Source organism: Antechinus flavipes, chromosome 1, assembly GCF_016432865.1.
Source record: "Antechinus flavipes isolate AdamAnt ecotype Samford, QLD, Australia chromosome 1, AdamAnt_v2, whole genome shotgun sequence".
NCBI classification, from domain to species: domain Eukaryota; kingdom Metazoa; phylum Chordata; class Mammalia; order Dasyuromorphia; family Dasyuridae; genus Antechinus; species Antechinus flavipes.
In genome coordinates this window covers 240,983,590-241,055,678 of record NC_067398.1, presented here as the reverse complement: position 1 = coordinate 241,055,678, position 72,089 = coordinate 240,983,590, and the positions used below count along the sequence as shown (strand labels likewise).

The following is a 72,089-nucleotide window of genomic DNA, read 5'->3' as shown; positions in this document are numbered from 1 at the left end:
GTAGATAAAAGTCAATAGAATAAAAAAAATAATTTTATCTTACTAATCTATTAATTCAATGCCATCCCAATTAAATTACTTTTTAAAAGTAATTTTACTGAATTAGAAAAAAAATAACAAATTCATTTGGAAGCACAAAAGGTCAAGAAATTCAAAGAAACTAAGAAGAAAAAAGTGTAAAGGAAGGAGACTCAGCAATACCAGACTTTAAATTTTATTTTAAGGCAAGAACACTGATAAAGTGAAAATGGATAATTTCAATTATTTCAAATTTAAAATTTCTTGTATAACCAAAAGCAATGTAGCCAAGAATAGAAGTGTGTGGGAAAAAGGTGAAGAACTTACACAGTAAGCATATATTGATCAGGGACTGTTATCTAAAGCCTTAAAGCCCTCAGTTTAGGAAGCATGTGATTTTCAATAAGACTTGGATTACATTCCCCTGTCCAAAAGAGGATCCATGGTGAGGAAGCATGTCATTTTAAATAAGGTCTGGACTATATTCTATTGTTCAAAGAAGGATACTGATGAGAGAGCTATACATCTACTGCATTCCATTGACCAAATAGGGGAATAGACTTATGTGACCAATTACACGATATAGAGGGTGGAATTTTGGAGGTTCTTTGTCTGAAATGTATAAATATTGTGAAAAATAGTTCATTTTCAAGACCAGGATGGGGTCCGCCTCTAGAGATGCTAATAAATAATTCTGCTTTCTATGAGTGATCTCTGAGTAGTCAATTTGGGTAGGTCTTTTTGTCCCAAACAGTTGGGGGCCTGTCCAGGATGGGGTCTTTGGGGAAGATGACTGTGCACCCCAGACAGGGAGGGACACCCACAAAGTAGTTTTCTCCATGGTTTCTCATTCTGGGTGAGCAGCCTCCCTCCCCTCTTAGACAACAACCCGAGGTGGAGATATTCAGTGGAAAGCAGAATTGAAGATTAAAGGAAGTAAAGTCCTGACTGGCCAGTGCAGTTTTAGAATCCACACGTGTTGGCTCGGTAAGCTTTCAGAACAGTTTGGGGGTCTTATTGGCAGGGTCTTAGAGAACCCGAGGGAATACCTCTTGCTAAACTTTGTTGAGTGCTGGACTGTGACAGGCCCAGTGTTAGAACTGCCAAAGGAAGCTTCTGGGAAACTGCCGAACTTAGTTTGGGAACTAAGTATGGGAAAAACACAGTCCAAAAATGGATATTAGGACATTAGATAGGGAATTCAAGACTGGGATGAACTTCTCACATATAAAAACGGAAAATAAGAGCTCTGCGTCTCTCTGTGTGTATATGTCTGCTTTCCATTTTTTGTTCTGTGTTAAAAGTTAGCAAATTCATAAGAGATAAGAATTCAGCCTCTGTATTGCAGACTTAGAAAAATATCAGGCTGAATTACTGGGAGTTGAAATTCATTCAAAGTAGTAATTCTTTCAGAATGGTTCAGAATGTATTGATCTTGAATCAGGGAAAAAGAATTTTGAATGGAATATCTAGGCATTCTCTGTGAAGGCAGATAGATGCACTAAACGGGCTTGGAAGTTTAGAGAAGCTCCATTTGGATTCTGGGTGGAAAAAAATGTTCAAGGTGAAACAAACTTCTCTCTGGGGGTGGGGGTTCTGGAAAAAGCCCCTAGTCTGTTTTGCTGATTTAAAAGCTCTGTTAAGTTTTAAGAACAATGATTAAGAAATTTGGGAATTGGTTATTTGACAATTTGCTTGTGATTTTAAACTTTTTAACCTGATGTACTAATTTGTAAGTAAGGAAAAACTGGGCTGAAGAGTTTTCAGAGCCTGCTAGAGTAAAGAGAAATAAAATTCAAGCTTAGCCTGGCTGGGCAACAAAAAGCTCTGGAGATAAGATGCTAATTGCTATGAGAAGAAATGTGGCAGAAAAAAAAAAAAAAACTTTTAAAAACAGCTGTATTTTAGTATGTTACATTCTGAAACATATTGGGTAATTTGTTAACATTGTAAATTATGTTTTATCTAGCTATTATCTAGCTATTCACTATATTGTGAATCTCAAAAGTTTTGAAGGGACAGGTGAGAGGGAATGCAGAGATTTATGAAGGATTGATTTTTGGAGCAATTTGGAAGCCTGAATGATATCAAGAAGGAATCAGTTGGGAAAAGAAAGGAAATAAACTGATTGTCTAAATCTTGAGAAGGATTCCTGTGTAGGAAATTGAGTGGGGGGGAAAGGTAGCAGTGGAAAGGAGCCTTTGCTTGTGCTGCAGCCGAACTGCTGAAGAAAGCAGTCTAATCTTTTAAAGGACAGACTGCTCTCATAGAGTGTTAATTGACTGAATATTTGTTTCTTTGAAACCTAATGGTTTTCTTGTTTAAGGAATATGATCACAAATGCAATCTGTAGTTTGAAAGGGTTATTTCAAAAAGTTTAAGAACTTTTTAAAGAACTTTTAAGATTTTTAAAAGAGCTTTTTAAAAGAACTTTTCAGATTCTTTTATGTGAAAATAGGAAGTTTTAATTAACTTTATTGATGCCAATTATTTAAAGGGACTCCAAGGATAATAGTTTGTTTGTTTGTTTTTTGCCTTCATCCTTTTGAAAATGTTTTCGTCATGGGCAATATGTAATTTGGGATTTTTCTGTGTATTGGGTATTTTAAAAGCGAAATGATTGGTATAATATTCAATTTATGAAACATCTACTTGGGTATGTAAGAATCGTGTGAACATTCTGGGATAAATTTCTTGCTGTTAAAAGTCTTGCAATATGTAGATGATCTTCTTGTGGCAAGGAGGAGCCAGCGTGACCTTGTCCAAGTCACTATCAGTTAAATTATTTAGGAGCACAGGGACTGAGAATTTCTCAAGACAAATTGTAATTTGTGGAACATGAGGTAAAATATTTAGGTCATTGCATAAGTGAAGGGAAAAAGAAATTAGATCCTGTAAATTATTTGAGGGAAAGAATGGAAACAATAAAGGTAAGGGATTGGCACACAGGGCATTGGTCACTGAAATTTTGACTAATCGTGTTACCTAAGAACATTGCAGTGATTTATGTGCAGAAGCACCAAAGAGGAGATTCATTTGAGACAAGGGGAAACTGCGCTGTGGATGAGGAGGTGGAACAGGCTGGAGAAGAGGAATTTGTAAGTACGGAGGAAATGATGGTGCTAATTCTGGCATTTCCCCTTCAAATGCCTCCACCTTCCTTTACCCCAGAAGAGAAGCAGAAAATACAAAGCATTGGTGCTCAGAAGGATAAAGAGGAGCACTGGCTCTTCCCTGACAGCAGAGAGGTACTGACCACAGCAGGTATGAGACATGTGCTCCAACATTTACATCAGGGCAGTCTTTGGGGTGTCCAAGACCTTGTGCCATGGTGCTGACTAAGTTTATGGCACCAGGCTTGTACATAATAGCAGGCAACTTGTCAGTGGATGTCCTATTTATCAAAGGATGAATAGGAAGGCCCAACACAAATCCAAAAAGGAAGAAGGTCCCTGGTATCAGGCATTTCCAAAGCATACAGGTGGACTTTGCCGATCTGCCATCAGTGGGGCATCTCAAATACCTTTTGGTCGTAGTGGACCATCTGACATCATGGGTGGAGGCCTTCCGCCTTACCCGAGCAACTGCCTGGGCAGTAGTAAAAGTACTCCTTGAGCATATCATTCTGAGATATGGGTTGATGGAGCAAGTAAATTTGGACCAAGGTACCCATTTCACAGCTAAAATCCTCCTATCTCTGGCCTGAACTCTAGAAATATCATGGAACTTACACATCTCATGGCATCCGCCCTTATCAGGTAAAGTGGAAAGGATGAATAAGGAAATTAAACAGCAACTGGCTAAATTGGAGTTAAAGACACAAATTGCCTTGCACCAAGTGCCTTCCCCTTGCCTTATTAAGAATAGAACAAAGCCCCGAAGGGATGTGGGATTATTCCTTTATGAATTATTGTATGGTCACCGTTATCCAAAAGGGATTCAAAATTCTTCCTTGGATCCAATATGTGAGACCAAGGATTTGTTTTTAAGGAAATATGTCATGTCTTTACCGTAACATCTGAAAACTTTACAACTAAAAGGGCTTATTGCTCAGACTCCTCCCTTAGGATTCACAGTGCATAAATTCTAGCTTGGAGACTGGGTCCTGGTTTGGACATGGAAGGAGGACAAGCTGATCCTGACCTGGGAAGGCCGGTTCCAGATCCTCTTTACATCAGACACAGCAGTGCTACACAGGAAAGAGGGTGGATTCAGCATACCAGAATTAAAGGACTGGTGGATGCTCTGAGGGTATGGACTTCCAAACTCAATCCAGAGAATAAGCTGAGACAAACACTGAAAAAGGAACTGATGAACTGTGCATGTAAAATCTCGATAGTGATATTGATCTGGGGTACTTTACTGGGGCATTGCCTAACTCCAACAGGTACAGGGTCATGGATGGGAGAGAGTAAGTGTGAATGGACTTTTACTCATCAACCAGAGAGGGTAGATATTATAAATTGTAGAGAGTATAGAAACAGATGGAGAAAGTCAAATATTGTTTGTCATGATGGATCAGTGCTTAATTGTGTCTACCAGCATTCATTAGGGGCTAATGAGGACAAACTGGTGATGCTAATGGGTAGGGAGATGCCTGGCCCCCAGCACAAATTATCAAGGAATGTTGACCAGTGATATGGGTGCAAGATGGTGGTTGGGGATATTGGACACACACACACACACACACACACACACACACACATATATGTTAAATAGATTAATTCAACTGCAAGCAATCTTAGAGGTAATAACCAAACTGCTCAGGTCCTTGATCTATTAGCCAATCAAGCCACCCAGACAAGGGAAGTGGTTTTCTAACATAGATTAGTTTTAGATTATCTGTTAGCAGAGGAAGGAGGGATCTGTGAGAAACAAAACCTGTCCACTTATTGTATGCAAATTGATGACAAAGGACAAGTAGTAAAAGAAATTACTAAATGCATTCACAGGATAGTTTGTGTACCTGTACAAGTTCGGAAATCTCCCTTCACAAATAGCTGGTGGTCTTAGTTTGATGGTGACTGGTGGAAACAGCTCTTATGGCATAGATTTATTACAATCAATGGTATTATTCTGTTCCCATTATGTTTACCCTGTATAATTACATTGGTAACAAGAATAGTTCAAAGATTATTGTCAAGAATCTTACATATAAGGCATGCCATTAAAATGATGATTTTATAGAAACAGGGATGATCCAGATGAGGAGATTAACAAGCAAAGTGTAGAGATATTAATTCAGTTTAACCACAATGTTAGTTCTTCATGAGGAAATATATATATACATACATATTTATGAATAACAGGGGGGATTGTGTGGGAAAAAGGTGAAAAACTTACAGATTAAGCACTTATTGATCAGGGACTGTTATCTAAAGCCTTAAAGATCTCAGTTTAAGAAACATATGATTTTAGATAAGGCCTGGACTACATTCCACTGTCCAAAAGAGGATCCAGGATGAGGAAGCATGTGATTTTAGATAAGATTTAGATAAGATTTTAGATAAGATTTAGATATATTCTGTTGTTCAAAGAAAGACACTAGTGAGAAAGCTATACATCTACTGCATTCCACTGACCAAATAGGGGAATAAACAATATGGAGGGTGGGATTTTGGAGGTTCTTTGACATGTATAAATATTGTGAAAAATAATTCATTTTCAAGGCTCTGGCTCTTTCTTGATGTAAATTTGGTTCACAGCTCAGGATGGGGTCTGCTTCTCAAGATTCTGATAAATAATTCTGATTTCTAGGAGTGATCTCTGAGTATTCAATTTGGGTAGGTCTTTTTGTCCCAAACAGAGGGAAAGCAGAAAATTGGGGAAAGATTTTCACAGACAGTCTCTCAGATAGGATTTGATTGTGCTGTCATATAAGAAATGATAAGTTGGTTAATTTGGAAAAACATGGAAAGACTTGGACCTATGAAAGAAGATGCTGTCTACCTCCAGAGAAAGAAATGACAGATATATACATAGTACAGCATTACGTGTGTGTGTGTGTGTGTGTGTGTGTCTTAATTTAATTGAAACCTTCTTGGGGGAGAAGGAAAAAAAAAAAACCAAGTAAAACACATAGCAAAAAATATATATATATAAGAAAACCTGGAAAGAAACAAAGAAAACTGGATAGCTTTGAAAGCAATGTGTATTATTTATTCTGTAGGTTTTCTTGAAACTGATTTTTTTTTTAATTTTGAATTCTTCTCATGTTCTGCCACAAACTCGGAAATTTTTTTTCCTTTCCTCATTTTTCTATTTAAGTTTAAAATGAACAAAGAATTTACATACAAAAAAAATGGAGGAGAGGTTTGTTAATTTGAATGTTCATAGGAGAGTTGAGAATCTTCTGAAGGAGAGATATGAACTAAATTCTTATCTTCCTAGGGGAAACCCTGAATGGGATAATTTAAAGGGCCTTTAAGAGATTCTCCTCCCCCAATCCACTCTACTCCCTGCCTAAGAAGATAGTACCTAAATCTGCAGCGTTAATTGTCAGGGCCATTTAGGTTTACCTGAACAGTAGTTTTAAGCCTTTCTGAATTCTAAAGCTTCTTTAGATACTTGTACACTTGGGATACTCTTTCCTTTTATACAAGATTCAGTGGACTTTGTGTCAAGGCACTGATTTTTCTGGCTTGGATGTTTCTCCCCAACTTTGCTTTCCCAAGATCCACTAGGTTCCTCCTCCCTTTCATCAACCCTTAATTCACTTGAAGGTTTGGTACTGCTATTTCCCAGCAGCCTCAGACCTCTACCCTATTGATGTCTGATTTTAACTTCCGCTACATCATTGTAAGCCCCTCAGAGCAGGAAGCAGGTCTCAAACTTCTTTGTATAAAGTTGCCCAGGCTTTAGATACTTAGCATGGTGCCTTAAGAATATAAACTCAATACTCAATTGATGAATGAATAGGTCTCTTTTAGAAAAGAGTTTGTTGAAGAGTCTCGGAACATGTGGTTTATGGCCACATACTACACAGATGTGTGTTGTTGTTTAGTCATTTTCCAGTCATATCCAACTCTTCATGTGGTATTTTCTTAGCAAAGATACCTGAAATGGTTTGCTATCTCCTTTTCCAGCTTATTTTACAGATGATTAAACTGAGGCAAACACGGCTAAGTGACATGCCCAGGATCACAGTTAGTTAGTGTCTGAGGATGGATTTGAGTTCAGGCCTAGTTTCAATGATCTTGTGATGAAGAGAATCATCTACATCTACACACAGAGAGAGGACTGTGGGAACTGAGTGTGGATCACAACATAACATTCTTACTCTTTTTGTTGTTCACTTGCATATTGTTTTCTTATTCATTGTCTTTCCTTTTTAATCTGATTTTTCTTGTGCAGCATGATAATTGTATAGATATGTTTACATATGTTGGATTTAATATATATTTTAAAATGTATAACATACATTGGATTGCTTGCCTTCTAGGGGAGGGAATGAGGGGAAAGAGGGAAAAATTTGGAACACAAGGCTATACAAGGATCAATGTTGAAAAATTATCCGTACATATGTTTTGAAAATAAAAAGCTTTAATTAAAAAAAAAAAATTCAGGCCTGACTCAGGGTCTATCCACTGAGTTGCCATAAAAGATACATGGTACTTTGTTATTTTCTGTTAATCTGATGGGAGGATTATGGAATTTTAGAGCAATATAGCACTTTAGAAATCATCTGGTTCAATCTTTTCATTTTATGAGTGAGTGGGACAAAAGGCTCAGTACGCCCAAATGATTTTCCCAAGGATGAACAGCTTGTATATAGCAAAATGAGGTAAGATGAAAAATCAGGTTTTTTGACTCCCAGGTTTTGATTCTTTAGTTTCTATTATGATGCTATTGTGTAAATCAAACTGTCCTTTAGGGACCTAAAAACTGTTTTTCCCACATGACAGAAAAGAATATTTGCCATTATCCTAAAAGAATGTTTCTTGTTGGCTACTATAAGAGTAAACTGAGGTTCCTCCAAAGCAAAATATTACCCTTTGTTGTTGTTGTTTGTCCTTCATTCTTTTTTTTTAATTATTATTTTTATTATATCTTTTTATTTACAGAATATATGCATGGGTAGTTTTTCAACATTATCCCTTGCAATCACTTCTGTTCCAACTTTTCCCTTCCTTCCCTCCACCCACACACCTAGAGGCAGGCAGTCTCATGCATGTTAAACATGTTTAAGTATATCTTAAATATAATATATGTGTACATATTTGTACAGTTCTCTTGTTGCAGAAGAAAAATCAGATTCAGAAAGATAAAAATAACCTGGGAAGATAAACAAAAATGCAAGCAGTCCACATTCATTTCCCAGTGTTCTTTCTCTGGATATAGCTGTTCTGTTCATTATTGATCAATTAGAACTGAATTGGATCTTCTCATTGCCGAAGATATTCACTTCCATCAGAATTGATCCTCATATAGTATTGTTGCTGAAGTGTATAATGATCTCCTGGTTCTGCTCATTTCACTTAGCATCAGTTCATATAAGTCTCTTCAAACCTCTCTGTATACCTGCTGGTCATTTCTTACAGAACAATAATATTCTATAACATTCACATACCACAATTTACCCAACCATTCTCCAATTGATGGGCATCCATTCAATTTCCGGTTTCTAGCCACTAAGAAAAGGGCTGCCACCAACATTTTAGCACATACAAGTCCCATTTCCCTTCTTTGTGATATAAGCCCAGTAATAACACTGCTGGATCAAAGGATATGCACAGTTTGATAACTTTTTGAGCATAGTTCCAAATTGCTCTCCAGAATGGTTAGATCCATCCACAGTTCTACCAACAATGCATTAGTATTCCAGTTTTCCCACATCTCCTCCAACATTCATCATTATCTTTTCCTGTCATCTTAGCCAATTCTGACAGGTATGTACTGGTATCTCAGAGTTGTCTTAATTTTCATTTCTCTTATCAATAGTGATTTGGACTACCCTTTCATATGAGTAGAAATGATTTCAATTTCATCATCTGAAAATTGTCTGTTCATATTCTTTGACATTTATCAATTGGAGAATGGCTTGATTTCTTATAAATTTAAATTTAGAGAGAGGCTTGGCGATATTTACATGAACTGATACTAAATGAAATGAGCAGGAGCAGGAGATCATTATACACTTCAGCAACAATACTATATGAGGATCAATTCTGATGGAAGTAGCTACCTTCAGCGATGAGAGGATCCAAATCAGTTCCAATTGATCAGTAATGAACAGAACCAGTTACACCCAGTGAAAGAACACTGGGAAATGAGTGTGGACCACAACATAGCATTTGCACTCTTTATGTTGTTGTTTTCTTGCATTTTTGTTTTTCTTCCCAGGTTATTTTTACCTTCTTTTTAAATCCAATTTTGTGTGTGTGTGTGTGTGTGTGTGCAACAAGGTAACTGTATAAATATGTATACATATATTGTATTTAATATATACTTTAACATATTTAATATGTATGGGATTGCCTTCCATCTAAGGGAGAGGAAAAGTTGGAACAGATGTTTTTGCAAGGCTCAATGTTGAAAAATTACCCATGCATATGTTTTGTCAATAAAAAGCTATAATAATAAAAAAATCCTTCTCCATAGATAGGAGGTAAACTATCCTATATTATTCTAATTTGCTTATAATATCACTCTTTATGGCTAAAGCATGAACCTATTTCAATCTTATCTTGGTATAAGGTGTTAAGTGTAGGTCAATGATTAGTTTCTGCCATACTAGTTTCTGATTTTCCCAGCATTTTTTGTCAAATATACTGGAATTTCTTAAGAGATGACATGGTCAGATGTGTGTTAAGAACATCATTTTGATATTTATATTGAGATGAAGGATTAACTAAAAAGGGCAGACTTGAGTCAAGGGATCAATTAAGAGCCTATGGCAAGAGTCAAGGAAGAAGTCATAAGATAGCAATTTTTCTAGGAAAGAGGTAAACAAGGATGGTTGTGAAATGAAGGAGAAAAAGAGATGAATGCTAAAGATATTGATAGAGGTAAACTCAGCAGAACATGGCAATTGTATGGATACAAGGAGTGAGGGAAAGAGAAGATTCTAAGATAATTCCAACACTGAGAAACTCGATTACTGGAAGAATATGGTGACCATCAATAGAAATAAGGAAGTTATGAAGAGGGGAAGATTTTGGAGAAAGATAGTGAGTTCTGTTTTAATTATGTCTCCTTAAAGATATGGATGTGATCTCCATTGGTAAATATCTAATAAAGAGTACTGCAGGACTTTGATCAGCATGTATTTTGCTAATTTATGACTTGCTTGGTAGTTATAATCGTTATCTCAACTTCCCTTTTTTTGAGAAATATTATGTATTTTTTTACATATGCAAAGAAGTTATCTTGTTTGAAAATATTGTATGAAGTTGCATTTTTCTTTCCCAGTTCAAATACTTCAATTTTGTAATAAAAAAAAATAAGCACAATAGGATCCTGTATTCTCTAAACCTTTCAGGACAGGAGCTATAGAAACAGTATTTCACAATATTTTCAGGATCAGTAGTGAGTGGTCAATCTTTTTTATCTTTTTATTCTCCAGATGACAGCTGAAAATTCTGTAAGTCCTCTCCCCATCAGGCGTAGCACTTAGCTCAGTCCCCATTCTCAAGTTAATGAAACTTCTCCCTTCTATTGGCTCTTTTTCTTCTCTTAAACTCTTCCCTTCCTATTTCCCTATTGGATAAGAAAGATTTCTATATCCAAATGAGCATATGTAATCTCCACATTTCTGATGAGACTAAGATTCAAGTATTGTCCCAATATTCCCTTCCACTGCATAAGCTCTTTTGAATCCCTTTTGTGAAAGAATATTTATTCCCTTCTACCTCTCATTCTCATTTTTAAATTTTATTTTCTTAGATATCATCTCATTATAGTAATTAACACCTAACTGTAGACTCTATCTATATATACTTCTTCTAATAATTCTAATAATGATAAAATTTATGTTAACTGCAAGTTCTCATTTTCCCATGTAGGAAGATAAACAGTTTGACCATAATGAAACCCTTATGATTTCTGTTTCCTATTTACTTTTTTATGCTTCTCTTGAGTCTTGTATTTGAAAGTAAGATTTTCTAGTTAACTTTGGTCTTTTAAATAATCCTTAAAAGTCCGGTATTTAATTTTTCCTCTAGAAGGATTTTACACAGTTTTGCTGGGTAGATTATTCTTGGTTGTTATTCTAACTCCTTCCCTAATCAATTTTCATCTTGGCCACCTATAATCATCTTCTACTGGTTGCTCATTTAATAGACCTACAAAGGGTCTGAATAGTGGCAAGAAGCATTATTTTTCCAGGGACCTCTTATATGTAAAAATTTCTCTGGTGAAAAACGTCATGAATAGAAAAAGTTTAATAAATCCTGATCTAGAGTTCAGTAACTAACCCAGCATGACTAGATAAATGTTCACATGATAAAAATTAGAACTTTTAGTGGATTACAAGCACAATATGAGACAACTATAAAACAGGAACAATAACAACCAAAAAAATTATCATGCTATTGGACTGAATTATGAGATAAAATACTTAAAAAATCAAATGTCTATTGTTCAATTTAGCTGTATAGTGTCTCAGTCAGAACTCCTTATTCTTTACTTGATAATGACAGATATAATTAAAAACATTTTTAGAAGTCTTCTTTTTGACTTACCAATCAATCAACAAGCATTTGTGCCTATTATATGCCAGGCACTGTTCTAGCCCCTGTGCATATAAATAGGAAGAAATAACACAATCCCTATTCTCAAGTAGTTTACATTGTAATGGGGAAGGCGATAAGAATATATTAGGCATGATAGAAAAAAATGGAGAATAAATTCAAGTAAATAGAAAATAGTTAACTATACTGAAGTTTGGGAGAGTGGACACTAGGAATTGAGAGGATTAAAAAAGTTTTCATCTAGAAGGTCAGGCTTGAGCCAGGTCTTAAAGGGAGGAGGATTTTATAACACAGTGCAAAGATATACTGGGATGATGTGTAAAGAGAGAGAAGGATGGTTTAATTGCATGGAAGTGTGCAGAATGGTAAGTTGTGGGTAGGTTGTGAAGAATTTATAAACTAAATATTAAAAATGGACTTAGAGAAATGATAATCTACTAGAGTTGATTTTTGAGGGAGAGTGACATGTTCAAATCTGACCTTAAGAAAATATTTTTTGGCAGCAGTTTGGAGAGTGGACTGAGGCAGGGTGACCAATTAAAAGACTGTTGTAATCTAGCCAGAAAATGATCAGGGTCTGAACTAAGTAATAGTTGTGTGTTGAGCTCTTTTAGACTTAGGAGCCACATAAGAAAATTAATTTCATATTCTATATTTATCTTTTTTCCCATCACTTAGCATTACTCAACTTTAGTAACCCTCTTCATTTACTAGACTTAGTTATACATAACTTTTAGCTGTTTCCAAAAATTCAAATTATACATTTGGAAATTTAAATTTTAGTTTAGTTGTTAAAAATCACTTACTTTCTATTTACAATTTAGGCAGTATATCCTATTCCTGGTAGATCGCTGAAATTGGGAACATTTAAAAGTGTTTTGCATCAAACAAGAGCTTCTGATGGAACAAAATGTCTACTCTGGGAAGTGTAGCTATATATTTAAATTTTACATAATTACTAGATGCAAAATAAAAAAATAAGATAGTAGGTGTCAAGAGTCTATGGGACTGGCTGTTGCTTGGAGGATCCAGGGCAAGGGATACAAATGTTAAGATGAAACAATCCTTGCTCTCAAGAAACTTGTAATCTAATGGGAATGATAAATACTCATGTAAATCTATATAGAACTATAAAAAGAATAGATATATGTCAGATGCCCATAACCTTACTATCTCACTCACTCAACCTCTCTACACTTATTTTTTTAATTTGTAAAAGGGGAATAATTGTATTACAGATTACCTCACAGAAATGTATGTATAAGTGTGTTATTTTGGTATGTTATTATTTTTGGTTTTCATTAGTTTTAGGCAAAATCCCTAGAAGGGTATTCAGTGCTTAGGAAGGCAAGTAAATAAGAATTAAGGTAATTAGGGTAAAAAAAAAAGTCAGTAATCAACAAACTTTTTAGACCTAAACCCAAGAAGGGGAAAAAAAAAGAAAGTTTATAAAAATAATTTTCCTCACAACAGTTCTGAGTAAGATAGTATAAGTACTCATTTAATAGATGACATAAGCTCTAAGAGCTGGTTAGAGTGAGAGTTCTAGCAGGGATTCCTAGAACTCTACTAGTATTGATCTTTTCACTGTGAGAGATAAGAGAGATTTTTTTTCAGGAGTTCCATAGAGATTCAGTAGAATATATAATCTCTTAGCCTGTCAAAACACAAGTTGTAAACTAGAAGGAGCCTTAGAAATCATCCTTTCTTTTTTTTACAAATGAGTAAACTGAGGGCAGTGACTTGTCCAAGGTCACATGTCTACTAAGGAATTGATATAAAATATGAACTAGATCTTCTGAGTCTAAATCTAGGGATCTTTCTATGACAGCAAATTATATTCTAGGATGCTTGGTGATTGTTTCCAAGGGATATAGATACTGTAAATAATTTGGCCTTGATCAAACAGGAGACAGAAACTCTAGGCCCTAGTTCCTGGGTTGGAAATATTGACTAGATAAATGGGCCTTGTGTGGTTTAAACTTGGAGGGTTTTTTTTCAATTCCAAGATCCTGTGAAATAAAATTTTAAAATAAGTCTTCCAGGAAATCTTATTGTGGAATGTGAAATTAATTTTTAAAAAACATTCTAATTTGATTGTTTTAAAATCTTAGTTTAAGCTTTAGATTTCCTGGGGATCTTTCCATGATACCACCTTATGTTCCAAAGTATTTGGTGTTTGTTCCTGAGAGACATAGGTACTTTGTCCTCACTGGAGCATCAACTATATCTGAGTTTCTTATAAGTTGTGTGTATGTGTGTGTGAAAAAATAAACAAACATCTGGCATTTAGGTAGCACTTCAAGGTTTATAAAGTGTTTTGCATGCATTATTTCATTTGATTCTCATAAAATCCCTGTGAAATAAGCACTATTATCCCTGTTTTACAGTCAAGGAAACTAAGTCTAAGGCAATTTCTTATAGGCTGTGTTATATAAAGAAAAAAATTAACTGATTGAAAATTTGCAAAATGTTTTATATGCATTATCTCTTTTGAATCTCTTTAGATCCCTGTGAAATATTATCCTTATCGCACAGATAAGGAAACTCAGGGCTACAATGGGGTCAACTGGATCAGCACTGTCCTCTAACCTGTGGGTGGCTGAAGTACAAACAGAGTAGGCTAGAGACAAGAGAGTCTAGACTCAAACAGAAGTTTAACTTTAGAGTAAAGAAAATGACATTTGCAAACTAGAAGCCCCCTCTCCTAGGAAGGAAGGTGTAACATGCTGGACCAAAGATTAAGTTTTATAAGCTACAAATGATATAATCATTTTTAGGTCTTGAGTCACTGTTCCCATGAGCCCTCTGAGAACAATATTATCTCATTTCTTTGGGGGTCATAATCACCCTGTGGGGCACAGAACCATAGTTCTGCGACTGTCAGTGACAAGGAACAGGGATTGTGAATATGTGATGTATTGCCTTGGGAAATAGGAGCTAATCCCTCTTTATACTTGGTGCTGTCCAAGCAATAGACTGCCAAGAAATGTGATCTCTTCCTGAGTGCAAAGGATCATTGTTATGCCAAACTCAGGACACAACCTGTTTGCTGAGCTTCAGTTCAGGGAAATTGGGTTTCTCCAAAATATTTCGACAGTGATTAATTGACTAGTCCAGGGTCACATAGCCAGTAAGTGCCTGAGGCAGGATTTGAATTTAAATCTTCTTAACTCCAAATTTAGCTCTCATGGGGACTCCCTTTTACCTCTAGGATCAATTTTTTTTTTTTTTTAAGTCATGTTTACCATTTAAAGCCCTTCATAATCTGGAGTCCCCTCCTACATTTCCAGTCTTCTTACATTTTATTCTCTCTCCTCTCCTCTTATTCTTGGATCCAATGGCATTAGTCTCCTGTTTCTAGCCCAAAGGCTTAGGCTCTGCAATGGCCATGGCCCAAGTCTGGAATTCTCTCCCTCTTTCTCCACCTCCTGGCCTCTCTCAAGTCTTATCTATAAAGAAGTCTCCATCTTCTTCAGGAAGTCTTTCCCAATTCCCGGCAATCTCATTGCCTTCTTCTCTAGATCATCTCCCATTTATTCCGCATATATCTTGCTGGTATATAGCTGCACGCACTATGTTCCGTGGGAGCTTCTTGAGAACTGTCTTGTCTTCTCTGATTCTATCTCTGTTTTTGTCTCTGTCTCTTTGTCTCTCTCTTATTTCTTTCCTTTGCATCCCCATGCATATTGACGCTTGAGAAGACTAGGGTTTCCACTCTGGCAAGCTCATTCGCTAAGTGACCTTGGTAATGTCATCTTTCCCTGCGCCCTTCCTCCAGGCCCCCATCGCAACCTCAGTCTGCCCATCTATAAAAGGAGGGGTTGGGCTAGCTGATGGATCCCTGAAACCCTCGGCAGTTTTACCTCCCGCACCCACCTCTAACACGCAACCCAAATAGGGGGTACATACTTTCCCAGGCCCTAAGTCTCCCCTAGGAGTCCTCTCGTCTCCCCCATCAGGCCCCTCCCACCGCACGATCCTCCCTCCCTCCCGCCTCCGGTCCCTCCCAGCCCGCGTGCAGCTGTCGCCGTGACGTCGGCGCGGCGTTGCGGACGCCGAGTTCCATAGAAGGGGAAGGGGGTGGGAGTGGGGGCGGGGGACGGGCACTGGGGCACTAAAGAAACGGGCCGCTCGCGGGTCGAGCTCGAGCCAGACAGCCGGTCCCACCGTCCCACGCGCGCCTCCGCGACGGCCTGAGGGAATCGCCTCTGTCTTGAGGGCCGGCGCGGGGGAGAGGCAGGGGACGAGGGAGGAGCGAGAGGAGGGGGCGGGAGCAGGGAGGGGATGTCAGCCGCGTGCGCCGTCTCGCAGAAAGCTCGGCAGCCGCCGCCTCCTCCTCAGTCTCCGCGAGAGGAGCGGGCCAGGTCGGCTATGCACCGTCGGCGCCGCCCTCCGCCTCCCGCCACTCAGCCGCCCGAAGGCGGAGGCGATGGCAGCAGCGGTGTAGGAGGGAGAGGGGAAAGTGAGGATGTGGAGGTGCTGTTCTCGGCGGGGCGCCGGGGGCCGGCGGCCGGGGCAGCGGCGGTGGCGCACAGTGCCGAAGAGGAGGAGGAGAGGCTGGAGCGGGAGCACTTCTGGAAGATCATCAACGCCTTCCGCTACTACGGGTAAAGGGCTCGTCCTTCCCACTCACCCCCACCCACCCTCCTCGGGTCCCCATCGCTCCCTCGGGCCGGCGGGCCTCATCCAGGCACGCAACAATGCCCACCTCTGTCTGCCCTCCCGCAGGTACCCGCTTCACTTGTTCATCCGCTCCACTCGCAGGCATCTCCCCCTCTGGAGTCACCCGACCCGTGGGGACAGTCCCTGCTGTCTGAAGTTGTCTTCAAACTTCCAGGGGGTTGTCCCAGTCCTTGTGCAGCTCCGAGCACGCTGTACCTTTGCTAGTTATGATGCTTGATAAATGTATGTTAAATTGCATTGCACTCCCTTCAGACGTAACCTAGAGCTCTAATAATGGTCTTGTCTAGACCCAAGCTTTTATTCTGCGCCTATTAATACCTCTGGAAATGGGATGATCGCTGAGAATACCTTGGAAAGCCAACACTTCCCCCCAAACAAAACATTCCCTGCCCTCGGGGAACTCACAGTCTAATGCAAAACAACTTTTTACTACAGATTTGTACTAAGTACTTTGGAAATGAGTTGTTTCCTCTTCCCTACCACCTAAAGAAAGCCTGCCTCCTCAGATTTTCTCTTAAGACTTTGAATGGCTCTTTAAAACTGATCTGTCAATTGGTCAGTCACCAGGCATTTATTAAGTCATTATCATGTGCCGGCACTGAGTTACTTTTGATAAATAAAGAACGGCGGTCTTAATCTCATTCTACTTTGCATGACACTTATAAGTACACATCAAGGGCAAAGACTTTAAAATCTATCCCGGGCACTGTATCTTGTCTTTATTAAATTCACATTAAATATTTTTAAAAGCTTGATTTAGAGATTTTTTTCAGTTTTCTTATAGGTCATAAAGGCAACACATCTGATAGGTACTTGCTCTCTTAGCAAAAACATCTGTATCTTTTTAAGCTAGGTTGTTCATACACAGTTTTTTTGTTTTGTTGTTGTTTAATATAGAAACTTAAGTTTTCTTACCTTTGGAATCAAGTCTCAAGCGTTGTTTTTGTGTCTTTTTAAACTTGTGCATAACAACATTAGCCTTTACAAACTGATGCTGATTGAATTTTGAAATTTGCATCCTTTATGAATGCAGACTGGTGAGTCTTTGAGTGATGCTATCCTTGTTGGGGTGTAGAAGATGGATGGGGGATAATTTCCATCAGTTCAGTTTTAGGTTTTCGTTGTTGGTACAAATTCACAAAAGCCTAGGCCTTTAAAAATCTGCTACTGTTACTAAGTAGGGAAAACTGAAACCAAATTAAATAAAATGTGATCTTCAATTTTTGACATCAGTACTTCTATTCTGCCATCAGCACTTGAGATTGATCTATAATGAGTAACAATTTTAAAATGAGTGTTTGTATATTGGTAATATACCCCTATATGCACAAATAAATGAATTGGATTAGAATGTAGGAAAAGATTACTTGGGTAGAAAAGTAAGTGGCTTCTTCAGCAAAAGAAAGATTCTCTAAATCTCAAAAATAGGTTCATAGGAATATAGATTTAAAACTGGAAGGGAACTAACAACTCCTTTTTTAAATACAGAAATGCTTAGGTTTAAAGATGTTGAAAGGGATAGAGTGCTGGGATTGGTGGGATCCAGGAAGATTCACCTTCCTGAGTTCAAATGTGACCTCCGACCCTGGGCAAGTTATTTGTTTGCCTCAATTTCCCCATCTGTAAAATGAGCTAAAGAAGGAAATGGCAAACCACTTTTAGTGTCTTTGCCAAGAAAATCCCAAATGGGGTCACATAAAAGTTGAACTAAACTGAATGGCCAAAAAAGGACAAATGATATAACAAGTATTAGAGCTTTCCATGCTACAATGAAATACATTGTTACTACCATAAAGGCATGATTTGATTCGCATTATAAAAAAGCTCTAGTAGTGTTTTGTTTTGTTTTTCATCTTAAAATGATCTGCTTTTTAAACTTGGGATCAACCCCCCTTTCAAATGATAAGATTGACATTTATATGACTTTATAAATCTAGATACTACAGATATTATTATCCTCTCTTTACAAATAAGGAAACTGAGGCTCCAAAAGAATAAATAATTTCTCCTTGAAAAACACATAATAAGTCAGTATTTTTTAACCTAAATCTATCATTCTCAACGCATGTGGTGCTACATCTGAAAATAAAGCAGTATTCCTTCTTTTGCAGAATACCAAGTCAGATACTGTTTTTGGAACTGAAAAATATTTTTAGTTATCACAAATGTCAACAACCAAATGAAGCCTAGATATCAGCAGATATGCCTGTGTGTGACATTATTCAGAAAGAATAAATGCAATGAGGCAATAAATGTGCCTCAGCTTCCCCACAGAGGACAACGCTTGTTCTTTTAAGTAATTTATTTAAATTCCTTAATCAGAGATGTTGGATGTTATTTAATGCAGCCTCCTTGCCATTGACTTAATTAGGTAATAGTCACTTCTCTTATTCTCCTTTCATAGATGAGCTGATGGAGAAAATTGTAGCTGCTTCTTAGAAATAAATGCCTCACATACAGTGCCTAGCACATGGTATACACTTACTAAACATTTAATTTTAAGGTTGTTGGGGACACTGTCTTATCTATTTTGTTTTCTCCTCAGGGCTGAATACATTATAGCCTTTGGAAAATTTTGTTGAATTTTAAATGTTGAATATTAAACATTGGATGAGTTGTTGATTTGATAAAAGTAAGTTAATTTGTTATAATGTGATTTTTAGGGACTTTCTATAAAAAGTCAAAAGTGTTCTGTATCCAAAAAAAAATTATAAACTCCTTCTGTATTCCTACCACCTGTGCAATGCCTTGGCATAATAGTTTTTGATTTAATTAGGAAGCTATCTTGAGATTTGCTCCTTTTCTCTGCCAAAACCAAAAAAGAGTTTGTGTGGAGCTTCACTTTTTCCAGGTTTTATAGCTTGTCATAGATATCCTTCTATGTCTCTTCTAACCTGTTGTGTAAATGAAAATGGCAGAAAATTGAACTAGACTAAAGAATTAAAGTAAGTAGCAAATACAAGGAAAGGAAGTGGGGATTGGAGAGAGGCAACCGGCATAAAATAGGCAAGAAGAATATGCTCCTAGTTTTTTTGTAGCAAGGGATGGGGAAGAATAAAAGGATCAAAGACAAAAAAGAAAGAAAGAAAACTACCTGATTTTCTTCTTTTAAAAAATGTAGAAAGGATGTTTCAAAATTTCTTAGAAGACCCATGGACTTGTATTAGTTTAGAACAGATAGTTTATTTCAGTGATTTGAGACATTCTAACAGTCAGTGTTTGTAATGAATTACAGTTATGTTTATCAGACTGACTAAACCTAATAACCCTATGACTTGGAGATAAAGTGTTGCTTTTCTTTCAGTGCAGATCTCTAACAATTTCTATGCAAGATAAATTGCTCTGTGTACCTGTTGAAAACTTCTCTATCCTTCCTCTCTTCTTGTCATGGAAGTTCAAGGATAGGAGGGGAGAAATTTCGCTTAATTTTTGTTAAGGTTTCATTTGCATTATTACCATTTTCATACTTAACCAACCTAGAAAAGAAACATCACCCTATTCTTGAAAACAAAGTAGCAAATACATCTCCCTTTCCCAGGTTTCTTTATATACTTTTTTTTTCTCTTCATTCTCTATATGTCTTTACAAGTATAGCACTTTTTCTTGGATTTCTTACTATGTGTGGTTATTTTAGATTTTAATTTCCTAAAGTAGGAGTAGCTAGGATGATGCAGTGGATAGAGCATTGACCCTGGAGTCAAGGAGACCTGAGTTCAAAGTTAGTCTCAGGCACTTAACACTAACTGTGGGACCTTGGGAAAGTAATTTAACCCTATTTGCCTCATAATTTTTTTTCCCCTAGGACAAGAAATGTACTTTGATTATCTTTTTTCTTTTCCCCCAATACTGAAATTATTATATGTTCTGCAAACAGATCATGCTAAATAATTATTTTGTTTATTGAAGCCGAAAAGTTTTGAGTATAGCTATAAAGATGTTTTTAAAATAATATTCTAACATTTATTTAATATTGAAAGTGTCACCTTTTTTTTTTAAAGTGTTTTTTTGCCTGCCAAGCAATATCACATAATCTTAGAGCTGAAAAGGAATCTCAGCAGTCAATTCTAGTCCATATCTGAATAATAATGCTTTCAAGTCTAGTCCATATCTGAATAATCATGTTTTCCTCTCCTCAGTAATTTTCCAAGACTTTTGAGTAGTAGTAACTGCTTCACTGGGAACCCAACTGGCCCAGTTGGGCAATGGAGCTCCTTCCTTCCTCTTTCCCTCCTTACCCTTCCTCTTCTCCCTCTTCTCTTTCTGTCCAAATAGTGGGTGCTTCGCCCAAAGAAATATAAATTTTGATTGCTGAAATATTGCAAGATATCTTGGAGGTTTATGGGCTAAGTTTTCTTTTTTTAAGGACCATGCCTTAAACCTAAATCACTCTGGCTCCATTGATTGGCCAGCAGTAGGTCGTCTTCCAAGCCTCACTTGGTCATTGTTTGGGCTCTGCTGGCCCAGAGTGAGTGTAAATAGCAATTCTTTCTGCTTTGACCAGACACCCTGAGGGGATTTTTTCTTTTTCTTTTCTTTCTTTTCTTTCTTTCTTTTTTTTTTTTTTTGGAATAAGTGAGGCTATTCTGTGCCTCATTTCTTACCTAGCCTTAATCATTGAATAGGTGTTTTGTTTTTGTTTTTGTTTCCTAGACAAACTGTGATCTGGGGAAGACTTGGACTTAAAAAGGCCTAGGTTCTTCCACTTGCATCCAGGATCATCTCTAGTCATCTTTATCTATTATCTTGCTACTGGATCCAAATGGCTTTGGAGGAGAGAATGAGGCTGGTGATTTAGCACAGCCTCTCTCATTCAAATCCATTTCTCTTGCAAATCATTACAGCACCTTCCACATCATAATCCTTTTCAAGAACAAAGGACAGACAACAGTATTCCACATATTATTTATTACACAACTCATTCAATGGATTCTTACATACCTACATTGACAGGAAAATCACTTTAAATTATATTGTCTAAATAAGCAGAATTCTGTGTCTTAACAGTCCTTAAAAACATTGTCCTGCTGCTAGTTATCTTGATAGGATTTGAAAACTACATATAGAATTGGAGATTCCCTGGACTGCCATTTTACATATGAGGAAACTCAGGCCCAAAGAAACTGACTTTTCTAAGATCGCTTACAAGATCGCTGGTAAAAGACCCAGGAATATTGAACCCAGGTGTCCTGATTCGCAAGTCTTTCTGGCATTCAGATTTTTCTATTCTGTAATTATAAGCCTGTCATCAGAACCTCTAATTATAGGAGTCTGTGATTCAGAGCTATAAGAGACCTCAGATATCATCCGATTCTAAACCTTATAATTTTACATATGAAGGAAATTAATCCTTAAAAAGTTGTAACTTCAAACCAGGTAGAAAGAACAAGTAGTAAGTTGCAGGGTGAGGATTCAAACCCTGATCCTCACTTCTTTGCTAAGTAGTGGGAAGAAAAGAAAACTCTCTCAGGTCTTGTTAATAAAGATTGTGTATCATCAACATTTTTCCTTGGTAAATTTTCTAATTGTTTAAAACTCTTAGGTCTAGGTTATTAATCATAGAAAAGTACATCCTGAAATCAATATAAATGATTAAAAACATTGCTTCTATATGTGGAAAAGCTTGTTATTGCTTGAGTAATTGGAGGAGTGGAGGGTCTTAAGGAATTAGCATAAAAAGTTTGACAGAATAGGAAGGGAATTCTTTGTAATTGCCTGAGCTCCACATGGTTTTTAATGTTATCAGATTTTGGCAAAAGCTTTAGCTAAAGTTCTTTATAACTGAAGTAGTAAAAAAAGCTCATTTGGAATTAGAAGGCCTATGGGTTCCAACTATCACTTATTGAGCTATGTGATCTTAGGCTAATCCACATTGCTTCTGTTATCCTAATTTGATTCATATGTAGAAAGAGAATTTCTGCCCAACCTTCATTTTTATTTTCTTTTTTTCTGGTTTTATGAGTTGATTATAAAAGTCAGTTATAGGAAATAATTATCAGAAGCTTGTTCAATCAAATTAACAAAGGCATTTTTCATAAGACTTAAGTTCAATTGCTAGAGCATTTTAATTGACATTCATTGCAGGGAAATATTTCATATGAATAAAAATTGTACTTAATACAAAATATCTTGTTATGGTGTGGAAAGACCCTTGGATTTGGGCATCTGGTGGTTTGAGGTGCAAATTTATGTGGCCTTGTGGAAATGGACAAGAAAAGTATAATAATTTTCTTATTAACAAAATGTGGATTAATAATTCCTTGTACTATTTAACTCAAAAACTTTGAGCAAATAAGGTAATGAATATGAATATTTTGTAAATTATGAACATAAATTATGAAAATACAAATACACGAGGTTATCATTTATGAAAGTTTGGGGAGGGCAGCCTTCTAGCTGGTATAGAGTTTAAAACTTTTAACTTCTTTGGCTAAATATTGTAGTAAGAGTCAGATGGTTGTATTTCATCTGTAACATTTCAATTCTCCATAGTTTTTGCTTTTGAATCCTTATTTTTAAATTCCTTAGTTTTCGAAAATAGTTTAAGACTACTTATTGTTTAACTTCTATGAATCTGTGAACAGAAATGTTCAAAATGTTTAATGAACTAAAAGTTAGAAATGAAAGTAGTCGTCTATAACATAGTCTTTAAAACATTTAAAAACTGAAATAGTTTCAATTGAAAAGTATTGTGGCATGTCTAATAGTATCTAAGAACACAATTGAATAGCTATATAAAAGAAGATGAGATTGCCCTTTGGTGTGAATCCTTCTGCCACTAATTTTTTTTTTTTTTTTTTTTTTTTGGTACTTTTTAGAACAAGCATGCATGAACGAGTGAACCGAACAGAAAGGCAATTCAGATCACTTCCAGCTAACCAACAGAGCCTGCTTCCTCAGTTTCTTCTTCACTTGGACAAGATTCGGAAATGCATTGATCATAATCAAGATATACTACAAACCATTGTGAATGACTGCATACATATGTTTGAAAATAAAGAATATGGAGAAGATGTATGTAAAGCCAGACTATATTATTTTAAATGCAAAAGTCTCTTCACTTCTTAAATTCTGAGTATTTGATGGCCTATGTATGTTTTCCTCTCTCTTTCTTGGTTTCATACTAATCTTAAGTCTTACTGCGCTAATTGATAACATAAAGTTACCTTCAGATCATGAAACCAGAGTTAGTAATGCATGTTAATCACTTCCCTGAAAAAGCAACAATATTAACACTAACTGTAATAGAAGGGAGTAGCTTTAAACTCTGATTTTTATTACTAATTTAATGATTCACATTTTATGTGACCTCTTCACTTGATTGTAGTTTCCATAATAGTGTTAGTTATTCGCACTTTAGTCAGTATAGTTAAAAAGTATAGCTTAAAAGTGGTCATAGAAGTGAGAGGCAAGAGCCTTATCCACTAAACCACTGGACCTAGCTCTCCCATTTGTTTTTAGCATGTCTAATGAAGCAAGATTGTTTTTCTTAAACTGTGTTTATTCACTGGTATTTGTATTTTAAACAGGGGACAGGGAAGATTATGCCAGCATCCACATTTGACATGGACAAGTTAAAATCTACATTGAAACAATTTGTAAGAGATTGGAGTGAAACTGGGAAAGCTGAAAGAGATGCCTGCTACCAGCCAATCATTAAAGAAATTGTAAAAAATTTTCCAAAGGAGAGATGGTAAATAATGCTTTTGTTCTCAACCAAATTTGTTGAGATTAATATTTGTCAGTGATACATAAGCAACATTTTGAATACCTTTACCAAAAATTATTCTACTTCATCTTGAAATGAATTAATTGGACTTATACTGTCAAGGTGATGATTTTTTCAAAACAGCCTGCTTTATCGTAGAAAATTAAATGAATTTTTTTTTTTAATGTTTGAAATAAGCAAGTGAAAGGAAAGGGTGATTTTTTAAAAACTGTTTTGCTGTGTGTTTGGAATTTATATTGGAATGGTAATTATTAATATAGTATTCACCTAAGATTGCTATTTAGTGAAAAGTATTTTGGATGACCTTTCGAGTTGTAGAATTTAATGTTTTTAGTTGTGAATTTGCTTTCAGAAACTTGAAATATTTAAATTCAAGATGGAACGGGAGTATCTCCAAACTTAATGAAAATAAAATTTGTGTTATACACAGTTGGTACCCGTTTCACTGATGGCTTCTGTTTCTGACGTGCTTAAGTTGGCTATTTAGGACCCCAAATACATTTTCTCATTCTAACAATGTAATAGAAATAGTGTGACCCAGTGGATAATAAGACAGCCTTGAAAGGAGGAGGATTCTCTTCCTTAGACATGAAGCTTCAGAGCAAATGCTGCAGTGTGCACTAATGGAGGAAACACTCTTGCCAGGAGTGTACCAATCTCAGGTCTGAATAGAAATTATATGTTATAAGTAAATAATAGATTCTTATATCAGTCAATGGAAGCTTATTTTATTCAGGAGTAGAAGGTATTATTATTATTATAGCATCCTTTCCAATACATTAATAATCTCTTGATTTTAGAACCTAACATATGGGGAAATATATTCAGAACTTCAGGGAAAGGAGCATGATACAGTGAAAATCATAAAATTAGAATAAGAATGTATTCAAGTCCTAGACCTCTGTTACCTACTACTTGTGAAGTTTAGCAAATCATTTGTGCGTTGTTTGCCTCATGTCTTAAATGAATGGGTTGGATTATCTGACCTCCAAGTCAGTTAAATCTTTTCCAATTAAATCTTACGCGCAAGGAATGTGAATGCCCTCTTTTTGATCTATATCTGATTCATAAGGAGAATGGGAACATGGTAGATTGAAGCACAGCTCCCTCTGAGAAACCATGATTGTATGGGCCATTAGTTTCTGTAGATGGCATATTCCTAACAAATTCATCTGAGTAGAATTTTATTTTATGGTTACTTTTATTCTGCGTATTGAAGTATATTTCACTGGATTTTCCAACCTAAGGAATAGGATCTGGACATGGTATAAAACAAGTCCAAGATAAAGAAATTCCCTCTACTAATGATGATTAGCACCTTCTTTGCAATTTATAGATTTAGTGAATTGCCTAAAGCACTAAGGGATTAAGTGACTTGTCCAGGAACTAGACTGCCCAAATATCTAGAAAGCAGGTCTTAAATACTAATTCGTGGGGTGGGGGTGGAGCCAAGATGGAGGAGAGGATGCATGCTTCTTTTTGAGCTCCCCTACTACCCTCAAACTATTTACAAAATTCAGCCTCTGAATTAGTGCTGGATTGTCAGAACCCATGAATATTGAGAGTACAACACATTACCAAAAAAGAAGATGATCTCTATGATCTCTAGAAAAGGTCTGTTTTGATCAGGCACAGGCCACGGGTAGAGGCCAGGCCAGGCGCAGGCACAGGCAGCCAGGAAGGGAGAGCACAGAAGAGGATATATGCCAAGCAGACCAGGGGTGGGATGTGGTCTCTGTTGATGGAAAATCTGTGGGTTGGATTCTACCAAAGTGTTGGCTACTCTTCTCTGGTTACAAGCCAGTAGATCAACAAAGAAGTTAAAAAACTTCCAATATAAACACAGAGGGTAAAAAGTATACCCCAAAGCGCTGGAGACTCATGGGACCACCCAGCACTTGGAGTAACTCAGCACCATCCAAGTGCAGCCCCTGATCCCAGCGCAGCCTCTGCTGATCCACTGCCACTTCCCTGCCACTTTCTGTTGCCTGTTGAGGAAGCTTGGAAAGCCCTCATTGCCCCAAAAGCAGACCTCAGCTTTTTTTTTTTTTTTTTTTCCCTTTTAAAATGAGTAAAAAGGCAAAGCGGGCTCTCATATAGATAGCTTCTATCGTGAAAGAGAGCAGATTTCAAACCCTGAGGAGACTAAAAGCAGATTTTCTCCAAATGAAGCCCCAAAGGGGGATATGACCTAGTCCCTACCACACAAGGCTCTCATAGAAGAAATTTAAAAGATTCTTAAAAGAGAGCTAGAAGAAAAATGGGAAAAGGAAAAGAAAACCTTGCAAGAGAGTTTGGATAAGGCATATAACTCATTAAAAGATAGAGTGGAAAGAGAAAACAACTCCCTGAAAAACAATTTGTGAATTGGGAAAGGTAAATAACTCCCAGGAAAACAGAATTTGTGAATTGAAAAAAAAATAATTCCTTAAAAAAAAAAAATTGGTGAAATGGAAAAAAATTCCATAGAACAAAACAACTCATTTAAAAACTCAATTGGACAAATATAAAAAGAAATAAATACTAATTCTCAGACTTTTATGACTTTGATGTCCTTCTCTGACGATTTGGATTAGAATAAAATAATTATAGTTTGTACTTTTTAAGGGATATCAAGAAAAAACTGGCTTGATAGTAGACATGTTATACATGTAGGATTTCTTTTGGGAGTGTTTCATTTCCCTATACTTTTGAGATGTAACTACTGAGCTTCTATCATGTGTGGGCTAGGACCAGTTTTTGGGAACCTACATCTCTGAGGGGTTAAAATGCTTACCACTGGCTTAAAATCAATACCACTCCTTCCAGTTCCACCCCATTTTTAAAGTGCGCAAACAAACAAAAATTACTTGAGCTTGGTGTTCCTGCAGATCATAGTATTGTATTTTATAGCTAAAATCCTAGAAAGAATCTATATTCTTTTCCTTAGTTTCTTGCAGTCTTACTTCTGAACCAACTATTTGAACTATATTGCTCTCTTTAAAGGTTACCAGCCGGTTCCTAACTGCTTAGTCTGATGATCTTTTCTCAGTTCTTGTCCTTGAACTTTGTAGCTTTTTATTTTGTTGATTACTCTCTTATGGGATATGCTCTTCTTCCTTGTATAACGTTGCTTTTTCTCTTGTCTCTCTACCTTCTGACAGAATCTCTACTACCTACTGATGACTCTGTTTTTTTTTACTGAATTATCGTTTGTTTCTTGTCCTCTTAGCATGAGTATTTCCTTGGACTCTGTCCTGGGTCTTCTCTAGATACATTGTCTTGGAGATTTTTTTTTTTCACTAATTCATGAGTTCAAGTATTTTTATGCGCACAACTCCCATATCTATTGAAAATATCAAAATTAATCTTATCTTTAGTTTCTACTGTTTGATTCTATAGTGTAATTGATTTTATTCTCTATGCATTTTTATAATTGAGCCTGCCATCTTTTTTTGGTTTTTAGTTAAATTCAGGAATTAGTTTTCCCACTTAGTTTAAAGTTATCTTTAAGCTCTACAAGTTAATTTATTACCATTTCTAAAAGGATATTATTTATCTTGCTTGTTCTTTTTATCAAATATAATAAATGATAAATAGCAACATGCATAGAAGCTATATTGCTGTTACTATACGGATTTTTGAGACAATAAACCACTTAGGATCATTGAACATCCTGCATAATTTCTCAAAGGTTTCTTAGGTATCTTCTACTAAATTCTTGGCCCAATTATTTATTATTCACTGTAATGGGCTGAGGCTTGAGTTGATGCACTGAGGTCCCAAGCACATGAGGCTAAATAGTAATTGGACCATATTCTATTAATATATAAGCTTGGAGAAAGAATGGCCCCCGCCCACTCTTTGTGCAAGTCCTGATGTGTTGTATAGGAAATGACGATTTTGGTGGGTGGAGGCAGGGGAGTGGAATTCAGGTTAAGGGAAAAATCTTCAATTTTTATTGAAGTGAAGAGATGAATAAGGATTGCGATAGCAATATGGGCAGCTGCGACAGGGAAACCAGCTAACAGAGGGAGATCTGTGCTGAAAGGTCTGTGCAGTGGCAAAAGCAAGTAGTCTCTCCTCCCCCTTCCTTTTCCACTATTGGCCATAGACCCAATTCATTAGTTAATGTTCAGACCATTATATCCAAAGTTGCCTAAATTTTCAAACTTAACACTATATGTTGTTGACATAGCAATTTGTGGAAGTTATTTAACCATCTCAAACTCAACATGTTATTTTTTTCTTGTAACACTGGTTCTCCAAACTTTCTTGATTCTTTCCACTCTTTTAGTGTGTGTGGTGAATAGACTGTCAAATTTTGTCAGTTCTAACAATGAAACATTTTTCATGTCTTTCTTCTTTTCACCACTCAGGCCCTTATCAGGACTATTTTTACTTTAATTGAGCTCCCTGTTTCCAGTTCTTTCCCTCTTTAATCCATCTTTCATACATTTAACCACCTTAATTAATAATGTTCTTAAGATATAAAGGTTACTATATCTCGCAATTATCATTTACCAAAGATAAGATGATGGAGTAAAAACTTCTCAGCCTGGCATTTAAGGCTTTTCATAATCTGACTCTCACCTGCCTTTAAAGCCTTTTGTCATACTAATCCCCTTTCTGAACTTTGTTAAGGTCAAACAAACTCAAATTCAGCATTCCCTTCTCATCTCTCTCTTTTAGGATCCTTGTTTTCTCTTAAGGCTTTACAGTTACTCCAAAACCTCCATTTAACGAAGGAGTACAACTCAGAACATCTCATTTCTCTACTGTAAGACTTCTATGACTTTCCAGCAATTTCCCTTTTTTCGTTCCTTCCTTTCTTCCCTCATTCTCTAGTGCATGTGAAAGATGGCAGCTGCTTTTTGTTGTTGAGTCATTTTTCAGTCATATCCAACTTTTTGTGATCCCTTTAGTTTTCTGGACAAAGATACTGGAATGGTTTGCTATTTCCCTCTCCAGCTTATTTTACAGATGAAGAACTGAGGTTCTAGTCACTAAGTCACTCAAGTCATTAATGTTAAGTATTTGCCCAGGGTCACACAGCTAGTAAGTGTCTGAGGCCAGATTTAAAGTCATGTTAATAAAGGGCTGGAGCAGAAACTCATGCTTCAGTTGAAATTAAAAGGCAACCCTTTATTTTAATTCTATATGTATTTTTCTGTATCAAGTTTGTTTCTTGTAAGACAGCATATCGTTGAATTCTAGTTTCTAATCTATAAATCTATCTTCTTTCATTTTATGGGTGAGTTCATCTCATTCATATTCACAGTTATGACTATTAATTGTGTGCTTAGACTTTTTCTTCTCTTTCTTTCCCACCTGTCTTTAAGAGTTTATTTTGCTTCCTTTTTCTATCTTGTTTCCCTGTGGGATGAAATGTATTTCTGTACACATGTATATTATTCTCTCTCTTGACCAGTTCAGATTGAAGTTCAAGTGTCAATGTCCCAAATGCAGTAAAAATTGTATGTGCTTCCTCCTTGCATACTTCATTTATGTAAAACAATTTTTCCCATTCTTGTCTCCCTTCCTGCTTCTCCTAGTGAACTCCTTTTCCTCATCCTTTGTATTCTTCTTTTGCATTCATCCACATATAATAAAATCATTCTTAGGTCCTCTCTCCAGTCAGATTCCCTCTAAGATCTGATGCTGATAAGAATTCTGTGGGGCTAAATATATCATCTCCCCATATTATAATGTGAACATTTTAACCTTGTTTAATTCCTTATGCTTGTACATACATATTCTCTATAAGATGACAGATTTCCAACTTAGCTCTTGTCTTTTCATCCAGAATGTTTAGAAATCTTCTATTTCATGAAAGCTCCATTTTTTTTTCTCCTCATGTAAGTTTATGTTTATTTTTACTGGATAAGTTATTCTTGCTTGCAAACCTAGGTCTTCTGTTTTCTGGAATGTTGTACTCTAAATTCTCAGCTCTTTTATAGTAGTGGCTGCTAAATTGTATATAATACTGACTGTGGATTCTTTTTACTTAATTTTTTTTTTATTTCTGACTGCTTGCAGTTGACCTCTGACCTGGATTTTGGCTATAATATTTATTCCTGAAGTTTTCATTTTGGGATTTCTTTCAAGAAGGGACTAGTGAATTCTTTCCATTTCTACTTTGCCCTCTGTCCTAAAAGATCTGAACAGTTTTCTTTTATGATTTCTAAAATAATTGATGTTAGGCTCTTTTTTTGGTGATTGTTTTCAGGTAGCCCAACACATATTAAATTATTTCTTTTAAGTCTCTTTTCTAGATCACTTTTTTCTATGATTTATCTCACTTCCCCCCCTGCTTTTGACTTTGTTTAAATGTTCTTGATGTTTTACTGAATTCATTACTTTGTTATGTTTTTGGTTTTGTTTTGTTTTTTGGTCAGTTTTAAGAGTATATTCTTGGTGTAATTTTTTTTTTAATCTCTGGCTCCAAGCTATTAATTGCCTTTCCAAATGTTTCTTCCAAACCTTTCATTCTATCCCTCCTCCCATGTTTTCCTCTACCATTCTCATTTTGTTTTAAAAATAACTTAAAAACTTTTTTTAAAATATGCTTTTAACTTTTTCTCAAAATTCTAATTGGATTTGTGTCCAAGCTGATTTTTTTCTTTGAGGTTTTTCATGTAGGTGTTTGGAGTCAATATCTTCTTTATACTTTTGTGTCTTGGACCTTCTCAGTCACCAAAATAATTCTTTTTGGCAGGATTCTTCTTTTTTTTTAAAGCTCATTTTTTGAGGGGTGGGGATGCTGCTTCTTGACTTTGGATTTTATAATGCAGCTGGATTCTACTGGAGGGAATGTATGTTCTGAGCATCTGTGCTCTTATATTCTTCTGCTACTTTCTTAGCTTAGGCTGCAGTGTTCTAAAAGTGATATGATTTGGGGCAAAGTGGGTTCATTCCATTTCCTGGTCTGAATTCTGTATTCCTTACTGAGGTTTAGGTCTGTCCCTGGTTAGGAGTTTCAGCAGACTAAAAATGCTAGACTTGGCCACTATTATTAGCTTGCTCAGAGATTTTGTAGGTTCAGAATAAATGAATTACAGGGTCCCCTTTGGTCTGGGTTCCACTACAGATATGCATCCTGGTGACTAGAAGACAGATCCTGCTCTGCTCTTGAGATCAGAACTATATGTTTACTCTTTTTTTCTAAACTTGTTTCTTGCTTAGCTGGGGCCCACTAGTGGCTGTCTTTAGGTATAGACTTAAGTAGTGTTTGCTTAGTTATTAGAGCAGTTGGCACCCATTCCTGCATTTTGTTCTGGTTCAAAGATCCCCTGGGATTTTTTCTTTCTTTATTACATAATGCTACTTTTCAGTGCCTGGGCTTTGTAATGTAATGTAATGTAATTTCGAGCTAAATTCTGTCCCCAATGTTGTTCATAGATCTCTCTGTCTCTCTAAGCTACTTTTAGCTGGAAAAATGACTCATTATGACTTGTTCTTGGATTTTTTAAACCAAATTCTGATAAATTTTCCAGATCTTTGTCAAAAAGTTTTGGTGGGAGAGCTGGACTGTATTTCTTCCTGCTACTTTGCATTCTTGATTCCATTTCCTTCTTGATTTATTTGCCACATCTGACACTGTTGATCTCCTCTTGTGCATACTTTGTCCTCTCTGAGTTTCAGTGATTTCTTTTTCTTAGTGCATGTCTGACTACTTCGCAAGTTCTTAAGCCAAATCTTCATTTATATCACTCTCACTACATGTGAGTATTCTGAAAAGTTGTTTTAAACGTTCTCTTTTTCTGTACACAATTTCATTTGGTATTATTAATTCCCATGGGCTTAGTTTTCTTCTGTATAAAGATGATTCCAAGAACTATATATCTAGCCCTAGACTCTTCTGAACTCTAATCCTATATTACCAGTTGCTTATTAGATATTTCTAACTTGATGTCCTTTAGGTATCTCAAATTCAGTATGTTCAAAGCTGAATTCATTCTTTTCTTCCCCAAACCCTCCTCTCTTCCCAACTTCCAAAAAAAAGTTACTATCAAGGAGGGATTACCATGCTTCCTGTCACCCAGATTCTCAACCTCATTATTATCCTCTACTACTTATTCTCATTTACTCCCTATTTCCAATTAGTTGCCAGATCTTTTCATTTCTGCTTCCACAGCATTTTCCCATAGTCTATCCCTCTTTATTCACACAAGCATCACACTATTTCAGTGTCTCGGCTCCTCTTACCTGGACTGTTACAGTAGCTTCTTCTCTGCCATAAGTATACCTACACTCCAATCCATCCACAAAATAGCAGCCAATGATTTTCCTAAAGCACAGGTTTGACCAGCTCATACATCCTCCCTCCTCAGCAAACTCCTATGACACTCCCTCTTACCTTTAGAATCAAATATAAACTGCTTCGTTTGTTTAAAGCTCTTCTCAACCTGGCCAATTCTTGCCCTTTTAGTCTTCTTATACATTTCCATATAGGCCTGCTTTCTGTTCTTCACACACAATGTTCAATTTCCTATTTCTATGCCTTTACACACTTGCCAAAAACATTATTTTATGCAGAACACACACACAGGGCAGATGCTTATGTAGTGGCAATGATACAGGGACATTCTCAAGGTCTCTTCAAAGAACTTTAGAATTGATGGCATGGGAGATCCTGTTACAGGCCTGACCAGCATGGCATGTCTCCATCAGAGAAGATGCTTTGCTCTATCTGCAAAGCAGAGTTGATATAGTTCAGAAGAAATATAAGAGATGTGCAAAGTTAGAGAATCTACCCTGAATGTTCATATGGACTAAATGTGCCCGACCTGTAGCAGAGCCTTCTGACCTTATATTGGTCTGATGAACTATAGTCAGACACAATGTACCTAACTAATGTAGTGATGTCATTTTGGCTTTCTTTGAGATTGAAGATAAAACCAACCAATCCTGTCTTCATGCCTTTACCTTGTATTCCATTCCTATAATGTCTCTCCCTTCTCATCTTGGTCCATAGACCGTTTGGCTTCCTTTGAGACTCTTTTCAAATATTTAATTCAGCCTGTGTCTTTTGCTGCTGGTGTCTTCTTTACCAAGATTATCTTCCATCTATCCTAAATGTGTCTTTGATGAATTGATATCTGTACAAATTGTTAACAGTAGAATTGTAAACTTCTTGAGGGCAAGGGTTATATTTACTTTTTCTTTGTATCCCTAGAGCTTAGCACAGGTCTGGCACATAGGAACCATTTAATAAAATTTGTTGATTGATTTTTGATAATTTGATGAAGTAGAGATTACTGATAATTAGGAAAAGGCCTCTCTAAAGAAGATGGCACTTAAGTTGAAGCTTAAGAGGGAGAAGGAGTGGCTTTATGGTGGAGATGTGTTTTATACAGTTTACACATTTAGAGAATTACCTAGAGCACTCTGGGATTGACAATGATGTCAAACTCTTATAGAAACTGGAACCACTAAGTTCCATATAAGGATCCCTGAGGACTATATATTATCTGTGTTCTCTTGTTTTTTGTTAAATATTTCCCCAAACCAGGTTGAATGACTTAGTGCTTAGTGACAGTTATAAAGGGAATGTATTCTAGGATGAGGGAAGAAGGGCAGCTAGAAAGCACAAAGTGGGAAGATGGAATGACAAATTCAGGAATTGGAAATCTAGAAGCAGTTGAGCTAGTGTAACATCAGAGCAGAAGTGGCCCTTAGATATTACTTAATCCAATAGTGTCAAACCCAAGTAGAACTGGATTTTAGTGGGTCATACATTGATTTAAAAAACCACAAATTAACATTATATTGTATTGCATTTTTATATAGTTTACTAAACACTTCCCAGTTACACATTACAATCTGGTTCAGGCCATATTAAGTTTTGAAGGTGGTGAATTTGATACCTCTGATCTTCTCCAAACTCTTAATTTTACAGATGAGGAAATTGAAACACTAAGAAGTTAGTTTAATGAGTTGCTTCAAACTATATCACTAACAAATGGTTGAAGCAGGATTCAAATCAGTTTTCTAAGTCTAAGATTATTCTTTTCACTATGCCTCACTGACTTGAAAGAAAGTCAACCAACTAAATAGTAGCAACTGTTAACCTGACCAACAGCAAGGAAGCCACTTAGAGGGATACAAGAAAAGATATAAATCCTACCATATGTAAACATCTTTGATCTATCCAAAGTTCATTCATCTTCATAAAGTTATCAGATTTAAGTAACATCTGTAACTGAATGCTTCCAATTTTTAGGACTCTGTGATAGGTGCTATGGATTATCTAAAAGCTTCAGAGAGTTTCTACCTTAAGTAATGATTGGCCATAGGCTAATCTTCACCCTCTTGGGCCCATATGCTTAACTTAAGTAAATTAATGGGATTGGACCAGATAAACAACACCTACTTGAAATACGTTTACATTCCATGGAGGGGGGAGAAGGAGGAGGGAGAATAAAAGGGAGGTGAGACATCAATTAAATATATAAGCAAATAAAGAATAATTTGGAAATCACTCAGGCCCTTTCTAGCTATTTAATATCGAATATACTAAGAGATATTTTAGAATTATAATAAAATAGGTAGAATATTTTTTGAGATGAGAGATGGTGTTGTAGGGGACAGAGAGCAATCTTGGAGTCAGGAAGACTTGCATTCTAGTCCTGCCTGCTAGTTTTCTGACTAGAGCCAAGTCACTTATCCTTTCAGTACTTTAGCCAAGTCTATAATAATAATGATGATGATAGCCAATATTTAAATACTACTTTGAGATTTGTAAATATATAGAAATATAAGTCAAAAGTAAGGGTTATTAATCTGAGATCCTTAGATCCCCAAAAGGTTTGGGAATAGATTTCAGGGGCTCCATGAATTTGGTTTTTAAAAATATTTTTATAAGTGTATATGTAATTTCTTTCCTTTGTAATCCTATGTATTTTATATCATACACCTAAAATATTAGTTTGGGTATTTTTTAAGTTTGATAAAGTTTAGCACAGTGGCAAAATTGCTCTCTTTGTATCCCTTTCTGAGCTTCTTGTTTTCAATTATGTATTATTTTCTTTGCTATTTTCTGTTATTTAAGAAATTGAAATAAAAAAATTATTTTTATTTTGAGCACAACTATGGTCTACAATGTTTCTGTACACAAAGGAGATTTTTTAAAAAGATTGAATATGAAACTTAACTTCAGTTACACAGTTTAGGTTTTTTAGTACAGTAATAAAATTGTTTTGTTTCCCCTTTCAAAACCTCTTGTTTTCACCTGCATATTTTTAATGATTCATTGATGATCTTTTCTTGGTTTTTTGTTTGTTCTTTTTGCAATTCTGTCTTTACTGAGAAAGTTAGATGGCAAAGTAAGTAGAGTACCAGACCTGGAGTCAGGAAGACTCATCTTCAGCATCAGACATTTACTAGCTGTGTGATGCTTGAGCAAGGCATTTAATCCTGTTTCTCTCGGATTCCTCATTTATAAAATGAGCTGGAGAAGGAAATAGCAAACCATTCCAGTGTCTGCCAAGAAAACAAGAATGAGGTCATGAAGAGTCAGAGACAACTAATTGACTAAACAGTAATTCTTATAAGAAGATGATAAGTTTAACGAGGACTTTCTTTGTCAATATAATTGTGGATGTACTCTTATTCAGATAATACTCATTTTGTCTGAAAGGATAGTGATATTTTTCTCATAGTTGGGCCAGTAGAACAGATGACTTTTTTTGTAAGATATGTGTATACCCACCATAAGAAAATAAATTTACAACATTCCAAAGTAGTACAATAGATTCTGTTATCTCCCTTTTCATCTGAAGGCCTTTGGGGTCTACAGCATTAAAAGCAAATAGTTTATTTCAGTTTTGCTTTTTAAAGAGGAATCCAAATATAATCTGAGTGTTTCCCCCAAGAGAAGCATAGAATTCTTAGAGCAGTTACCGTATTTCCTCCAAGTTCTGATCTTCTCAATTTTTAGTTCTGATCTCTTTCCTTATTACATAACTGTTTTTCTCCAGATCTGTCTAATACTGCATTATCATTATTAATATAAATGTATTTACCAATAAGGTTGGGAAATAGAGGAATAATTGCTTGACTTCTGGGTAGAAATAACGGAGCTAAGGAAGGGTACTACTGGTAAGTTTGTTAGAAGTATAAATTACAGTATCAGATATTGCATACAAATAAAAATATTTTTAATTTCAAAGGGCATTCTTATTTAAAGTATCCTTGCAAAATTTTTTGTTATATAAATAATCACCTCATTTTAATATCTTGAAAGTCTTTCAAAAAAAAAATCAGACATTGTTCAGTTACTTTTTAAAATAGTTGACATTTATTCCATAGTTGGAAACCTGCACTTGAAGAAAATTTTTTTCTACAATATCCCCAGTAAATGATTATGTGGTCTCTATGTAAAACATAGCATTCTGAAGCAACCCTTATACTTTATATAAAATTAACTAATAGCTTATTCTCCTCTACACCTTATCTCTCTCTGTCTTATTGCCAAAGCAAGAGTCTTCCTTTCTCATTTCTTTATGTCCTTTCAAATTGTCCTTTTCTGACATCTTTTGATTTTATGGCTTACTTGTTGTGGTCACTTTATTAAGCGTGTGTGTGTGTGTGTGTGCACGCACGCACACACGCGCACCCGCACATTAGGTATAAAAAATTAATACCTAGGATAAACTTAGGAAATCTAGGTTTAAATGAGTATTGGAAAAGATATGGAAGTGGTAATTGAATGTTTCATATGACACTTAGTTCATTTTTTTCCCCTTGGTGTCAAAAAACAATCATACATTTTAAAGTTGATAATTAGCTGAATATCCAGTACATACCAAATTGTAAACACTTTGGAATTTGTAAATTCCAAACATTTTGGAAATACAGGCAAAAACCTTTACATCCAGAAAGAAAGAGCAAGGAAAATTAGGCTATCATGGACTGTTCAAAAGAGAAAAAAATTTTTTTCAAATAACATTAAATTGTTAAAATAAACTTGACATAAAATGAGCTGTACCCCTTCCTCAAACAGGAATTTCTTCCAATTTACATTCCAAAACTGATTTTTGCAACTCCCCACTGATTTCATTCTGAAAAAAAAGAATCTAGGTGACAAATTATGGCCTTTTCCACTTTTTTTTTTTGCTCAGCATTTGGGACAGTGCCAGAATATATGCTAGGGATTTGATAAATGCCTATTGACTATTTCTATTTAGTGCTTCTCTCCTTTTGTATTATAGTATAGGCTGAAGAAACTGGGACTATTTACCTTAAGAAAGAAAAGACTGGGGATGGAAGGGAAGATGTTTATGATAATTGTCTTCAAAGTTATGTGAAAGAAGGATGAAAGTTTTCAAGGGAAGATCTTATGAACTGAAATTCACCTTTTTATAACTTAGGCCCATTTGGTCCTCATTCTATCATTTGGAAACGCTAGTAGAATTTTAGTCCATTTTCTGTGTGCCATTTTTCAAATATTTGAAGATGGCCATTTTTGTGTCTTCAGGCTAATTATTCTGCAGTTTGTGGCATAATTTCAAGTCCTAGAAATGTTTTAAGTAAATGCTGGAAAGGATAGGACCTCAGTGTTATTCATCTATACCAATCCCCACATTTTATAAATGAAGTATACAGATAAAATAACTTGTCTGTGTTTATGCAAAATTAATGGCAGAACTAGAATGAAATCTACATCTCCTTGATTTTTCACAAGGTTCAAAATGTCTAACTTTCTTGACCATAAGATCTGTATTTAGTTTATATAGAATAGTCTGGGTCTCTTTTTCACATGAAATGCTACTAAAATAAGTCACTCTATCCCATTCATAATTTAATGACCAAGAAACTCATTCCCACTGGTGATTTTGAAATCCTTCTACTTTGGGCTTCCTAACCACACCAGCAAAGCTGGATATCAATAGTCCAGAGTGAGGTGATCTCCTGAGGTTAGGGGGGAATTGAAAGAGTCTAACCTTTCCATTTGCTATTACCTATTACCCTAGTATTAGGAAAAGGGTCCAGTGAAATTAGTAACTGGGCCAGAATGAGAAGTTAATGCCTTAGGGCTCTTCTGTTAAATGGTAAATAGTAAGTTAGGATGCCTGCTTCTATATCCCATCCCTTAATGAAAAAACATCTACCATGTAGAATAATGATCCCCTTTCTTCTATTTCGAGATCGTCACATTCCTCTGATTCTCTTATCTTAACATCATATTTTGCTTTGATCTGGGACATAATTCAGTAGCTTCTCTCTAGTTTTATCCATTTAAAAGATTCCTTCTTAAGTCTTCTCTCTCAGCCCTCCCTTTCCCATTTTCTTGTTTGGAATGGGGGGGTAGGGAGGGGAAAAAGCTATGCAGAAGTGCTTTGAAGAGCCTAGAATATACAAAGCACAAAAGTAACATTCATTTCATATTTTAGAAGAAATATGGATCTTCCCAGGGTAGTGGGAAAAGTACTGATCAAATCATCAGGACTTGGATTTGGGTTTGAATTCTGGTTCTAGTACCTGCATCTTTTGACCTGAGACATGTGATTAGACTTTTTGATCATAAGTTACAAAAAACAGCTTTGACTAGATAGATGGCTTTTACATTTCCTTCCATGTCTTTGTCTTTCATCTGTATAGTCTCCTAGACATTTCATTTTTGGGTCATATTAGGAACCCTACAAAGGACAAAGAAATGGGAAGGAGTGAGAAATGTAAGGCAAGGCAAATTAAAGATTTTTTCCTTCTCACTTTCTCCTCCCTTTTCAGTAACTGGCCTTCAATGGGAGAAGTAAGAACAGAATGCTAAGAGAAGGGAAATTCTGTGACTTCCTCAAATGTAATAATTAGCTTGCCTAGCCTGGGGTTTCTAATTTGTATAAGCGGAATTATTTCTAAGACTTTTTACAGCATCAAAATACTGTGTTATTCATGTAGATGGTGGATATTCTAAATGCAAGCCCTATTTTAATACATTTAAAAAAAAACTTGTTCAATAAATGTGGTATAATTAGGCTTTTAACATTAAAAATTTAAAGTAATAATTAAAAATGACAGGTTGGTAAGAAAGTGTGTAAGCTTTGTTCAAATTCATTTGTCTCTTGAAAAAAACTGATATTCTCCCCTTCAAAAAAAATTCCTAGGATGGAAGAGAAACCTAAATTTTACTTAACTTTATTATTTTAGCAAAAATTTATTAAAACTCACAATGTTTGCTAATTATTCAGTTATTTTAAATTTTTTAATTTATAGAACATTAAGGTAGTTTTTATTTTAATGTATGAAATTTACTTGTTATGACTAAAATAAATACTTAAATGTTATTTAACTTTCATGATTTATTATATTGACTATTAAACTCTTCTGTCTAGTAAAAGCTTAGAAATTGTAAACCAGTATTCTGATGCCTCTTGGGATATTTGTGGGAATAGGAAGAACTTGAATCATATATACAGTGGCTTGGGGGAATTACTATGGTTTAAGCATTTATATCATCTTTGCCATCAGTGCTGTAGTTCATCTGCTGTTTTACAGTAGCACTCTTATTTGTTCCTTTTTCTTTTTTACTGTTGTTTCTTGGGAAAATCTTCCATTAAACCTCAAGTGCAGTTATGGAGATTACCCTGGGTTCTTGAAATTGATGACAGTTAAGTTCTGACAGGTCCCTACCAAAGTAGGAAATGCTTTGAATACATAGCTCAATGATAGACTGCATGCCTGATCAAGGGGCTAAGTTTAGAAAAGATAATCACCAGGTTGACCAAATATTAAATTTTTAGCCATGTCCACCCTCAAAGATGATCTGTTGATGTAGATCATCTAGTAATTTATATAGTTCAGCTTCTTAAAGCATTTTACAGAAATCACTTTCTATGGGGAGGATAACTTTTTTTTTTTAATTTTTTATTTAATAATTACTTTATATTGACACTCGTTTCTGTTCCAATTTTTTTTCCCCTCCCTCCCTCCACCCCCTCCCCTAGATGGCAAGCAGTCCTTTATATGTTGGATATGTTGCAGTATATCCTAGATACAATATATGTTTGCAGAACCGAATAGTTCTCTTGTTGCATAGGGAGAATTGGATTCAGAAGGTATAAATAACCCGGGAAGAAAAACAAAAATGCAGATAGTTCACATTCGTTTCCCAGTGTTCTTTCTTTGGGTGTAGCTGCTTTTGTCCGTCATTTATCAATTTAAACTCAGGTCTCTTTGTCAAAGAAATCCACTTCCATCAAAATATGTCCTCATACAATATCGTTGTCGAAGTGTATAATGATCTCCTGGTTCTGCTCATTTCACTTAGCATCAGTTCATGTAAGTCTCGCCAGTCCTCTCTGTATTCATCCTGCTGGTCATTTCTTACAGAACAATAATATTCCATAACATTCATATACCACAATTTACCCAGCCATTCTCCAATTGATGGGCATCCATTCATTTTCCAGTTTCTGGCCACTACAAAGAGGGCTGCTACAAACATTTTGGCACATACAGGTCCCTTTCCCTTCTTTAGTATTTCTTTGGGATATAAGCCCAATAGAAACACTGCTGGATCAAAGGGTATGCACAATTTGATAATTTTTTGGGCATAATTCCAGATTGCTCTCCAGAATGGTTGGATTCGTTCACAACTCCACCAACAATGCGTTAGTGTCCCAGTTTTCCCGCATCCCCTCCAATATTCATCATTATTTTTTCCTGTCATCTTGGCCAATCTGACAGGTGTGTAGTGGTATCTCAGAGTTGTCTTAATTTGCATTTCTCTGATCAATAATGATTTGGAACACTCTTTCATATGAGTGGTAATAGTTTCAATTTCATCCTCTGAAAATTGTCTGTTCATATCCTTTGACCATTTATCAATTGGAGAATGGCTTGATTTCTTATAAATTTGAGTCAGTTCTCTATATATTTTGGAAATGAGGCCTTTATCAGAACCTTTAACTGTGAAAATGTTTTCCCAGTTTGTTGCTTCTAATCTTGTTTGCATTAGTTTTATTTGTATAAAGGCTTTTTAATTTGATGTAATCGAAATTTTCTATTTTGTGATCAGTAATGGTCTCTAGTTCATCTTTGGTCACAAATTTCTTTCTCCTCCACAAGTCTGAGAGATAAACTATTCTATGTTCCTCTAATTTATTTATAATCTCGTTCTTTATGCCTAGGTCATAGACCCATTTTGATCTTATCTTGGTATATGGTGTTAAGTGTGGGTCCATGCCTAATTTCTGCCATACTAATTTCCAATTATCCCAGCAGTTTTTATCAAATAATGAATTCTTTTCCCAGAAGTTAGGGGCTTTGGGTTTGTCAAACACTAGATTGCTATAATTGACTATTCTGTCTTGTGAGCCTAGCCTTTTCCACTGATCCACTAATCTATTTCTTAGCCAATACCAAATGGTTTTGGTGACTGCTGCTTTATAATATAATTTTAGATCAGGTACAGCTAGGCCCCCTTCATTTGATTTTTTTTTCATTAGTTCCCTTGAGATTCTCGACTTTTTATTGTTCCATATGAATTTTGTTGTTATTTTTTCTAGATCAATAAAATATTTTCTTGGAAGTCTGATTGGTATAGCACTAAATAAATAGATTAGTTTAGGGAGTATTGTCATCTTTATTATGTTCGCTCGGCCGATCCAAGAGCACTTAATATTTTTCCAGTTATTTAAGTCTGACTTTATTTGTGTGGAGACTTTTTTATAATTTTGCTCATATAATTCCTGACTTTCCTTTGGTAGATAGATTCCCAGATATTTTATGGTATCAACAGTTATTCTGAATGGAATTTCTCTTTGTATCTCTTGCTGTTGGGTTTTGTTGGTGATGTATAAAAATGCTGAGGATTTATGGGGATTTATTTTGTAGCCAGCTACTTTGCTAAAATTATGAATTATTTCCAGTAGCTTTTTGGTAGAATCTCTGGGGTTCTCTAGGTATACCATCATATCATCTGCAAAGAGTGATAGTTTGGTTTCCTCATTGCCTACTCTAATTCCTTTAATATCTTTCTCGACTCTTATTGCCGAGGCTAGTGTTTCTAATACGATATTAAATAATAATGGTGATAGTGGGCAACCTTGCTTCACTCCAGATCTTACTGGGGGGGAGGATAACTTTAAGACAGATCTTTTCATTTAATTAACAGTTTGTAATGGAAATGTTTTTATTTTTACCTCTTGTTTTACAACATTAAGGACTTAGACATGATTGCCATATTTTTATTTATTTTCAGGGATCCTTCTAAAGTAAATATTCTGGTACCTGGTGCTGGCCTAGGAAGATTGGCCTGGGAAATAGCTATGCTAGGTTATGCTTGCCAAGGAAATGAATGGAGTTTTTTTATGCTCTTTTCTTCCAATTTTGTACTCAACAGGTATTTACATTTACTTTCTATTTGAGATGTAAAATTCCCAGAGAAAAATTACATTTTGCTTGCTTATATGAATTTTCATATTTTGTATTTTAGGTGGTCCTTATTTTAAAATCACTTGGCATATAACAGTAACTTTTATCGACACACTTAAGTACTTGACTTTTAGGGTAGGATACATAACTGTAAAGAAATGATAGGATCATAGATCAGTGTGTCTAACATCACTTATTTTGCAATTGAGGAAATCTGAGATTTAGAGACTTTAAATGACTTGCCCATGTTCACATGGTAGTAACTTAGCAGATTGGCTTAAACCCTAGTCTTCTGTCTTCGTCTTATAAGCAGTCTTTATTCATAATAATTGAGACTATCTTATTTTTTGCTTTAGAAATTAGCATGTTCTCATTGCTTCTGTGACATTCCTTGATTGTTTCTTTGAACACTGAAAACCACATGAAAAAAAGTCAAGAATATTAGAGTGATTCTCTAGACAGAATTTCAGAGTCAGAAGGTACCTTGGAAACCATTTAGTCAAAGCAATACCTTTACAACATAACCTCATCAGTGGTCATCATTTAGCCATTGCAGAAAGATCTTATGTGAGAAAGAATGCACTCTACCTCCTCTAGGTGACTAAATTTATGTCATCAGTATCACTCTTCATTGAGCAAACTTGCCAGCTGGGAGAAGCATTAGAAATGCCACTTTCTCTTCTGGAGAACTAATAAGTATTAAACTATTTCCTTCAAGACTCAGGTTAGGAGGATATTAATCAAGAATCTCTAGTTCTAAAGACAGTGGATAGTTTTATCATTGCATGGTAGAAATTTATCTTATTATGGATCATTGCTATCTTTTAAAGGAACAAGCTATGCTATTTCAGTTTAAAGGACAAAATATTATGGTTGGAAAACAAAAGATATATTATAATCTTGAGACATGTAATTATAGTAGTTATATAGATGGACTTGGATTCAGGAAGATCTCCTCAGGTATTAGCACTGTGACTATGGACAAGACACTTAACGTCTTTGGGTCTTAGATCCATATGTTAAAAAATGAGAAGATTGAGCTTGATGGCCTTTCCAAATCTTAATATACAATCCTATTCTTTCATTTTTTTTTGAGTGGTCATATTTTCAAATTTGTGTATGTATTACGTAATATCGTTTTCAGTGGATTTTTTTCTGTTTTATTTTGTATTACATTTTAGAATATCAGTGTAGTGGATAGAGCACTGGGTTTGGAATCAAATGATTTGAACTTAAATCTTAGTGCTATTTACTTGCCACCTGTGCTTCTTTGGGCAATTCAGTTAAGCGACATTTGCTTCATTTATGAAATTAGAGGGTATGAATTAAATGAAGGCAGTTAGGTGGCCCATAAGTAGACCTCTGAGGCTGAAGTCAGAAAGACCTGAGTTCAACTGTGTTTTCAAATATTTACTAGCTTGTGATCTTGGGCAAGTCAGTTGTTTGCTTTCACTGGAAAAGTAATTGGCAAATTTATTGCAGTATCTTTGCTAAGAAAACCCCAACCTGAGGTCTAAAGAATCAGACAACTTAAATCCTTTCTAGTTTGTTATAATTAAAATATATCTAATCAAATGCAATATTTTAGCATTAAAGAAATAATTCCTTAAGTAAAGTAATTAGTTAAAATTCAATTTGATTTTTATGTTTTTTGCAGATGCTCTGAAATTAACACACACAAACTTTATCCTTGGATTCATCAGTTTAGCAATAACAGAAGATCGGCTGATCAAATTCGGCCAGTCTATTTTCCTGATGTTGATCCCCACAGTCTTCCTCCTGGTTCTAACTTTTCTATGACAGCAGGAGATTTTCAGGAGATATATTCAGAATGCAGTAAGTTCAAATAAAATAATTATAACAAATTATTTCCCTAACATAAGATGAATCAGTATAAAGTTTAGAGAATTTCATTTGCTGTTAAAAAAAAAAAAGTACTATTTATAAGCAATTTTGCTAGATATTGTTGGATATGAAAAAATAAAATAAAAAACATTCTCTGCTTTCTAGGAGGCCTATATCCAAAGTGTGGCGGCAAGAATGAACAAGGCATTTGAGGAATCATAGACTAGATTGTTTAGTGGAATTGTTTTTGTAGTACAGGGTTAAATTTGGGGAAAGGTATTATTAGTGTCAATATTGTGAGACACCTTAATTTTCCTGCTACAGGAATTTTACTTTATAATATTTACAGTAAGGAAGGATTAATAGTTTTAGGATAGGGATTCAATTTAATTGAAGAAATATTTATGGGATACCCTCCATGTATTGGCAGTGTACTAGATAACTGGGTAGACCAAGACAAAAATGGAACAATTTCTGTCCTCGTGAAGCTTACGTTCTCCTGAGAGATATACAGTGTACACAGATAAATTACAAAGTAATTTGTGGAGAGGGAAAGAATTTTAACAACTAGTCTTGCAAAACAGGAATGGCCTTGTATAGAAAGTGGCAAAATGAGCTGAGCCTTGAAAGAAACTAGAGATTCCATATTCACATAGGAGAGCATTCTGGGAAAGGAAGCATCTTGTGCAAAGTCTTGGAAGCAAGATGGAATATCATGTGTAGGAAAACAGCAGATAGGCCAGTTTGCCTAGAATATATAGTCATCAAGAGAGGAATATGGAATTAGGAGAAAGAGGCAGGGCTTGAAATGCCACATAAAGGGGTTTACATTTTACTTTAGAACAATAGGAAGCAAGCACAACTTTTTTAAATAGAAAAGTAGCTTGTTGTTTAACTGTGTGAAAGATGGATTGGAGGCAGGAAGACCAGTTAGGAAGATGAAGTAGTCCAGACAAAAGGTAATAAATTCCTGAACTAAGTTAGTGGCCTTGCCAGTAGTGAAAGGGTAAGAGGAGTAGGGGAAAGATATTGTGATAGTAGAATCAATAAGACCTGGCTACTGATTAGACACAGAGGGTCCGAGAGAAAAAAAATATCTCCCGTTTATACACAGAGTGTTTTTCAGTCTCTCTACTTTTTGGTACCTTCTACTGTTGATTATTTTCTGTTTTTCTTATGTATTAGGTTGCTTATACATAGGTCTTTGCTTGTTGTCTCCCCATTAGATTGTGGACTTTTTGAGAACACAGATTGACACGTAGTAGGTACTTAATATGTTTGTTGACAGACTGACTTGAACTTCACAAACTTTGGAAATTGGAGGTATGATAGTACCCTCAACAAATATCAGAGTTAAGGGGGGGAAAAGTGGGTTTGAAGTAGAGATAGAGAAGGATAATTAGTTTTGATGTAGATTTGCCTTGTGGCAAATCCAGGTAGAAAGTCTATCGAATAATTGGTAACATAGGACTGGAACTCCATAGTGAGAATTAGGTATGTAGATTTGGGAGTCATCTACATAAAGATAATGGACTCCATAATAGCTAAGGAAATCACCAAAGAAGAATCAAGCTCTGATGTATATGCATGCCTAGAGAATGGAACATAAATATTGCTGCAAAGCACATTAAATAAAGGAGTGGCCAGACAAGAAGAGAACCAAAAGAGAGCTATGTCAGTCTTGGAGGAAATTATTTCAGTAGTGTGGAAGCACTGGAATGCAGATTTTAAGGAGTTGAAACTTAAGTAGAAGCTAAAGTGGGAGCAATGATTGCAAAGAGCTTTTTCTAAGAGTTTGGCTACAAAAGAAAATGGGACCATGACAGAGAAAAGAAAAGTCTAGTCAGTAAGTATTTATACTGCCTACTGTGTGTCTGGTACTATACTAAGCTCCAGAGATACAAAGGAAAGCAAAGACAGTACCTGCTCTCCAGGAGCTCATAATGAGGAAGACTACATGCAAACAATTATACATAACCAAGATATATGCAGGATAGAATGGGGATAATCAGTAAGGGGAAGAAACTAGCATTAAAGGAAATTAGGAAAGACTTCTTGTAGAAAGTGGGATATTAGTTGGAACTTGAAGGAAGGTAGAAGGTAGAAATGAGAAGAGAGAGAGTTCTAGGCAAGGCAAAAAGCCCGTGAAAATACTTGTTGATGGAATGCCTTTTGTGAAAAACATCAAAGATGGCAATGTCATTGGATCACAGGAGAGTTGAGTAAAGTATAAGAACACAGGAATAGTAATAGGGGACTAGCTTATGAAGGATTTTGAGTAACAATTAGGGTGTATTTATATTTGATTCGGGAGATAAGCCATTGGGGAATCAAAGAGTATCATGATCAGCTTTAAACTTGAACTGGGGAAAGACTTGAGCCCCTGAGAGACACTTGTGAGCTATTTTCAGTAGTCGGAGTTGTGAGGTGATGAAGGCCTTTACAATGTAGTGGTAAGGTCAGAAAACAGAATGGGGCATGAAAGAGATGTTACAAAGGTAAAATTAATAGGACTTTACAATAAATTGTATATGAAAGCTGAGAATGAGAAGTCAAGTATGACACCGAGATTATAAGTCTCGGTGATTGTTAAGACTGTTTTGTGATGCCCTCAAAAATAATAAGGAAGCTTGGCAGAGGAGAGTTTGGAGGAATGGAAGGAAAATGATGAGTTCAGTTTTGGATATGGAGCTTAAGGTGCCTATGGGACATGTAGTTAGAAATGTGAGAATGAAACTAAGAATCAGCATGGAGATAATTCGATCTATGGAAGCCAGTGAGATCATTAAGGGAAATAGACTAAAAGAGGCCATAGGACAAGGGTCCTTTTGAAGGATACTCATGTTAGGCAGATATAACTGGGATGAATTGGAATTTGAAAACTATATCAGCATTATCTTTGTTCTATTATATTTGTATTTATTTAATTAAATACTTATTAATTACATTTTAACCTGGGGGAGGGGAGAGATTGTTAGCATGTTTCATAGCTCTGATGTAGGAGATACAAATAAAGCTGCTGTCCACACAGAATTTGTATAAATTCATAGAACTGAAGAGTTGGAAAGGATATCAAAGGCCAATTAGTTCAGTTTAATAAACACAGATTTATTATGCACTTATTTATCTGGCAGGCATTGTACTTTATTGGATATTTTAGATACAAATATAATGAATAAAACAATCTCTATCATGCTGAAAAGCAACCACTATAAAGATGTAACCTAGCTATTTCTTCTGGAGGTGCTATTATAGCCATATCTGTTGAAGACTCAGAAAATCATTTTGTCATAACTACAGTCCTTGGCACTATATCAAATCTTCAGAATCAGAAATTGTTGTGATTTTATTAGTGAAATGACATTTAAGAAGAGGTATTTCTATTTGTTTTGCTGCTATAATGTAATGATGATAGGACCTTTCCATTTAACTTGCAACTGAAAGTTTCAATCTATCGCCCCCATTAGAATGTAAATTCCTTGAGGACAAGGACAGTCTTACTTTTTTTTATTTACATGCTTTCAACATAGCACTTAATGCTTCTTTCATTCAGTAATAGGAAATTTACTGTTGCTTGAAGTTTATTGTTTTTTCAAAAGTATCTCTTTAATACCACTCAGTTTCTAATTAACTGAACCACCATCCCATCACTACCATCATTGCACCTGTCCTTGTAAAAATGAAAAATAAAAGAATAAGCAAAACTAACTGACAAAACTATCATGTATAACAGTATTTGCAAAATTTAGTTTCTCCCATCTTTCTGCTGACAGAAGGAAAAGGTGTTTGTGATCTCTTTCTTCTCAGAGACTAGGATTAGACATTGCAATTTCTGACATCAGCTACTTTTAGGATAGTTTTTGTTTGTAATATTGTAGTCATATGTATTGCTCTATATACTTCTGCTTTGCTTGATGTTAGTTTATACATGTTTCATTGTATTCCTCATATGCATCATTTCTTAGGGCAGAGTAGTGTTATATTCACATACCTCAATTTGTTCAGCCTTTACTCAATTAATGGCTTTCCACTTTATTTCCAATTTTTGCTGTCACTACCACTACAGGGACTTTGGGTTATGTACCTTGCAGTTGAATTCCCAGGTATAAACAGTTTAGTGATTTCTTGGCTTAATTCTTTTTTTGTTTTCCAGATTAGTTATATGGATTCACAGCTCCACCAATAGTAAATTAGTGTGCCAATTTTCTCATAGCCTCTCCTACATTTAATTCCTGTCTTTTATTATCTTTTCCAATTTGAATTTTTGCATTATTTAGTCAGTTTTACTGTGATTTCTAGGGGGAGAGGAAGAGAGGAAAGGCAGCAAGCAGAACAACTTTATCCCTCTTCCATGGGATAGTATTTCAGATATTTGAAAACGTCTCTATTGGATCTCTTTGTTTTCTCTTCTCCCAAGTAAAGCATTCCTAGTTCCTAATTAGTCATCATCAGGATAAGATCTTCCTAGCTTTATTATTGCCTAAAATTGTTCCAGCTTGTCACTGTGTTTTCTAAAATGTGATGCCCTAAATTCAACATGATATAAGGCTTGAAGGTGGGTAAGGTTGAAGATTGATTCCTTGAAGATGTTACCGTATGTCAGGATAACTATAAACATAACTACAGAACAAGGCATAATATAAAAGTATAATAAGAAATGAACTAATTATGCAATGGGAGTTCAATAAAGAAGAAATTACTTCCAACTAGGAGGAAGAGGGAATGTTTCATAGAAGACATAACATTTGAACAAGACAGCAAAGGCTGGATAGGAAATCTGACATGTGTAGAGGCCATTGGAAATTTAACAGATTCAAATTTCTTTTCCTGGCATTCACAGTTTGCATTTCCTATCTGTTTTTTCATTACCTTATTTTATATTCTTTCCTTTGACATACTTTGTACATTTAGACTAAACTATCCTCTGTCTCCTAGACATGCCCAGATCTAACTTTTATGCCCACTTTAATACCATCTCTTCTGTGAGGCCATCCTTGATTTCTTTGGTCAGTAAAACCTTTTTCCTGATACTTTCCTATTGCAACTTTTTTTTGCATTTATTGTGTAATATTGTATAATATAATTCTGTTTCTTATTTTAGTCTATAAGCTCCTTGTAGTTAGAGACCGTGTCTTAACTAAGCTTTGTACTTTACCTGATTCTTCCACATATACGGTATAAACATTTACATGACAAAAAACAATATTACTTTTTGAATTATATTTTGTTTTTTTTAATAGTTTTTTATTTTTCAAAATATATGCAAAGATAGTTTTCAACATTCACTTTTGCAAAACCTTATATTCCAAAATATTTTCCCATCTTTCCCCTTCTTCTCCCCTCCCCTAGACAGCAAGCAATCTAATATAGGTTAAACATGTGCAGTTCTTCTAAACATAATTTTGTATTTGTCATGCTGCCCAAGAAAAATCAAATCAAAAGAGGGGGGAAAAAAGCATGAGAAGGGAGGAAAAAATAAGCAAACAACAAAAAGGTGAAAATTCTGTGCTTTGATCTACAGTCAGTCTCCATAGTTCTCTCTCTGAATGCAGATGGTTCTTTCCATCACAAGTTCTATTGAAATTGCCTTTTATCACCCCATTTTTACAGAGCCAAGTCCATCACAGTTGATCATCACATAGTCTTGTTGCTAAGTATAATTTTTTCTTGGTTTTACTCACTTCACTTAGCATCATTTCACGTAAGTCTTTCCAGGCTTTTTTGAAATCAGCCTGCTCATCATTTCTTATAGAACAATATTATATTGTATTCATCTACCATGACTTATTCAACCATCCCTTGACTACTCAATTTCCAGTTTCTTACCACTACAAAAAGGGCTTCTACGAACATTTTGTACATGTGGGTTCTTTTCCCTTTTTTAATGATCTCCTTGGGATACAAACCTAGTAGAGACACTGTTGGGCAAAGGGTATTTGTGCTTTGTTTTTCAAAACAGTTTTCATATTTTTTAGTTGATTTTTATAACAGTCCTGCAAAGTAGATAGGACAGGGTAGAACTTTATCACTGTTTCATAGATCAGTAAATTGAGACTCAAAGTGTTTAAAATGATATGTCAGCCCAGCATCACATTGCTAGTAAGGGATATAATCAGGGCTAAAATCTGGACTTTCTGATTCCTACTTCAATGTGTTAGATTTTCCTCCCAGTATTTGAATTAATATTTAAGACAGTCCAAATAAAAATATAGAATGCTATTAGTTGTGGTATTTTTAGGGTAGAAACATTTTTCATCCAACTAGTCCTAAAATTTGACCTCTGTAACACAACTAAATTGTATACTGCTTTTTAAATATTATGCCCATACCATTTAGTTCTACCTTTCTTATTGATCTGAATTGATAGAGTCGTTGTGTATACTATGCTGTAGGCTCCTAAGAATAGAAATCTATTTTCCCTGTGGTAGTTTTTACCCACTTTTACTCCTAATTATCAGAAGCAAAGGTGCACGAGTATATTTTCAAACTTATTTCTGTTAACATGCAATAACTGCATTATTACTTTGCAGTCTCTCTGAAATCTTCTCTGAATTGATATTAATCTTAGTATGAATCAAATTTTTTAATGTAAAATGTTACTTTTTCATCTTAATTGATTTTAAATAAGAGGAAGAATGAATGGATTATAATGTCTTTCACTTATGTCCCCTTCTTTCCTGTCAAAATGCCACCATTGGGTTTAGACCTTCACCACCTCATGCATGCATGGACTATTCCCATAGCCTTTAGGTTGGTTTCCCTGACTCAACTCTTCCCACTCCAGTACATTTTCTATTTTTCTGTCAAACTGATATTCCTAAAGTTCTGGTATGCCCACGTCACTCATGCCCACCCCTATTCAGTAAAGTTCTATGACTTCCTATTATCTCCAAAATCAAGTACAAAATCCTTTAACTTTAAAAGCCCTTTTTGTAACCTGGCCCCTCTCTTCCCAGTCTTACACTTTCTTATCTATATGTGCTGTTCCAGTAACACTGGTCTCTTTGCTGTTCTTCAGATAAGACTTTCTATCTCCTTACTCTGAACTAACACTGACTCCTCTACCTGGAATTCTCTCCCTCTTCAGCTCTGCCTTCTGAATTCTCAGGTTTCTTTCATGTTTCAGCTAAAGTTTCACTTTCCACAAGAATCCTTTCTTGATTCCCTTTAATGCTAGTTCCTTCCACCTTTTGATTACCTCCAATTTGTCTTGTGTGTATTCTTTTTTGTACATAGTTCTTCACTATAGTTGTCTTCTCTCTAAGACTTTGAGCTTCTTAAGAATAGGGATTTTTTGGTTTATTTTTCTTTGTATTTCATCATCTTAGCACAATGCCTTGTCTGTAGAAGACATTTAGTAAAAAATTGTTTACTTTAAATCCCCTTCTATCATATGAAGTATTAATATAGAAGAGATAATTTAATAATTGATTTTTTAAATCTGTAATTTTATAGAAATGAGGCAAATCCTGTAACTCAAGTGTAATCAATGTAGATTTTGGAAATACAAATTCAGATTGCCTCCTCTCAAAAGAGGAAATATTTAGGTTTTTGTGTACTACAGGGTCAGACCTCTTGGTAAATCATATCCTTAATGGCAGTTTTCTTTTTTTTCCCATTCCAATGGAAGAAAATTCCCATTGGACCCCATGTTGATTGTGTGTTCCCAAAAGTTACTATAAATGTTGGTAAACTGTGGTCTGGGTGTTAATGATTTTGGCCTTCTCTAAATGAATTTAAAAATTGAGAGACACAGAGGACATGCCAAGTGCTTTGGTACATAGACCTGCCTCCAGTTGTTATCCTTATTCTTCTGTGGCTAATTAAAAAGTTGCTTCCTTTCTAGAGTAACTTAATTCTGCTATAGCAGTCCAAAGATTTCTGAAGTACATAATATGCAGATAAGATGCTTTATAATGCTGTCCCTTATATAGCCTCTCAGAGCAAGAATGAGTCTCAGATATAATTAATAATCCCTTCTTAAATCCTAAAAACAATGATGTTAGCATGTGTGTGTGTGTGTGTGTGTATGAGAGAGAAATGACTTGTAATTAATAAAATAAATGGCAGTTGTATTAATCTGATTAGATAAAGCCTACAAATAATTTGATAAGAATAAATTCTTATCCTTGGATATCAGTTTTCATCAGTATCAATAGTTCATTTCACTGTTTTTTATGGATATTATATTTGTCTGGTATTTATCCCCAGTTACCTATTCTTTCACTTCCAAGCCATCAATTTGTGAAACTTTCCATTTTCATATAATAATGTACTTCAAGCTGATTGTATTGCCTCTTACTGATAGATTTGTAATCATGATCCTTTTTTCTTTTGCCAGACCACAGCATACCTCAAGAGTCTTGATTTTTCTTTTTTTGTTTTGAAATAGATACCTGGGATTGTATTGCTACTTGTTTCTTCATAGACACAGCCCATAATGTCATTGATTACATTGATACAATATGGAAAATACTGAAACCAGGAGGAATTTGGATAAACCTAGGTAAGTTATACCAATGTTCATAGCCATAGCCTTTTATGAATTGTTGCAAATCATGTTATTTTGAATAAAATGCTATTTTTGTATTTTAAAGAATCTGGGTTTGAGTTCCATCTCTGCTACTTAACTAGTTGTACAACTGGAACAAATGTTATTTAAATCCTCTATGCTTGAATGTTTTCATCTTTAATATGAGAATAATAGTCCTTATATAGTACTACCTATCTTATGGGATTGTTTTAGAGGAACACCTTGTAAGCCATAAAGTAATGTATTTGAGCTGCTATGAATTTCCTCTTAAATTTTTTTTCTAATTTTTTAAATGAAATTTAATATTTAAACTTTGTGTCTTATCTTATTAGTATATTTTTCTTCCCCATTAGATAGTGAGCATCTTGAGGATAGAAACTATCTTTTTGTTTTTCTTTGTATCCTCATTACTCAGCACAATGTCTGGCACATGCTAGATACTTAATGGAGAACCATCTCCAGTCTTAATCTATATCTTGCCACTGGACCCAGATGACTCTGGAAGGAAAATGAAGCGAGTGACCTGGCACAGCCCTCTCTCTTTCTTAAATCCACTTCAGTTGCATGTCATGACATCACTTCACTGATGTCATGGTCCTCTTCAGGAACAAAAGACAAACAAGAAGACTGTAACAATTTTGCTTATCCAAAAACTTCCAGTTTTGCCAGCTTTCTCTATGAACATATCTACAAAACTGTTTCAAAAACACTAGTATTCTGAAAATGGTCTAGTAATACTAATTCATACCCAAGATAGTCACTTACTAAGCTGTCTTTGCATGATTTGAAATCATATTAATTTTTTAAAATTATATGTGGAACTAACTATTAATAATAACTAGATCTATTTGTGAAAAGAGCACTGGAGTAGAAAGAATAATAAAGTTCTATTCTACCTCCACCACTTAGTAGCTGTGTGACCTCAGGCAGGTCACTGAATTCTCTCTCAATCTCAATTTCATCATCTTTGAAATGGGAATAAAATAATCTAATCTGTCTGATTCACAGAGATGATATCTGGATTACATGAATTCCATATGCAAAAAAAATTTTTTGTGTGCCTTCTCTTTTCTTCCATGACAAGTCAGGCATGTTAAAAACTAAATGAAAAAGAATGGTTGGGAATGGAGGTGAGGGTCTATATTACAATTTCTACTTTTTAAGAAAAGTAGAATAATAAGTTATCAACTATTTCCTGGTCTGTGGGAAGGGATTTTCTGGACCTAAAATTCTTGATTTAGTTAAGTGTTATTATGATAGCTATTGGAATTAATACTGCAGCCACTTTAATGTGTACTTTTTTATATCTGTGCCTTCCCTCAATTTTTTTCTCTTTGCCTGAAATCCTCTTTTTCATCTGTTGAATTCTTACCCATCCTTCAAGGACTAGTTCTTGGCCATTTCCTCTTTTCCCAAGCATTCCCTCATCTTTTCTTCTCCCCACCTCTTTAGCACTTTGTTTTGTAAATTGCATATTCATTTAATAATGTATATTATAGTTAGCCATATTGGTATCTTATACCTCTACTGAACTGTAAATTTTATGGAAATTAGGGACCAAGTGCTATCTAAACTTTGTGTTTCCTCTAAAACCTAGTATTACACTCTGTAGCAGATGATTAGCACATATTTGAATTATATACTTAATAATTGCTTGTTGAATGAATGAATACTGCATATTACTGAATCTAAGGATAAAAGGTCTGTGCTAATCATGTAATTAGCATTTCACATGTATTTGTCTCTAATTCTTTAAAGAATCTACTGACGGGCCCATTTGGTTTGATAAAAAATTAAAAAGTTGCCAACAGTTAGAACTGATTCAAGTAATCATTATCCTGAGAGATCCTATCTTCCTCTGGAAATATCCATGAAAGTAAGAGTGTAGAAATCATGATGAAAGTTTGAGAAATGACACTAAGGTCAAGGGACTACAAACGTTCTGGTAATATTGATGAAGACAGCTTTGAAGTAGTCACCTGTGAAATCTGTTGTAGTCAGAGAGGAAAAATGGATTAGGTGAGATGATGCAAAATCGAGTAAGATCACGTTTTGTTTAAAGCAGTTTATTAAGTTTAACTAGGAAAAATATTTAATAAACTAATTACTTTCTCTTTTGATCAATTGAACAGTTACTAGAATAACTAAACTACATGTATACTGACTTTCAATAGAATAAAAAACCTCCAAAATTTTTAGCACTCTGGAAGGAGAGAAGGAGAGCGATAGTTTGAGAACATGGTTTACAGAATTAGAGATATTTTATAATTATATAGACCTAATAGTCAAAATAGTGTACTTTAAAGTTTTTATGAACCAACTAAATGGTTTTCATTAATCAACCCTACTTAATTAAAGCTATTTTTTCCAGTTCTTTTTGTTGTCAACTAATTTCACTTCTATGTCCAAAAAAGTAGAAAGTACATTCCATTCTTAGTGTGTTTTATCGTGAAATTATTTATTCTTTTTAGTCCTTATTCATCTTCAGATTTTTAACCTAATAAAACATTTAACTTCTGGTTCTTATTAGCTAAACCATAAACCTATATGAGGTACTGTTTCCATTTCCACTTTTATGTGCTGGTATTGTGCATATTTTTACCAATCAACTAACTGATTGATTTTATTTTAAAAACATAGGTCCTTTATTATATCACTTTGAAAATTTGGCAAATGAACTTTCCATTGAATTGAGCTATGAGGATATAAAAAATGTTGTTCTCCAGTATGGGTTCCATATAGAGGTAAGTGTGGAATATAGATTAAGATTTGTCAGTACTTAAAATTTTTAGTTTGTAAAATTATCAAAGGCAAATAGCATGAGTTAGGGAGTAGTCACAGGAAATTTTTTAAAATTTAATTTAGCTTTTTTTTAAAATTATTTTTCCCCATTATTATGTAGAAACAATTTTTAACATTTTTTTTTTTTTTTTGTGGGAGAGGAAGGGAGTTCCAAATTCTATCCCTTCCATATCTCCTCCCTGAAATGGTAAGCAGTCTGATATAGGTTTATATATGTGCAATTATATAAAATGTATTTCCATGTTAGTCATTTTGTAGAAGAAAAACTCAACCACTCCCTTCTCCTCCCCTCCAAAAAAAGAAAGTAAAAGATAGTACTTCAATCTGTATTCAGATTCCATCAGTTCTTCTCTAGAAGCAGATGACATTAAGTGCAAATGCAGGGCATTTATTTTTCAAGGATACTAACAAAATTATGTTGATAAATACAAATAGATATTGCCTTTTTGTTAAAAGCAAGACTTTTCTGCTTTGAACTTGAGTGCTATTTTGTTCATTGTTTTTTTAATTTGAAACTGATTTTTTCCTTCTTTTTTTTTTTTTTTTTTTTTACAAAATTATAGCTCAGTTTAATTTAAATTTGTCTTTTCCCCAGTTAGCATTAAATTGTAAGGCTTTAAATTTCTGTTAAATTTGGTGCCCTGAAGAATTTGAAACTGTGCAATGTAGATAAGTTAACATCAAAAACGTTATAATTGTGTCATTTTCTATTGCAGGTAGAACAAGAATCTGTATTGTCCACATACACTGTGAATGATCTCTCTATGATGAAATACTACTATGAATGTGTGCTGTTTGTGGTTCGTAAACCACAGTAATTGTCTCCTGTGAATTCTTCAGGAAAAAAAAAATTGATTAATGGAGCAAATGTTGAAACAAACAACGCAAAATCAACTATTGGTGGTGACAGGACACAACCTCAAATCAGTGGTGCCTTCTTTATTCCTAACAGGATTTAGATATAGTGTCTATTTTCTTAATATATGTCTGTTGCTATCCAGACATGTACTATGCCATGCATATTTGTACTATATGAATGGGTGGAAGTGAAGGGAAGATCTTCAGATGTACTTTTTCCTTGAAGTACAGAATTGTTTGTCTCAAGTAGAAAAACTATCCTTCTGTGTCTTTATGAGGCTGCCCTATTTGTAAGGCTGCTGCACTGATGACTCAGTTGTATTGAAATCCTAATACACTCTTGGCCTTGTGATAAACATGTACACATTCAGCTCAAGAAATGTCTAAACCATCTATTCATTTCAAAATGAAAATTTTCTCAATTTAAATGTGAGGCAGAATATCTAATGACTTTTTTATCATTAAAATTAGTTGAGCTTTTCAATTCTACAATTTAATTTGATTTAGAGTGGTATTTTTTTAAAAAGTGTTTTCATGAAATATCAAATTGGGTCATCAACAGATAATGCATTTAAGTGATCTGTGAATTTTTTGAATCTTTTGGTCATACTAAACAAATTTTTTAAAAATACTAGTCATTGGGTTGTTTTGAAACATTTGGTAAGACCTCAGAGACTGAAGTGAAGCATAAAGCTCTGAATTAAAAGTGTAATAAATTTGAAAAATGGGATTGAGACTTTGACCACTTATTAAGACTTCAAGCTGTAGTGACATATGGTATTCATCAGTGTAAATGTTTACGTAATGCTTTTTCCTTTAGCTAGGTTATCTGAGTTATTAATAACCAGGCACTCTGTTTAGAATAATTACATACTAAAATAAAAATAATTACACGGTAAAAGCTGTACCATGGTAACATAGGTGTGGTGTAATGTGGGAAAATTGTGAATGTGAAAATCAGGGTTAAATTTCTGCCTATAGTATACACCTTAAATATTGTTAGCAACAGCTACTAATGTAATTTTGGATGAAGCAGGTCAATTGTAATGATTGTTGGCGGCTTTAAATTTCTACCTCTAGTAGTTCCTTTTTTGGAAGACATTTGCTTTGTGGAAATTGTAATTTGCAGGACTATCTCTTCCACAACTTTAAAATTTATAGAGGGGAGGAATTGCTCTTGTTGAAGAATTTCACAGATTACAATGTATTGTATCAAAAAACTTGTGGTGAAATGTATTAGATAAACTTCTTGATTATAATAATGTGCTGATAAAATGACACTTTTATTGGTAAGAAAAGTTCTGGGAAATCTTTAGTTAGATATTTCTTTTGAATGAAGTTAGGAAGTCATAACTCCATTAAGGTGTCTTATGACCCCATTCACTACTTTTCTCTACTTGCATATTTTTAACATGGCTTCTGTGACCTTGACTACAATGGAAGTAAGAAAAATCCCCTGAATTGCCTTATTCATTGAAATATGAGACTTGTGAGGACTTTACCTTATTTAATCATTTTTTCTCTTTTTGATCCCTGAGTATTTACAATATTGATTCAGAACACCATAAATCATTATCCCCACAAACTAATTTGAACTTACTTTCAAGAAACAAAAAAGCATATCTTCTTTTAAGAAAAGAAAAAGGAAGCGTGAAAGGAATTTTACGGAACGATAAAACCCCTTAAAAAGTTGGAGCATGCCAAATGGGGATAAAAGTATTTCACTATAAACAATTTATTGGTATATACTCCATTTTCATATACTTGGGTCAAAATAGTTGATTATCTTTTGATATAGAATTAAAGCAAGAGTGTATCAACATGTATGAGTCAACTTTATTACTGAACTACATTTTTTTCTATTTTATGCATCGATCATATGATAATATAACTTCCAAATTATATGTAGTGCTTTAATTGGTTAAATTTGGAACCAATCATTTCATTTTTTTTCCTTTTCCCTTCACAGTCTCTTTTTTTTCCCCCATTCTATAATGCACATTTTCATTTGTCTTTAATTATTTTCAACCAAAATATTCTAAACTTGAAGAGGTGGCTTAGATCAATAAAAGGCTCCAATGGAAGTTATGATTTAGTATTTCTTATATTTAATTACCCCTTTTCACTAAATTGCATGTTCTTCATTGTTACTTTCTGAAGTGTTCTATATGCACAAGCATTTTCATTCATGTTTTAATAAAAGAGAAATAAGCATGTAATGTTGCTTAATTTTTCTTGCCATAATCTAAAACAACATAGGTTGATCAAGTGTGCAAGATGGAAAGTGTAAAATACAAAGAAAAGATGTATAAATCACAGTATAAAACTTCAAATGAAGTTGTTTGGCAACTATAAAATGTACTGTATTGATATGTAATCTTCATTCTAAAGCAGCTAAAATTGCTGAATTGAAAGCTTCATGTCTGCATGAACTTTCCTATATTTTTAATTCTGTATGATGGACTTAATTTTTCTTGAACATTAAAATCTGCAATTGCTATGAAATTATGAGAGCTTGATCATTTGCTTTTAGGCAGTGGGGTTGGTGTAAAACATATGGGGTTTGGAATCTGAAGACCTGGGTTCAAATTCTATCTATTGCTACCTCTATTTAACCTTTCTGGGCCTCAGTTCCCTCATAAGTAAAATGAAGGATATTGAATTAAATACTTCGATGGTTTCTTATGCTCCAATTAGTTGAACCATTAAAATTCACAATCACCATATAACTGATGACTTCAATGCAGGAACTAGAGGCAGCATGATAAGCAGAAAGTGAATTGTAGAGAGACTTGGATTCTGGTTTTCTTAAAAACTCCCTGTGTAACCTTGGTAAATCATCCCATCTTTCTGGACCTCAATTCTTTCATAGGAAGAAATGAGACCAAATGACCCAAATTCCCATTTTAGCTCCAAAATTTTGTGATTCTTTGATATGTAAGTTTAATGATTCTTTAAGAGAGCTTCTAAGATTCTATTTTGGTTTTTATCATAGTCTTCCAGAACTTTGAAATTAAAGTGAAATTTAACAAAAGGATAAACTGAAGCCATTCTCTGAGCAAGATAATTTTTTTTTTTTGCAAAACATTTCCATAAAAGCATGTTGTAAAAGAAAATAGAGACCCTCCCCCCAAAAAACCCTCAAGGAAAAGAAAATAAAAGTTAAAAAAAAATAGTATACTTCAATCTGTATTCAGACACAATCAGTTCTTTCTCTGTGTATGGATAGCATTTTTCATCATAAGTCCATCAGAGCAGTTGTGGATCATTGTATTGCTGAGAATAGCAAAATCATTCAAAGTTGATCATCCTATACCTTTGCTATTACTTTATTCACAGTGTATTTCACTTTGCTTGAGTTCATTGAGTTTCCAGGTTTTTCTGAAAGCATCCTGCTCATCATTTCCCATAGAACAATAATATTCCATCATAATTACATTCCACAATTGATTCAGCTATGCTCAATTTCCAATTCTTTGTCCTAAGAAGAGTTGCTATAAATATTATTGTACATATAGGTTCTTTTCCTTTAAAAAAAAAATCTCTTGGGATTCATTCTGGTTGTGGTATTGTTTGATCAAAGAGTATGCATGATTTTTATAGCCTTCTGGGCATATTTCATATCATTTTCAATTGGAAAATGGCTTTTTTTAAATAAATATATAAATTTGACACAGTTTCCTATACATTTGAGAAATGAGGCCTTTATCAGAGAAACTTACTTCAAAATTCTTTTCCCAATTACTATTGCTAACTCTGTTTCCCTTGTTTGTGCTATCTCCTTTCATCCTGACCCTTCTCAAAAGTGTTTTAATACTAACCACTCCATCTCCCAATATATGCCCTTTCTCTCACCTTCCCCCCTTCCTGTAGACCCTTTTCCTTTCACTTTTCCGCAGGGTAAGATAGATTTCTATACCCATATCAAATGTGCATATTGTTTGTTCTTTGAGCCATTTCTGATGAGAGTAAGGTTCACTCACTTTCCCCTTCCTTTCTTCCTCTCCATTGTAAGCTTTTTCTTCCCTCTTTTACAGCAGATTTATATATCATTCCACTTCTCCCCTTCCCATTTTCCCAATACATTCCTCTCTCTCACCCCTTAATTTTTATTTTTTACAAATATTTGTTCTGCTCCTTTCATCTTGGATGCTTGAAAATCCTCTATTTCATTGACTATCCACCTTTTCCCTTGAAGGATTATACTCAGTTTTGATGAGTAGGTGATTCTTGATTGTAATCTTAACTTCGTCGCTCTCTGGAATATCATATTCCAAACCCTTCAATCATTTAATGAAAAATCTGCTAAATCTTATGTTATCCTGACTGTGACTCCACTATATTTGAATTGTTTTGTTTTTGGGTTTTTTCCCCCCTGGATCCTTGCAATATTTTTTCTTTGACCTGAGAGTTCTGGAGTTTAGCCATAATATTCCTGAGAGTTTTCATTTTGGGATCTCTTTCAGAAGTGATTAGTGAATTCTTTCAATTTCTGTTTTACCCTCTGGTTCTAAAATATCAGGACAGTTTTCCTTGATTATTTCTTGAAAGATGATGCCTAGGCTCTCTCTTTTTTTTTTATCCTGCCTTTCAGGTAGACAAGTACTTTTAAAATTATCTCTCCTAAATCTATTTTCCAGATCAATTGTTTTTCTAATGTGATATTTCACTTTTTTTAACCCTATTTTTTCATTCTTTTGGTTTTGTTTTATTCTTGATTTCTCATAGTCATTAGCTTCCATTTCCTCAATTCTAATTTTTAAGAAATATTTTCCTCAATGACTTTTTGTACTTTCCCATTTGAGTAATTTTTCTTTTTAGGGGGAGACAGAGCCAAGATGGCAAAGAGTAGACACATTGTTATCTGATCTCCTCTTAGTGTCCCTCAGACACCAGATCAATCATCTGGGTTGGTTTTGGAATACAGAACGTACAAATATTTGGAGTGTAACAAATTTCCAGCAGAAGATACTTTGGAAGAACTTCAGAAAAGGTCTGTTTCAATCAGGTGGGGGGAGGGGAGAAGAGGTGACTGAGCCCAGATGCAGCACAGGGAGCCAGGGTAGAAAGCCATGGCCATGCAGCATCCTAAACTGGAGAATCTACTGGAAGACTCTTAGGCTACTCTGTCCTGATTACAAGCCAGTGAATCAGCAGATTGGCTGTGAGACATCCAAAGCAAATACAAAAGATGAATAGTGAGCCTCTGAACTCCAGAAAATACATGACCTGGCCATGCCTACCTGGCACTGGAAGTCAATCAGTAGCATGGGCCTAAAGGCAACCTAAACCTGCTGTCACTTCTTTGATATAAGAGCAGACCTCAATTTTTTTTAAATGAGCAAAAAAAGCAAAAAAGAACCTGACCATAGAAAAATTTTATGGACAAAGAGAAGACATCTCAGAACTTGAGAATCTTAAAGACAAATCATCTCCAGATGAAGCCCCAAAGGGCAATATGAATTGGTCCCCATTTCATAAGGCTTTTTGGGAAGAATTCAAAAAGGATCTTTAAAAAGAGTTAGAAGAAAAATGAGGAAAGAAAATGAGAACTTTGCAAAAAGGTTTGGGAAACAGAAATTATCTGAAGAAAACTCCTTAAAAATAGATTTGATGAAATTGAAAAAGTATATAACTCCTTACAAAATGGGTATAAAAAAAGAAACCAATTTGTTGAAGAATAGCATTTGTAAATGGAAAAAAAATGCAATGAACAAAACACCTTATTTAAAAGTTTAATTGGCCAAATGCAAAAAGAGATAGAAAAACTAATTGAAGGAAACAATTCACTGAAAATTAGAATTGAATAAATGGAAGTGAATGACTCAATCAGACTTCAAACAAAACTCCAAAAATGAAAAAATAGAAGAAAATATAAAATATCTCATTGAAAAACAATTTCCTTGGAAAATAGATGATCTAAGAATTATTGGACTTCCTGAAAACTATGATGAAAAAAAAACAAAGCCTAGACATAATGTTTCAGGAAATAATCAAGGAAAACTGCCCTGCTGTCCTAGAATCAGAGAATAAAATAGCCATTAAAAGAATTCACCAATCATCTCCTGAAAGAGACCCCAAAATGAAAACTCCAAAGAACATCATAGGCAAATTCCAGAATTATAAAATTAAGGAGAAAATATTGTAAACAGTCAGAAGGAAACAATTCAAATATTGAGAAGCCACAATTAGCATTACCCAGAACTTAGAAACTTCCACTCTAAAGGATTGAAGAGCATGGAATCTGATATTCTGAAAGGCAAAGGAACTTGGATTGCAGCCAAGAATCAAATATCCAGCAAAAATGAGCATTATTTTTTTCAGAGAAAAAGATGGACATTCAGTGAAACAGGTGAATTTCATGTATTTTTGATGAAAAAACTTTATTTTAAAAGTTAAAAAGCTTATATCCCTATATGGAAAGATGACATATTTAATTCTTGTGATCTGTATCTCTGTTATGGGTATATTTAAAAGGTGCAGATATAATTTAAATTTTTTGTGATATATAAAAAAGAAACTAGAGAACAGGTGATTCTACTGGAAGAAGAGGAAAATGGAGTTTAAATGGGATAAATTACATCTCATGAAGGGGCAAAAAAAGACCTATTACAATTGAAGGAAAGAAGGGAGGAGGATGAGCATTGTATGAATCTTAATTCTCATCAAATTTGGCTCAAAGAAAATATCAAGACACGTTTAGCTTCATAAAGAAGCTTGTCTCACCTTATAGGAAAGTAGAAGGGGAAAAGGAAAAGGAAAGGGGAGAAGCTAATAGAAGGGAGAATAGAAGTAGAAGGGGAAAGGTTTAAGATAGGGAAAGGGGCTGTAAAAAGGGAGAGCTGTTTGAGGGAGGCGTGGTCAGAAGCAAAATACTGGGGAGGAGGGAAAGGGAAGAGAAAAGTATAACAGGGAAAACAAGATGGCAGGAAATACAGAGTTAGTAATTTTAACTGTGAATGTGAATGGGATGAACTCTCCCATAAAACAGAAGCAGGTAGCAGATAGTATTAAAGCTAGACTCTTATAATTTGTTTACAAAACATACATTTAAAGCTGAGTAAAAGTCTGGAGCAGAATCTTTTATGCTAAAGAGATAAGGAAGGAAACTACATCTTGCTAAAGGGTACCATAGATAATGAAGTAAAATCAATACTAAACATATGCATCAAGTGGTATAGCATCCAAATTCCTAGAGGAAAAGTTAAGGGAACTGCATGAATTAGAGAATAAAACTATACTAGTAGGGAATCTCAATCTTGCTCTCTCAGAATAAGATAAATTGAACCACAAAATAAATAAGAAGTTAAGGAGGTAAATAGAATTCTAGAAAATTTAGGAATGAAAGACCTTTGGAGAAAATTGAATGAAGACAGAAAGGAATATACATTTTTCTCAGTGGTACATGGAACCTCCACAAAAATTGACCATATATTAGGGCATAAAAACCTCAAAATCAAATGCAGAAAAGCAGAAATAATAAAATAATTTTTTTTCAGACCATGATGCAGTAAAAATTACATGCAATAAAAGGCCAGGGGAAAATAGACCAAATATTAATTGGAAACTAATCTAATCCTAAAGAATAAGTGGGTGAAACAACAAAACATAGACACAATCGATAATTTCATCCAAGAGAATTACAACAATGAGACAACATACTAAAATTTGTGGGATGCAGCCAAAGCAATTATTAGGGAAATAAGATCAATGAATTGGGTTTGCAACTAAAAAAAGCTAGAAGAAAAACAAATTCAAAACTCCCAATTAAATAAATTTGAAATTCTGAAAATTAAAGGGGAGATTAATAAAATTGAAAGTAAGAAAACTATTGAATTAATAAAAACTAAGACTTGCTTTTATGAAAACAATAATAAACCTTCAGTTAATTTGATTAGAAAAAGGAAAGAAGAAAATCAAATTGTTAGTATCAAAAAAGGAGAACTTTAAATGAAGAGGAAATTAGAGCAATAATTAGGAATTATTTTGCCCAACTGTATGTGAATAAATCTGATAATCTTAAGTGAAATGGAGGAATGCCTATAAAAACATGGATTGCTCAGATTAACAGAAGAGGAAATAAATTATTTAAATAGTCCCATTTTAGAAAAAAGAAATTGAATAAGCTATTAACCATGAAAAAAAAAATCTCCAGAGCAGATGGATTTATATGTGAATTCTACCAAACATTTAAAGAACAATTCCAATACTTTGCAAAGTATTTGAAAAAATATGGAAAGGAGTCCTACCAAATTCCTTTCATGACATAAATATGGTGCTGATACAGAAACCAGGTAGGATCAAAACAGAGAAAGAAATAGAATAATTTCCCTAAAGAATATTGATGCAAAAAACCTTAAATAAAATATTAGTAAAAAGATTACAGCAAGTCATCCCCAGGATAACACACTATGACCAAGTAGGATTTATACCAGGAATGCAAAGCTGATTCAACATTAGGAAAATTATTAGCATAGTTGACTATATCAATAACCAAGCTAACAAAAATCATATGATTATTTCAACAGATGCAGAAAAAGCATTCAACAAAATCTAATACCTATTCCTATTAAAAACACTAGAGAGTTTAGGAATAAATGGGATTTTCCTTAAAATAATCAGTAGCATCTTTTTAAAACCATCAGCAAGCATTCTATGTAATAGGGATAAACTAGAACCATTCCCAGATCAGGGGAAAAACAAGGCTGCCTACTATCACCATCACCATTCCTATTCAGTATTATATTACAAATGTTAACTTTGGCAATAAGAGAAGAAAAAGAGATTAAAGTAGGTAATGAGGAAAACAAAAAAATCACTCTTTGAAGATGATATGATGTTATATTTAGAGAATCCTAGAAAATCAACTAAAAAAACCAATTGAAATAATTCACAACTTTAGCAAAGTTGTAGAATATAAAATAAATCCCTATAAATCATCAGCATTTTTTAATATTACCAACAAAGTCCAGCACCAAGATATTCAAAGAGAAATTCTATTTAAAATAACTGTGGACAATATAAAATATTTGGGCTTCTATCTGCCAAGATAAAGTCAGGAACTATATGAACACAGTTACAAAACACTTCCCACACAAAGTCAGATGTAAATCAATGGGAAAAATATCAAGTGCTCATCATGGGTAGGCCAAGCTAATAAAAGACAATACTACTTAAATTAATTTACTTATTCAGTGTTATGCCAATCAAACTCTCAATAAATTATTTTGTAAAGCTAGAAAAAAAATAACAAAGGTCATCTGGAAGAACAAAAGGTCAAGAATTTCAAGGGAATTAATGAAAAAAACGCAAATGAAGGTGACCTAGCTGTACCAGACCTAAAACAAAATAGTCATCCAAATCATTTGGTACTGGCTAAGAAACAAAGTAGTCAATCAGGGAAATAGGTTCGGTTCATAGGACAAAATAGTCAGTGACTATAGTAATCTAGTGTTTGACACACTCAAAGACCCCAGATTTTGGGATAAGAACTCATTATTTGACAAAAACTGCTAGGAAAATTGGAAATTAATTATGGCAGAAAGTAGGCATTGACTCGCACCTAACACCATATACCAAGATAAAGTCAAAATGGATTCATGATTTATACATAGAGATATTATAAGCAAATTAGAAGAACAAAGAATAGTTTGCCTTTCAGATCTTGGGAGAAGGAAGGAATTTGTGGGCAAAGAGGAACTGGAGTACATTACTGAACACAAAATAGATAATTTTGATTATATTGTTAAAAAGTTTTTGTACAAACAAAGCCCATGCAGACAAGATTAGAAGGGAAGCCAAAAACTGAAAAAAAAATTTACATTCAAGGATTCCGATAAAAGGCTCATTTTTAAAATATATAGAGAATTGACTCAAATTTATAGAAATTCAAGCCATTTCAATTGATAAATGGTCAGACAATTATCAGGTGAAAAAATTGATAAACCATTTCTAGTCATATGAAAAGGTGCTCTAAATCACTATTGATCAGAGAAATGCAAATTAAGACAACTGTGGGATACTACTACCCACCTCTCAAATTTGCTAAAATGACAAGAAAAGATAATGATGAATGTTGGAAGGGACGTGGGAAAACTGAAACACTGATAATTGTTGCTAGAATTGTGAACGAATCCAATTATTCTGGAGACCAATTTGGAATTATGTCCAAAGGCTATCAAAATGTGCATACCCTTTGATCCATCAGTGTTTCTACTGGACTTATATCCAAAAGAGATCATAAAAAAGGAAAAGGGTCCCACATGTACAAAAATGTTTGTGGCAGCCCTATTTTGTAGAGATAATAATCTGGAAACTAGTGGATGCTCATCAGTTAGAGAATAGCTGAATAAGTTATGGTATATGAATGATATGGAATATTATTGTTCTATAAGAAATGATCAACAGGATGATTATAGAGAAGCTTGTAGAGATTTACATGAACTGATGCTAAGTGAAATGAGCAGAACCAGAAGATCATTGTACACAATAACAAGAATACACAAAGATCAATCTGGTGGACATGGCCTTTTTTCAATAATGAGATGATTGAGGCCAGTCCCAATGATCTTGTGATGAAGAGAGCCATCTACACCCAGAGGGAAGATTATGGGAACAGTGTGGATCACAACACAGTTATTTTTGTTCACTCTTTTTGTTGATGTTTGCTCATATTTTGTTTTTTTTTCTCATATTTTTTCCCTTTTTGATATAATTTTTCTTGTGCAACATGGTAATTGTATAAATATGTATATGTCTATTGGATTTAACATATATTGGATAACTTGCCATCAAAAAGAAGGGCTAGTGGGGAGGGAGGGAATTTGGAACATGAGGTTTTGCAAAAGCCAATGTTGAAAAATTATACATGCATATGTTTTGAAAACAAAAGGCTTTAACAAAAAAAGAAAAAAAAAACAAAAAAAAGTAAATTGCTTTTTAAGGCATTCTTCTTCTTCTTTTTTTTTTTTATTTAATGATTACTTTATAATGACAACATTATTCCTTGCACTCGTTTCTTTTCCGATTTTTTTTTCCCCCTCCCTCCCTCCACCCCCTCCCCTAGATGGCAAGCAGTCCTTTATATGTTGGATATGTTGCAGTATATCCTAGATACAATATATGTTTGCAGAACTGAACAGTTCTCTTGTTGCATAGGGAGAATTGGATTCAGAAGGTATAAATAACCCGGGAAGAAAAACTAAAATGCAGATAGTTCACATTTGTTTCCCAGTGTTCGTTCTTTGGGTGTAGCTGCTTATGTCCGTCATTTATCAATTGAAACTTAGTTAGGTCTCTTTGTCAAAGAAATCCACTTCCATCAAAATATGTCCTCATACAATATCGTTGTCGAAGTGTATAATGATCTCCTGGTTCTGCTCATTTCACTTAGCATCAGTTCATGTAAGTCTCGCCAGTCCTCTCTGTATTCATCCTGCTGGTCATTTCTTACAGAACAATAATATTTAAGGCATTCTTCTTATAAGCCTTTTGAATTAACTTTTTTTACCACTCTCAATTCTCTTCCCATTTTTCTGCCATCACTCTTACTTGATTTTCAAAAACCCTTTTGAGCTTTCTATGGCCCAAGACCAATTCTTGTTTTACTTGGTAAAAGTTTCAACTTTGTTACTTTCTGAATGTGTTTTGATCTTCCTTGTTACCATAGTAGCTTTCTATGGTCAGAATCTTTTTCTGTTGTCTGCTCATTTCCCAACCCATTACTTGGCTTTTAACTCATTGTTAAAATAGGGCTGTGTTTCCAGGGTGGAGGGTGCATCATCCCAAGCTTCGGTAGTTTTGTGCAGCTGTTTTCAGAGTTCCTCCTAGGGACCTGATAAGCACTCTTTTCTACCCTGGAACTGTTAGGAGTGTCCCTGCCCCATTGTAGCTGTAAATTCTAGTGAGGTAAAGCAATAGTCCTTTCTCAGGGATAGTAAAGAGACTTCCTGTGAGCTGAGGTTTCTGAAAACTGCCCACACCCACTTCTGGTTTGCTCACCCTACTGACAAATCTTTCCTGCTGACCTTCCAAATTGTCTTTGGTATCTCTAGACTGAGAAAGAAATTGTCAGCCTTTACTGCCACTGATTCAGATGCCTCAAGGCTTGTTACTGCTTTGCTGGTGCCCAGGCCAGGATCCTGATAGGACCATATGCTCAACTCCCACACTGATACCACTGATCTTTTCCACTGACCTTAGTTGTCTTTGGGTTAAAAAAATTTTTCCACTCTGTCTTTTTGTGAATTTTGATGTCCTAAAATTTGATTAGAGTCATTATTTAAAGGAGTTTGAAGGGATGTGAGGGAGAATTTGGTGAGTCCCCTCTATTTTGCTGTTCTGGCACTACCTCCTGATACATGCATTTTTAACAGTATCTTAATGTCAAATAGTAAAATACTGATTTATCATAAACATCTTATTAGGAGAAATATATTTCATTTAAAAGTAAAAAAAAAAAGATAGAATAAATTCAATTACACCTGGATCTAATTCCTAAATAGTATCATACAGGATTTCAAATCATAATTTTAATTTTTTACTATTACATTTTTCACAAGGGTCATTTATCCCAAGCATTTCACATTTTGATCCTTATTATTTTCAGCCAATCAACTTGCCAAAGATTTTAAAGTGGCGGTCTGATATTAATTTCTAATGTATTCCAATTACCCCAATGGGGAAGCACACTTAATAACACATTCTATTAGTCCAAATCTGGTTCTATAATTACTGATGGCAATATCCAAAGTCTCAGAAAGAACCCATTGCTTATAAGTACTCCTGAATCTACAATTTTTCTCTATTTACTTTCAAACTAAGTTGTAACTGTTATTACTGCAATTTCCATAAAACAAATACGTAACATTTATATTGTAACAAAGCAAAAATTTCCCTCAAACCTTGCTGTCTGTTTTATACTTCTCTCCTGAGGTATGAAAACCCAGTAATACCTTCCTTCACTTTCTTCCCTTAAACTTTATTTTGTTTACTCCCTAAATTTTCCTTATTTCAGTACTATTTCAGACTATTATTCTCTGGTCTTCATTTAATTTCTTCTCTATAATTTTAGTATTGTTTCGTATTGTTATTTTAGTATTTTTTATTTAGTATTTTAATTAATTGTTAAAATTATTAATAATTTTTGTATTGTTAAACAAGACCAATGATAAAAACTTTCACTGTAATTTTGATTAAAAAAAAACTGTTGAATCATTGCTAATTTTATTATTTCTTTTAAAAATGTAAGCACAGAGACAGCTAGATGGTGCAGTGGATAGAGCACCAGCCCTAAAGTCAGGAGGGCCTGAGTTCAAATCTGATCTCAGACACTTAACACTTCCTAGCTATGTGATCCTAGGCAAATCACTTAATCCCAATTGCCTCAGTAAATTAAAAAAAAATAAATGTCAGCATCAAAAATCCTATAAGATGCTCTGGCAATTAAAAAAACCTTGAATATCTTGCAAAAACATTGTCTGTTCAAATAACAGTTTTGTTATATTATCCACAAAAGTAACACTAAGCATTTATCCAAATAAGTCTCACTAATTTTTCAAGTTGCTTTCTAAAATAAGCTCTTTTCCTGGGAAAGAAGCAATATAGTTCTCAAAAATTCAAATACACAATCTATTATAAAAATGAGTAGGAATCTCATAATCTACAGTAAAATTTCTAAGTTCAAAACATTTTCAGAAGTTCCTTTCAAATTTTTCTACTTGCTTTTAATTTGTGAAATTTTCAATATCTAATTAGATTTTCTAATAAATCTTGTTTACCTAATTCATACAAACATTTATCTCTTTTCCATGAACCATGAAACAGTTAATATTTAAAATATGAGCTGCAATCTGGATTTTTTTTAATTTGGAAACTTAATTGTTATTCCTTACAATCTTCTCTCTAATCAGAAAAATACCTTCTTTGTCCATAAAACAATAAATAATCTTACTGAGGAATGGGGATGCTTTTATTTCTCTTAAAATAAGTTCTAAAGAATGTTAAACCCAAAACTCACTAAAATATTTTAAGCATTTATAAAAGACCTTTACTACTACAATTCAGAGAGTCACATAGAGAACTTAGATTTTAGTCACAAATTCAGTTTCTAATGAATTTAGTCTGCCAGAAATTTTCATGGTTTGAGGGAAAAGATTCCCTTTAATACGTCTTAATTGTCTTTCCCCTTGCACTCCTGAAACTTAACTAGATCTTAGGAATATAAAGAAAAGGAAAAATTTGTTCTGAATGCTTAAAGGAGACTGTCAAAAAGACACGGAGAGGTTTTTATTTTTCTTCTAAGTTTCATACACACAATATTATAGAAGCAGTGGTGGTGGATGAAAAGAAAAAGGTTAGACAGAAATTTACATGATAATTTTGTTGCATATTTGAGAGGAGTAGCAGGTGATGCATAGTAGAGTTGCAGTTTCATGTGCAATCAACTTTATTTTTTTTTTACTGTACTGTTATATAAATGCTTATTTTATTCTATAAATTAAATATATATGTACATATATATTAAAAAGCAATACTAATAAAAACAGCACAAACAGATCACATACACATGCAGTTATAAATACAGACATTGACAACCTGACAGCTGTGAGAGTGGCCCCTATATTTCTTTACTAATGAGACTCGTTACCAGTCTCTGAATATTTACTTCTTTGATAATTTATTTCCTCTGCTCAAATAGTCTACTGGTTCCAATTTATCTATATGACATTGACAGTTTATTCACTTTGGCCATTGGAGACTGTGTTAGATCAAACATAGAAATTTGGAATCAGTTTGGTTTTGTGTGGTTTCTTTTGTGGTTCTCTGACTCATAAAATAAACCTTTTTTTTCCCCCCAAAAGAAATAGACTTGTTGCCTGCTAGGAATTTTAGTTTCTCAATCCTGGAATGTAGAGAGCCACATGTAGTGGGGGAACTCTGAATGAAGTATAAGACTCTTCAGCCCAGAGGAAACCTGCTAAAAATTATCTGTTTGGCTCCCCATTTTCCCTATGGAATTTCTCATCACTCTCCCTGAGAAGTCAGGGAGAATGGTGACCACCTGTGTCCTACTTGAAGCAAGGATACTTACAGCAGGGTGCTTATTCAGTGTGACTGATGAAAAAACGGTTCTCTAGTTCACATATACTTAGTGTGATATAATGATGTAATCACTCTAGTGTGATATAATGATGTAATCATTACAGTTGGCATATACTTAGTGTGATGTAATGATGTAGGACTAAGGTATTTAAGGGCCGAGAGGACTGGAGAGGAAGGATACTGCTTGGAATTCAATGTCTACCTTTTTGTGGTTGTGAACAGGTAATTTTCAATATCTAAAGGCCAGAAAACAGTTGTAGTCTGGTGCTTGTCAACTTATAACCTTTCACCTCTCTAGCCTATGTCAAAAGGTCTTCAATGGAGATAAATCTCCTTTAAGGCTACCTGTAAAGGACAGATCAGGCTTTTATGACTCCCTTTATATATAACCAATCTTCTTCCAAATTCAAAATTGCATCTATTAATACATCATAAGTCACACAATACTCACCCTTTTTTCCTGGAGAAGATC

General features: G+C 34.6%; 1 protein-coding gene across 2 annotated transcripts; it reads left to right on the top strand.

Annotated features, from left to right (window-relative positions):
- The first annotated feature begins 15,825 nt into the window (after positions 1 to 15,825).
- On the top strand, positions 15,826 to 59,020 carry CARNMT1 (carnosine N-methyltransferase 1). Of its 2 annotated transcripts, none has more exons than XM_051998527.1 (8): positions 15,826 to 16,318; positions 23,210 to 23,405; positions 23,921 to 24,084; positions 42,305 to 42,445; positions 44,135 to 44,313; positions 52,715 to 52,828; positions 55,496 to 55,599; positions 56,374 to 59,020. In XM_051998527.1, the coding sequence occupies exons 1-8, from the start codon at positions 15,996 to 15,998 to the stop codon at positions 56,473 to 56,475; spliced, it is 1,323 nt and encodes a 440-aa protein (XP_051854487.1). In that variant the 5' UTR covers positions 15,826 to 15,995; the 3' UTR covers positions 56,476 to 59,020. The 2 variants fall into 2 exon arrangements, with proteins under 2 accessions (XP_051854487.1, XP_051854494.1); XM_051998534.1 differs by lacking the exon at positions 15,826 to 16,318 and adding an exon at positions 16,334 to 16,439.
- The last annotated feature ends 13,069 nt before the right edge of the window (positions 59,021 to 72,089 follow it).

Excerpts from the sequence above, each read along its gene's own strand:
- CARNMT1 (XM_051998527.1), top strand. The coding sequence starts at position 15,996 with ATGTCAGCCGCGTGCGCCGTCTCGCAGAAAGCTCGGCAGCCGCCGCCT. Across the intron at positions 23,406-23,920 it reads ATAAAGAATATGGAGAAGAT|GGGACAGGGAAGATTATGCC; the intron begins GTATGTAAAGCC and ends TATTTTAAACAG. Across the intron at positions 44,314-52,714 it reads GGAGATATATTCAGAATGCA|ATACCTGGGATTGTATTGCT; the intron begins GTAAGTTCAAAT and ends GTTTTGAAATAG.